The sequence below is a fragment of the Euprymna scolopes genome, chromosome 11 (assembly GCF_053919585.1).
Source record: "Euprymna scolopes isolate OS-2025 chromosome 11, ASM5391958v1, whole genome shotgun sequence".
NCBI lineage: Eukaryota > Metazoa > Mollusca > Cephalopoda > Sepiida > Sepiolidae > Euprymna > Euprymna scolopes.
This window is the reverse complement of record NC_136492.1, coordinates 101,429,123-101,483,233: the sequence shown is the minus strand read 5'-3', so window position 1 is coordinate 101,483,233 and position 54,111 is coordinate 101,429,123. Positions and strand designations below refer to the sequence as shown.

At 34.2% G+C, this 54,111-nt stretch overlaps 1 protein-coding gene across 1 annotated transcript; it reads right to left on the bottom strand.

Moving 5' to 3' along the window:
* Positions 1 to 3,036: 3,036 nt before the first annotated feature.
* LOC145288009 (importin subunit alpha-4-like) lies at positions 3,037 to 44,239 on the bottom strand. Its single transcript, XM_080136011.1, has 14 exons — positions 44,060 to 44,239; positions 30,689 to 30,733; positions 23,006 to 23,169; positions 18,598 to 18,693; positions 17,968 to 18,065; positions 14,155 to 14,241; positions 13,788 to 14,002; positions 12,523 to 12,654; positions 11,876 to 12,004; positions 11,122 to 11,226; positions 10,541 to 10,612; positions 10,136 to 10,298; positions 5,393 to 5,484; positions 3,037 to 3,471 (listed from the first exon to the last, which is right to left on the bottom strand). Exons 1-14 carry the CDS (start codon positions 44,123 to 44,125, stop codon positions 3,376 to 3,378), a joined length of 1,560 nt encoding a protein of 519 aa, XP_079992137.1. The 5' UTR covers positions 44,126 to 44,239; the 3' UTR covers positions 3,037 to 3,375.
* Positions 44,240 to 54,111: the final 9,872 nt, after the last annotated feature.

Below are 54,111 nucleotides of genomic sequence, written 5' to 3'. Positions count from 1 at the left end.
TTCTAGAGTAATAAAACTTTAGATAATTGTGTAATCTGGCAATTATTTCAAATATGAAAACTAAAAAAACAGCTACTGCTAAAGAAAAAGATAAAGGGAGGACTCTACGTACCAAAATAAAAGCCTAGATTATCAGGAAGATTTGAAGCTATCAAGAATATGTTGTGGCCATGGACAGAAAAAAATAATTTATTCTTGAACATAGCTTTCAGATTTACTCTTTAGTACACATTTTTTCCTTTTTCAATCAACATTGTTCAATCTAATATCACACAGCTCCTGACATTATACAAACACTATCAAAGTGTGGCAAAGAGGGAACTAAGTTTTCGTTTTGTTTTCATGAAAATTTTTTAAAAATTTTAAAATGGCAAATATCCTGACCATTTAGAAAAAAAAAAAAAAAAAAAATCCAATCATTCATCCGTCCATCCATCCCAATATAGCACCTACTTTTATATCAACATTCATTCATTAAAATGCATACAAATTTTACAAATGTACAATCACCACCTCCATTCTCCAACTTATTTGATCACAATAACATTCATTCATGAAATCACTTTACAACAGCTTTTTCATCAAGAAAGCCTATTACCAATCAGATCAAAAGATCCCAGGGAAGGGTCACATCAGCCAATATCCCTCCTTTTGCCTATTAAATTATGCCAATTTACATTTTTTCTTTTTCAAAACAAGGTCACGTCTAAATTTGCTTTTGTGGACTTTTTGTACAGGAATAGGGAGGGTGTCAAAAGCTGATGTTAATCAATGGAGATTCACACCTAATATAGGTTTGATCTCAGAACAGCAAAGCTTTTGATTTAGGGATGCCTTATTTGGGTTTTTTTTTTGGTTGTTTAAGTATTGTCAGTGAGAAACGCGCGCACGCTTGCACACACACATACACACACACACCAACAAGAAATGGCCGTCTCACCGAACTCATAGCAGTTACAGATTGGTCATAACATGAATTTGCACAAATTCAGAGGCATTTGCAAATATGAACCAACTGTAACTAAATTTTAAATTTAATGACAGCAGCTAAAGTGGAATGTTTTCATTTGTACATCATATTTTTGGCTAATAACAACTCAGATTTTTACTGCCATAAAACTCATTTTCCGGGAAATCTCAACATTCAAATATTTAGCAACAGTGCACCATCATCATTATCATCACCACTACCATTCATCAGTTTTTCTCTGAACACATTTGGGAGGGAAATTGCAGTATTATAAGGCAACTGAAAGATTACAAATGCTCAACAGAACCATTCAGAACAACTTGCTTTATAAAAACTAAAGTAGGAATGCTTCATTTTTTTTTTTTAGTTCTAATGTTGGCTTTTCACATCTCTAGAAACTGGAGTTAGAGTTAGAAATCATAAATTCAGTAGCTTTTACTCCTAATATGCTACTACTAAACGTAGAATGCACTGAAGAAGCAGCAAAGAAGTTTTAAAAAAAAATTAACATGAGTATACACACACATCCAAACAGAAAGCCACTTAGAATATCTGATCCCCACAATACGTTTACTCTCCAGCAGTAGAAATTATGGATAAATTATAGAAAGATGTCAATCTTATTAACTGCAATATCCCAAGATAATGTGCCAACAATCAAAAAAAAAAAAAAATAAATAAAAAATAATCGAATAATCATTCCCCCATCTAAATCTGATATGTAGTTACAGGATAATTCCAGTTTTTTTTTTGTAAGAGAAAAAAAAAAAAAAAATATGAGAAGGCTATGTGTGGTGGGAAGGGTAGTCCAACTAGAAAATAAAATACAAGGATTCCTAGTGAGCACAGTTCATTTTTCCTCTCAAAGTTAATTACCACGTTTGCAAACTTGCAGAGCTGAAGTCAGCTTATTTTCTAAATTAAAGTCTTTCTTTTTCCTCTGCATCATGTGGAAATCAACTGTTCAGAATAAAGAAATCAAACCGATGCCGGCTATTAATCAAGAATAATAAAAATGGGATTCATGGAAATTTACTCAAGTTTAAAAATGCACAGAGATTAATACTGGCATTGTATAAATATATATCTACAATTTTTTTTTTTTTTTTAAATTAAGAGTTTAGAATTTGTTTTTTTTTAATAGGGTTCTTAATTTTGCACAGAGTCATCTCCAAAAGTTTAAAAAAAAAAAAAAAAAAAAAAAAAAAAAAACTAGAGCTGTAAAAAGGTGAGGAGAGTGAATCAGGTTACAAGCAGCAGAATCAATGCAAGTAAAAGAAAAGTTAAGCCTTCAATTTCTAGGATTCATTTAGGATATATAATATAGAATGTTGGGAAAGCCTTCCACTATACAATAACAGCTCTTTACCTATTTTCTAGCATTAGAGATATTTGAAGATTAAGGGGGGGGGGGAATAAAATAAAATATTTCACAAATCTGAACAGAAACGAGTGGAGGTTTATTTCATTTGTTTTCAGCAGCCAAATAACAGTGCACTCTAAGTATTTATCTATTTCTAAAAAGGAAAAAAATAGTTAAGAAAAAAAAGTTCATTTTTTTTTTTTAAAACCCCCTTTGCTTTTTATCTTATTCTAGTTTTAAAAAGAATTACATTTTCAGTGACAAGTAAAAATTAAAAAAGTGTTTTTCAGAAGAAATAAAAATATAAAACAAAACAGCAAAGCCATAAGAGGGAAGGGATACACATTGATACAGCATCCATTTCACAGATACCGGAAGATAGAAATAATTGTTACTAGAGTAATAAAAGAAAACTGACAACCAATGACAACAGCAATATGCCAGCAATTCCTTAATCTTAACGCGTATAATTGGAAAATAGTAAAAATCGTCAGTGAGCAAATCTAACAATCATGGTTTGACAAGTCCCCTCTTTACAAGAACTAACCGACATCAACCAAAAGTTTCAAACTTGGATTCGTTTTCCATATATAAAAGCCCAGAAACTTAACCAGGAATTATGGATGGCAAAAAAACAAAAAGTGTGTATTTTGCCTACTCATAAATTTTAGAAAACATTGATCTCCTTCATATGTTGGTTGGATATATATATATATATATATATATATATATATACACACACATACAACATGTAACATGACATGTCGTATGATACAAACTCAAAGACAGGTGTGAGGCAAGCAAGCAGGGCATGCCACACAGATGACAAGGAGATTTTCTAACAGTTGCTGGAGTTTCAAAAAGAGCTGCTGAGTTGTCAAGTTGTTGTAGTAGTAGTAGTGGTGGTGGTGGTAGTAATAGTAGTAGTAGTAGTAATAGTATATTCATCCCCTAAGCTGATACCGCAAGCGTTCCGAGTCATGCTTTGGTTACCAAGACTGCTGGGACTGAAGCATACGCAGTAGAGAGGGTATTTAAGATCTCAGAACTTGAAACCTTCAGATGGGATTTGGGAATCAGGTTCAAACTGATAACTTTGTTCTGCAGCTTGGGGAACAAGTTGCGGATCTTCATCAATCTGAAAAGAGAGCAGAAATAAAGTTAAGTTTGTATAGTGCAAAAAAAAAAAAAAAAAAAAAGTTTTTAAATGTATTGTACCATGAAATAATCTAATATCCGAAATTCTTATAAAAAGTATTACTAGAAATGAAATCTTTATATGTCAACTCAAAAGACAAGTCATGTCAGTTATAGGTTGTAAAACTCTGGTAAGTTACATTTAACAGAATTGCTACCACTAATGAAGACATTGATATGTAATCAAAGTGACATCCATATCAAAACGAAATTAACTTAAACTATATTCAAATTTGATAACTTCAAATTCAAAATTGACAAGTAAATCAAAAAGGTGAAAAATAATTTTATTGAAAACCTAGATGTCATCTACAAATACCTTGGAAAATAAAACTCTTGAACATACAAAAATGAAAGCAAACCTAAAAAAAAAAAAAGAATACATCAGATGCCTTGACTCATTTTAGAAATGACCCTAAAAACAAAAGCTGTCATTTCCAGGGTTTGCACAGATTTTCAATGTCCATTTTCAAGGACATTTTTTGAAGTTTTTCAAGGTCTTCTGCAGACCAAATTCAAGTTTTCAAAACAATTAGATATAATTAAACCAAAATTAAACTGACAATAAGAAAAGTTATTTTCATTTATTTCAAAGTAGTTTTAAAAGGTTATTCAAAGTAGTTTTAAAAGGTTAGTTATTCACATGAAGTTCTAACGTGCAACAAAATTGGTCAACTATTTACGGTTTAAGATCATCACTACACCGTCATTCAGCAATTTTAAATCTTTAGTTCTTGTTCAGTTTGAACCATTTTGGAGCTTAGCCAGTTCAGTTTTTTTTTTTTGTTTTGTTTCAGAGGCCGACTTTCTGAAAGCATTTTACTTTTAATATATTTTGACAAATTTTACTAAACATAATGAATATAATTTTCAAGGTATAATAATAGAAATAAGGCCTTTTTAAAGGCAAAAGTTAATATTCAAGGACTTTTCAAGACTGCGAACCCTGATTTATGATTTTGGTATTACTGATTGGTCACAAAATTACACAAATATACTCAATACGAAAACCAGAAAAATGCTGTGTAAAATCATTTATCAACATCAATGTAAGGACAGGACATACCTAGCACAAAGAGAAGGTGGTTCGAGGCTTGTTGAAAGCAAGAATAGAGTAATACATAAAAGCTCCAAAGATGAAACAAATGAAAACATTAATTGGCCATCATACAAAATACCTATTAATAGTAACCACAAATGGTTATAAAAAAAAAAAAAAGGAAAACAAAAGAAAACTGGATAACACTAGAAGACTGATCATCCAGCAACCACGATTGCAAAGAAAAATGTGAGTACAAAAAAATAGAGATGAAGACAAAAGAAAGATGGCTATAAAATGAGAAAAGTTCATAGAATTAAACCAAAATTATATTGACATAGAAGCTTCATTTCAATAAAAGACTAGTGCAGGTTTAAAAAGGCTGAGCTATTTAACGTCTGGATGCAATATCTTTTTGGCAGATGGACACTACACTGTATACCTCAACTATATATGGAAAATGAAGAGATGCAACGATAGATCACAGTACATCTGGGAGGATGACCCTGCATTCATACCATCAAATGGAAAGGTGATAGTGTTTTATGACAAAGACATACAAAAGGGCAGACACATAAAAGACAAAGCCATCAAACAAAACTTCTGGAAACATGAAAGAACTGCTATTATTTATGTAACTGTTTCAAATGACATGTTACCCTTTATGACTTTAATAATTGAACTAAAAAAATAAATAAAAATAAAATAAAAATGCCAACTCATTTAAATTTGTATCTTATCAATTTAATTGAGCTTGAATGCACAAGTCATACTTCAGAATACAGTAAAGGCTAAAAGGAAACAAAATCAAAGAAATACTTACATCGCCGGAAAAGTATTTATCAATAATATCATATGCTAATTTATATATATCTTCATTTTCATGATTTTGAAGATTTTCAATTTTGTCCAATCCTGAAAAAATAAAATGGAAAGAATTCTACAGAAAAATACCAAAATACAGAAAAAAACTTGAGCAAGTTAAAATTGTTAATCCAATTGAATAAAGTACAGATTGGGACGTTTTTGTTTTTTTTTGTTTTCTAGCACATCAGAAGTACAGGTCAATTTGCTTTATAGAATGTATTGATTTAATTGTATGTTTGGTTTATCCTAAGAAACGTTTTTTTTTTCCAAATAGTATATTATTTTAAAGGTCACTTCAAACAGCATAGCTTTATTTGGTAGGACATATTTCTTGTGAGTATTCCTATGATTTTTAGCTTATTAGAAGTTCAACTGCTTGAAAACAATTTGTCATATTCTTTTCATTTTGTATATGAAAGTATAAGATTTATCATCATTTTAGATAGTTCTTTTCTAAGTCAGCCCTTTGATTCCCAATGGCAAGAATAACCGCTGCTAATAATGTCTATCAGACAATGGCATTTCCTCAATATTTCATGCAAGGGTAATTTATGGGCTAATATTAAATGTTATGTTAAATTCAGCTAATTAAACTTTTCTGTAAGTTTATATTAACAAAAATAATCCAAAGACTCTTGGTTTCAAATACCCTAGACAGAGCAGATATGTGCAATAAGACTATTATCTCTATGTAGTACAGGGTGGAATGATAAGTGTCGCCCTAAAGACGACAACACAACTTTATTTTGATATTTAACTTGATCATGTAATAGAGCTGACATCTATTCAATGCAGTTGCTTTCAACCTCAATCACCATCTCAACACGGATCAGGAATTGAGAGCATACCTTTTCCACAAGCGCCGATAGGAGTTTGGAAAATATTTGGCAGATGGCGGTAATCAGGCAGGCTTTGGTGTTGGAGGTCATATTGGTGATGTTCTCGACGTATGACCAAACAAAGTAGCCCAGTGGGTTCAAGTTAGGGGAGGAAGAGAGGGGGGGGGACATGAGAGAAGGGTACAAAGTCGTAGCACACCTGAAGCCAACCCTGGGTCTCTTTGTACAAGTGAGCTGACGCCGAGTCCTGCTGCCACACCTAGGGTCTGCCAGCAGCCAACTGCTTGCACCAGGGAATTATGACACTCTTCAGCACATCTAGGTACACTTTGGTGTGGACTTTCAAGCGGACTTGGAAGATGTGAGGTGGTATGACATGGCCCTCACTTGAAACCACACCAAAGATTATAAGCATAGTCGGAAATGGTTTTCCTCACCCTGGGCACGTCTATTATTCATGGCAATCCAGCAATGCATTTTGAGGGTGCTGGCAATGGTCCTATTGTCATCAGTAGAGAACACGAGTTGTACAGTGGGACATCTCTGATCTCACTCATTTAACATTGAGTCACTTTCAGACATGATAGAAAGCTATTGCTTTTGGGATTTGTACACAACTGGCCAACTAGTAGATTGTCTGGAACAAAAAGAAAACCGGTTTTCAAACGGAAATGGAATCATGTAGTCTTTTCTAGGCTAACAATTTTATCATTCCACCCTGTATATGTTTGATAGAGAAGGAGGAGGCAAAAAACTTAGCATTGCCTAGAAATACACTAAAATAAATATAGGTTTCATTATATGAAGGAGGGGGAAAAAAGCTGCATTGCACCAGAATTAAATGAAAATAAATATAGATTCTAGAAAGTGTGTGTGGAGTGTGGGACGGGAACGGTTTTCCCTGAAACACTATTTCAATACATTAACAAGCCGTATGGTGCTGCATGCGAGATGATGCCACAAAAATAGTGACGTAATGATGAATGTGAGAAGTGTGAAAGGGCAACGTTGCCTTCACTTTTTCGCCAAGTTTCAGAAAAATCTAATAGATGAGGCAAAAGTTATGAGGGAAAAGTGTCATTTTTTGCAATTTTGGGGAATTTGTGACCCCCTTTTGAGATCCTGGAAACTCAAAATCCCAGTGAAAAATGGACAAACGGTGCCGTTTCAAGCGTTAAGACACTGATATTTGAATCTGACACCATGGAAAACCACTATATAGACATACATATCAAGTGTTTGAGTAATATGAAAAAGAGCTGTAAAGAGGCCCCTAAAAGTCCCAGAGTGATGCAAACCAGAATTTTGCCAGGGTCACCCATACTGAATTTATATTAAGAACAATGGGCTCCACATTTTAGCCAAGTTTCAGGAAAATGTAATGGATGGGGGTTAGGGTTAAGTGATTTTGGGCCATTTTTTTACCTCTTGAGCCACTGGGTACACCGAATCCCAGTGTAAATGGATAACAGTGCAGTTTCAGGCCTTAACATGTATATGTGAGTCGACCACCATGAAAAACCGCTATATAGTCAGACATATCAAGTTGAGAAGTATGAAAAAAAAAAAAAAAAAAAAAAACATTTTTTAGCACGAAAAGTCACTGGGGACACAAACCAGAATTTTGCCAGGTTCACCCATACTGGATTTACATTAAGAACAATGGGCTCCACATTTTGGCCAAGTTTCAGAACAATCTAATGAATGGACCAAAAGTTATGGGGTAAAACGTAAATTTTGGACTTTTTTTAATACTTCTTTTGAACCCCTAGGGATGCAACGGAAATTTTCGCAATTTTTTTTTTTTTTTTTTTTTACTGTGCACATCTACTTAAATACAATCTGTGGCAAAATTTCAGGAAAAACTAATCGACGGTTATCTGGCAATCGTCTGGACTAACGGACGCCACTGAAAACATAGGTCCCTCTCCGATAAATCGGGGGACCAAAAACAAGAGGAATGGGCTGGGCAAAAGCGAAAGAAGGGTGGAGGAGAGAGGCATGTGGAAAGTAAGAAAAATACAAACAGAAAGCAAGAAAGGTATATATAGGGGATTTAATAAAGATATTACACACAAACCTTATTTTGTATTTTCTTTATGACTCCTGGCAATGCTAATGTATGCAGGTGCGTATAATATATATCAGTAGTTATATTACACATGAAGATAAGATTATGTTTAAAGCTGCCAAAATTGTTCACATGGACATGTGGCATAACAGGTAAACACATTGTTAACAGTTAATAACGGAGGTTAAAGGTTGAATGCTTGCTATTAATGATAATTCAAGGGCATTCTTCAGTCTTGGAGACCTAGGAGGTGCACATGGGAAACACTAATGATAATTAAGAACATAAAATTGAATGAGAACAATCTACCTACATGGATTAAATAAAGTTAAAATTTTCAAATCGTAGGCTCCCATATTCGAACATGAACCTGAAGATCAGAAATCACATTGATTGTAAGGTTTTAAACCTAACCAGGATGGGAATAGTCCAAATAATCCCAATATAGTGAAAATACCTGATCATAAAATTATAAGTTAAAATTAAATTGATTTAAAAAAAAAAAAAAAAAAAAAAAAAAAGGGGGGGGGGGGGGGAATAGTGGGATTCTCCCACTCCAGTAGATATATCATTGCTAATGCAATTCTCTACCTATATAAGAGCCAGGTATGTCCAAGCAAGAGCTACTAGAAAAATCTTATCCTGCTTTGACAGAGTTCAAAATAAACTTTGTAGCATAGTGGGGGATGCTCTTTTCTCTTCCCTTCCACCTCTTTCCCACAGAAAAGACGTTGTGAGGCTGTCCCCCCTTTGTTATTTCCATAGCAAGTACTTGTCTGAGCTACAATCTATGCCCCACCATCACAAAAACCACTCGTCTAGCTGAAATCACTATCAATACCCCCCCCCCCCACACACACACTTTATCTGTGCCTAAGCTTAAACGTAGATTCCATAAACAAAGCTTCTTTCTTAGAACTGCACGCCTGTGGAACTCTTGTTTGCCTGCTTCTTCAGGTCATCTTTAAGTCCAATGCAAACAAGTTCTTGAGCCGCCGTCCCCTTAAGAAATCCAATTTACCAAATTTCTACTACTAATGATTACTACACTATTGTCCCATTGACTACTGTACACTCATTAACCCATATCTCCGAGTGGCCTCTGGGCCTTGAATAATGGCAACTCCCATAAAAAAAAAAAAAAAAAAAAAAAAAAAAAAAATTTCGGTATCAACATTTTGTAATGTAATGGTGATCATTGCGAAATTGTTTTTTTAAATGACATTCTTTCACGAAAGAACTTGAATGCCTACTAGACTGTCCTTGAGTATCTAAGGTCTCTCTGTACAGGGGTTTGTTGTCATGACAACCTGGCATGAGGATACTGTTCCTTACAAGTAAATCCTGACTAAATATTCAAAAGCACATAGTATTCGCAGTCCAAATAAGATCTCTGTATGACTATACCAGACTGGCATTTACAAGGACTGTTGCACCTTCTCAAAGTGATGTTACCTTAAATAACACTAAGTTATATACTTCAGACTAGATAAATTCTTGTCCTGGAATCCAGTAAGACCAAGAGATTACAAGAAATATTTACTATGATATATTTAACTGGTCAATTTTGGATAGAAAAATTAATATTCCTAACGTCTTTACTAACTCTAAGGAAGATTTAATAGAATATTTGAACATCTATATATCTTCTATAGAGATCAAGTGTTGAGCCCTTGATTGCTGAGAACTTTGAAGTAAAATGAAACCAGAGTTAAATATTTTCTTCTAAGGACAAGAAATTAAGAAAAGGGATAAAATGGCTAGTCTATAACACCAAAACTAAACTTACCACCACATTCCTCAATTTGCTGACACAAAGATTCTATATCATCACCAGCCATCTTCAAGATGTTATTGATACCATCCAATACAACATTGGCAACTTGTGGATCTTTAACAACCAGCAAGTTACAGAATGGTGGAATAACTCCTTGCTGAACAACAAATCCAACCTAAAGAAAAAATTTTTTGAAAGTGCTTTAAATAGATGATCAGGTGACACAAAATTAGAAAAATAGAAAATCAACTTGTCACAAAATTAAACTTATTTAACTTTTAATGAAAAAATATTTGCAAGGATTTCATTTTTCTAATTTACACTTTAACATGTTACAAGTAGAACAAATACAAAAGCAAGTCTTGCTTGGAAAAAAAAAGTTGGATAAAAATAGTTCATATATGCAAGATTCCTTACTTGTTCTTTCCTTCCACTAATTGTAAGATTACTGATAGCCCAGGCAGCCTCTTTTTGGGTTTGAAAGTCACCCTACAAAATAAGAGATATGCTTAGAAAGTGAGGTAAAATAAATAAAAGAAAAGGACCAAAAATTGTAAATAAAGTAACTTCACTAAAAATGAACACAAATAGATATGGATTATTTTGGATTATTCAGAATCCTGTTCTCATCTTGAGCATCATTTTCATGTTTCAATCTTCTTCAGGTCAATCAAGTCGAACACTGGAATCTTTCTGTGAAACTTGGGAATTCACACAGAATTGCAAATAGAACCCTTTATTTAATCCGCGGAAGAAGCACCGAGTATCACCTTCAGAGAAGTGAATCTCCCAATTCCAGAAGACTGAAGGATGTCAACTGAATTTCATATAGTACTTTACTCATTACACCATGGGTCTTTGCAGACACTAATTCAAATAATCCAAATTATTAGTCCTCATCTCAAATTCAGAAACAAATCAAATGGATGTTAACATTTTAAAGTAATTGAAAGTTTAATGATTAATGTAAAGTTAAAAGAAAACAAATCTTAGCATACCTGAGCTAAATGATGTATGATAAGTGCAATCAAACCCGCATTAATAACAGCTTGCACCTGCTGCTGGTTGCCAGCAGTGACATTTGACAAAAACCACACAGCTTCCTTGAAAGATTTTAAAAGAGAATGACAATTTTAATTGAAAATTTTGTTACAAAATAACTAGCAAAAAAGTTCAATTTTTTAATTTAATGATGATTACGTATGACTTTACATAAGATTGGAAATGAGATTTATAATCTTTATCAAATACTTAGTATCTATAATCTTACAATAAATAATTAAGCTAAAACAAATGATGCAAGATTTCAGACGCTATTAGATGCAACAAAATACATTTAATTCAAAACGCTAGTAAATGCGAAATATAAAAAAAAAAAAAAAGAAAACTTTAGCAACACTGAATTTAAAAATTATTTAACTGATATCTGAATTTAAAGATTTAACTCCATTCTAAATAATATAAATTTAATGACATCCATGATCATAAAAAGTGGTCATGATCTGAAGAGTTTATTGCATAATATATTCAAGAGATTAACATTAACAGCAAGATGCACATCAAATTAAAAAACAGAAATTTCTAGCAAATTTATATCAATTTGAATCAACTATAAATGTTGGATTTGTCAGCAAGCATCGAGAAAAAAAATCCTTTACACAAGTTATAAAGATAAAAATTTGCATTGCTTGTCACATTCAATTTATTTTTAAATGTTTATGCTAAGAAGAAGAAGAAAAAAAAAAGATTTACTTTATTTATCTTTTCTTTTGGATGTGCTAACAGTGTGGGGAAATGTTGAAGTGCATCACAATTGAGAACGACTTGAGTCTGCTCATCAGTTCCAGTCACAATGTTGCCAACTGCTCGTAAAGCTGCAGTCTGAAATAAAACATTCAAATTGAAACAATTACGACTTATTTTATGCCACATAAACCGGATATATCATTTTGGTGCTATATGTTGAACCAATATAATAAAGTAAAAAGAATGAGATTTTCTAATCTCAATATTTAATATTCTTTCTGCAAAAACGTTTTATAGAAAATCTATTATTTACTAATACATTTACAAACAAATTCTTCAAGTTTAATTCTTTGAAAATATTACCATTTTTGTATTCCTTTTAACAAGAGAGGGCTCTGATTGGCTAAAACTTTTACATACAGCATCTGTTGTAACCAGTCATCAAATAATCTAACATGTTTAAAAGGTAATAGTAGTTCAAATTATTTAGATTCTAAACATCAGTTTTAGATATATGGCCACATGAGATAATGGTCTGTTTTTTTTTTAATGTGCGAATAGTAGTCAAAAATGAAATGAGAATTCTGATGGAGACAAAAACATTGGATTAATTTCTTAAATCTCATGTAAAAGTTAAAATTTAATGCACATACTTGCACTTTAACTTCTGGATGACTGAGAAGTGGTACCAAATAGGGTACAACTCCAGATTCAATGACCATCTGTATTTGATCATTACCGCCATCTGTCAGGTAAGATAATGCCCAAACAGTGTCAACCAAAATCTGGAGAAAAAAAAAAAATTGAAATAAAAATTATACATAACCACATTGTTAAAAATTAGGATCAACTTTTTCTATCATCACCATTCACACACTATTTTAACATTGGTTTGTAGTAGCATTTCAACTGGGATTCCTTGAAACACTAGGATTCTTCAAAAACAGGAAGATAAAACGTTAAATGTGTTCATTTATTTCATGTGTAATATAACTAAATATACACAATATATTCTTAGTTATTGTGATATGGAGATATCTAACCTATTATGCTATCAAAAATATAGCAATCAGTGGAAAACGACTAAGTTGAAATTAAGTCAAAAACACCAAGTGCACATGTCGTCATTTTTTTGAGGTAACAAATCATCAAACTCCCCTACAACATGCATAAATCATTTCAAGTGTTATCTTTCACCACAACAACATCGTCAGAAAAGAAAATCCGAAAAGAAAATCTAAAGCGGTAAAGTCTTAGTGATTTGACAAAAAAAAAAAAAATTCTTTTAAATTATTTTGACTAAGACTCCTATTTATAGGAGTCTGATTTGAGTAGAAATACAGCTTTGCAATATTAAGGCAGAATTGTTAAAACTGAAAACTCACATCCCTATTTACAGTACAACTAGCAGGCTGCCCGACGTTGCCCAGTTATAAAATATGCATAAACATATTTTAATTCATACAGAAACTGAGGCATGTGAGGATTATGTTTTTCTAAACAGTTCACATCTTGTAAGTAACAAAAAACAAAACACTTTAGCTGAGATCAAAACCAAAGCATAAGAGTGAAGTATGATAACCAGTTTACCAGCATGACAATCTTTAAAACGAGTTTTCAAACTACTTAAGTAATCTGCAATGTGAACTATTCACGCATGTGCATTTGTAAAAGTTAGCAAAAGACTCCCATGTACCAATTTTTCAATTTTGATCCCTTAGCAGCCCTTTTTTCTGGATGAAAATGGATTAAAAACTCTTTCCTCATGTTTGAATAACCTATATACCAAATTTCAAGTCTGTAGATCAAAAATTCGTTGAGTATATAGGTTAAGTGTCCTCACACACATTCTCACTTTTATAGATATACTAGATAGATAATGTATAGCGCAGAAAAAAAAACAAAAAAAAAAACTTACATTTATATCTACATGATGGATAAGTTGACAAAGAGCAGGCAAAATTTCCTGTATTGTGTCCACAGGGGGCGGTGGCTCCTTATTTCGACACAAATTTACTATTACCCAGGCCACATTTCGCAAGAATGGCAAAGGAATAGTTGGGTTGATGAAAGACAGAAGTGGTTTGACAGCACCTAAGCTTATCACATAATCTCTGCACTGCGGCCCATCACCTACAAATGAAACATTAAAAATCATAAATAAATGCTTAAATTGCATATTTATTACAGCTATAGAGATCAATTGTATAAAACAAGCTGACAATGGCGATTATAAACTAAGTTTTCAGCAAAGGAGATGGAGAGGGAAAAAAAACATACATTACCTATAATATTTCCCAACGCCCAGACTGCTTGTTCACATACATTTTGATGTGGAGATTGCAGTAATCTCAAAAAGAGGGGAACAGCACCTAAGAAAAATTGGAAGATTTAGAATTTCAAATAATAAATGTACAAAGTTACAGTTATTTTTACATTCTACATAACGAAAGATATTTGTAAATTGCTTTCATATTTAAATATTTTTATTATTTTCATATTGTATTAAAAGAAAAAGAAAATTTAAAAATATTTTTTTTTTTTTTTTTTTTTTTTTTAAATATTCTGGAGGTGAAGTATATATATAAATATAAGGATAAGTTTCCATTGAAATTATATTTTTAATTTTCTTTTTTAAACTCTAATGGAATAGAAAATTTATATTATCTTTAGCAATTCATCAAAATGGGGACAAAAATGGATGGTCACATTCAATACTGCTAAGACTAAGCTTGTTTCCTTCAATAACTACAAGAAACCTTCTCTACCACCAATAGCAATGGCCAAAAACACATTGCCTGAAAGTACTTCTTTTAAACTCCTCGGCCTAACGTTTACAGGGAATATGAACTGGAATAGATACATTGAGAGCATTGCCAAGGCTGCTGCAAGGAAGGTTGGCTCCCTCTAACGTGCTAGAAAACTACTTATGCTTGACAGTATCCTGTACCTCTAATAAGGCCATCATTCGCCCATGTTTAGAGTACTGTTGTCACATCTGGGCTAGTGCATCTGCTGCTTGTCTCTCGCTCTTGGACAGGGTTCAAAAGAGAGTCGCCAACCCGATAGGTCCTGAACTGTCATCTAGGCTTCAGCCTCTGTCCCATCGACGAAAAGTTGCATCCCTCTGCCTGTTCTACAAATACTTTAATGGTGAATACTCTGACGAACTGCAAACACTTGTACCTCCCCGACATAACTACCCCCGACAAGCTACTAAGTCTCATCCCTTTACAGTAGAGATCCCTAGGTGCAAGAAAGCCTTTTACTCCAATAGTTTCTTCCCCAGAACTGCAGGTCTTTGGAACTCCCTTCCGGGATTATGCTTTCCCAACTGTACTGATATGCAGAAGTTCAAGTGTAATGTGAACAAACATCTTTCTACTCATCTCCCTTCATAATGGCCCTGCTAATTAAGTCCCTGATAGTAGCCCCCTGCTTCAAAGTGGCACTGTGCCTTGTTTGAGATGTAAATTTAAAAAAAAAAAAAAAAAAATTCTGGAAATAAGAATCCCATTCATTTCAAAATCATTAATAATGGAATAAAGGACCTCCACCCCAAAGTTGTAACAATCCTTACACTAAACTAACAACCCAAAACCACATTCATACAAAATCTTAAATTCTTTAAAGAAAAAGATTCTATATGAACAAACAGGGCTCCACGGACAAATTTATCTTTAGTTGACCTTTGCAACTAAATATTTTCGTTTACTAGCCAAATAGAAAAGTTACTAGCCAAACCTACATGATTTTTTAGAATATGACATCTTCGTTCTATGACAAGTATGTACAAAGATTTTTTTGTATTTTTTTAAAGTATAATTAACAATAATATACAACAAATTTTATGTTGATAGTTGAAGGTATAAACATTCGAATTTACTCAGATGTTTTTTCAAATAGCCTTTGTTAAAAAAAAAAAAAAAAAAAAAAAGTATATCGTTTTGTTAAACCTTTTATTGTTTAAATAATTTGACTGTTTTAATAAGAAAAAGAAAAGATTTTTCACTCGGTGGTGAGCTTTACAAGAGTGTCTGTGAAAGAAATACAATCACCAAAAGATAAGTGTTTCATTATTTCTAGTCGCCATTCTGAGAAATCACTCGCAATGTAGAACTCTGACAAAGTTTAAAATAATTTTCACTATGAAAAAAAGTTATGGCAGAACTTAAAGCACCGGTTTAATTTCACTAAATATGACATACCGGTTCTAAAAATTCAACATTAAAGTGTGTGATAGTTTCAGAGACAATTCTGTTTTATCAACAGAAATTAAAGTCAAACATTTCATTAAACAGTATTAAAACAATATTTTTCCATTATTTTTTTAAAACATAGCTAGCTGAAAAAGGAGATCAACTTTTATATTTTTACTAAAAACATAAATATATGCATATAAAATGATGCATAAATAAAAAAATGTTTTAGACTATTATTACAACAAACTAAACAATTCAAAACAACCACCAGGGCAGATTAAAAGCATTGTGCCTATACCAGCATGCAAAATTTGTTTGCCAAAAATATCAGCAGTTTATCAGCTGGTTTGAAGATCAAACTCACCACATAATTGTCAGTGATACTTGTAAGCACAACAAGTCAACAGTTGTAAGTTTCATAGACATAATTCTCCATACAAAACATATTGGTGTTACTCATGTCAAAGCATGTACCAACAATCTGTGACTAAATCAAAACAGATTCCATGGACAAAGCTTCTAAGAAGTACACGCCTGTGGAACTCTTCCGTTTGCCTGTTTCCCACCTGACTATGAACCGCCCCCTTAAGACATTTTATCCGATCTCCATTACTATGATATTATCCCATTGATTACTGTACATGCAATAACCCTTATCCTCTAGTGGCCTCTGGGTCTTGATAAGTGGTTACTTGTAAAAAAAAAAATTCTGGAAACCAATTTAAAAACCAGTAAATATTGACTAATTGATATGCTATCCAACAAATTGGATGCTCATCTCAAATAGGACTTCAATGCCACCAATCATGATAAAGGGCCAGTAAATGGTTTTAAGGCTACATTCAAAGACCTGTTATGGAAAAAGTTTAAACATGCAATGCTGTATGAACAACACCAATGATTTTTATTTGGGAACACTTTTGCAGTTCAATAATATTCATTATCGTTACTGATGCTGCAAAAATATTCCAATGAACGTTTAGCAACACTATTCTGTAGCTCAACTCCCATTGCTGGAATAGCAAGCTTCCTACTGAAAATGGATACATCAAAAAGTTCCAGTGTTAAATAAGATGATCATGATGAAAATAAAGAAAAAAAATAAAGGAGACAATACATCTTACAGTTGGGCATTCATATCTTTCTGGAGAAATTAGTTTAATCGGCATTGTCTATGAAATGAAAGATAAGGAACAGATGAAAGTTAATTTTCTCCAGTAGCTAACCCAATCCAAAAAATTACTTTGAGGGCAAAGAGGAAATAAAATTAGTGCATTCAAAATCTGAACTATTGACAAAATGTTAGGACTTTTTAATGTGTAGATAAAGAAATTTAATAAAGAATTTGTCTCATGATCATACACTAAAACTTTTTTGCTGAATTTGTGAAACTTGTATACTTAATTATGAAGAAGTCATAAATGTGTATATTTTTAAATTGTTATACGATAGCTCTGATCGACCCTAAATCCTATCCATATTGATTTTAATACCGATAATTGGCTTCATCTTTCATCCATGTATGTTTAAAATGTTTTCTTGGTCTAGTTAGCATACTAGACCAGTCTCAGCATTACACGCTTACATTTGAATGACTTTTCTCTAAATTTATGCAGGTTATACATCTTAATATAAACTATATATATTTTTAGTTCTAAAGATTAAAAAAGTTTTGGCAATCCTTAATCTAGTCTCAGTAAAATTAAGATTTCTGTGAGGGTAAAAAATGAGTAAATTGTTTTGTATTTGTCTCAAAACATGCCGTTATTTTCAGGTTGGTTCAATAGACACTCATGAACACCTACAAGAAAAAAAATCTCTTCACAAATGTGGACAGATTGAGAAAATGGTTCGCATAGAATTCTTATCCATGGATATTTTAAGGTTATACTTTACCTGCATTGACTACAGCCTGTGTTTGTGCTGATGTACCAGATGCTATATTCGTCAATGCCCATGCAGCTTCAAACTGCAATGAAGGACTGCAAGCCGAACTGAAATTAGATGAAAATAAACTTTATTACCAACATATATTTATCAATTTCAAATGAACATTAATGTTCTGATATAACCGGGTTTGGTAAATTACAGCATGGCCAATCTGCCGTAGCAGATTTGGCATCAAGTCAACGCTTCATCACTACAGTTTTGTTTATTTTTTAAAAATAAATTCAGTAAATGAAATCATTTTAATAAAACCGAAATAAAAATTAAGGAAAAAAAAAAAAAAAAGAAATAAAAAAACTTTGCAAAAAACATTTTTCTTAACAGGAAAAGTGATATTTTTATATTGTTTTTCTTAAATCTTTCTAAATAAAATCTTCATAAAAATGTTGACTGATGTGCTGGATGCAGAAACACCAAAATGTCCCATCCCCGATATAACCAAGTCAATACTTATTAAAGCTTACTCATTTTAAAACACTGATGGATTAGAATTAGATTTAAAACAAAAAAATGCAGAAATTGTAAGATTAAATAGTATCACAGTGAAAGAGAAGGAGAATCATAAATTGTAAGACTTACTTGTCATCTTTTAACAGACAATCCACAAGAATTGGTAAAATTCCCGATGAGATTAAATCATCAATGGGAGGGTTTCTATCACTCGAGAGTAATTTCCTACAAAATAAAAAATTTTTTTTAACAAAATTTAAATTCATAAATCAAAAATACACAGAAAAGGATAACGGAAATTCCCAAATAGAAGCTTTCAAAAAGCAAATGCATTTCACGAATAAAATGTGGCAAGGAACATATTGAAGTTTGTGAAAATTCTTTTTGTAATCTATATATCTATAAAAGTGAACGTGTGTGTGTGTGTGTGTGCATTTCCCTACGCAATAACTGTCAATTCTAAGCCTACAGACTCAAAATTTGATACACAGGGTACTGAGATTTGGAAAAATCTTTGTAATCTGTTTTCGGCCAGAAATTTGGCTGTTAAGGGGTCAAAGTTCAACGATTTGACCTTTGAAAACTCTCCCAAACTCCTCTGCCAATTTTAGGTCTAAACACTTGAAATTTTAGATATAGGTTCCTTGGACATGGATCTAACTTGATTTGAGCCCAAAACAATGTTATGGGGTCATAATAGGGGTCAAAGTTAAAAAATTAACTGCTTTTTTGTGCTCAGCATACACCTCCAAACACCCGGGCAACACCGGGTTGAAATGCTAGTTTAAAAATATAAAATCTTTAAAGAAAAAAAAAAAAAAAAAAAAAAAAATCTATATGTTGTTGAATATTTTTTTTTCATCTACATATCTAAGTCAATTCTTGCATGTTATAAAAGTCAATATAAGATTATAAGATTAAATTTTGCAAGGAATCCAAAGACAATTGAAAATTTCATTTAATTCCATTTGAGGTTGCTAGGGGCATTTAGGTCCATAATATAATTTACATTTATTAGAAAGTAAAGAAACTAAATTTTTAAAAAGTTTCCTTGGTTTCATGCTGGAAGAGTAAACATGGAGAGAATAAGTCATACAACACTTGTCTAGCTGCTTCCAGATCCCAAATGTCTAACTTATGATAAAGGTACAAGTGACCAGAACAGAACGTTTTCATCATTCAGTTTTACATGCTAAAATCAGACAGCATTTAGAAAGACTTCTAAACAAACCCATCTCTGGCCACATCTTTATCCTATGTTTTCCTAGGCCTTCCCATACCAACTAATCCTACTATCTCAACTGTCTACATATAACCAAAACACTCATCAATTCTTTTAATCTGACCAAATCAAGTTTTCTGTTCTGCACATATATCTACACTGCCAGATTTAATCCTCTTTAACAGTCATCAGTTTCAAGCCTTTTGATTCATATTACATCATTTCTCTTTATGCAATACATATCCTCAACCTTTACTAGCAAAGTTTCATTTTCATACACCACTGATAGACGCTTCCCTTGGTAAACGGCAGTAATACTATTGATCAGTAATTACAGAAGTTTCTTTAACCGAGATATTCACATACTAGAAAACGTTTCAACAAGTTTGAATTTTTTTTTCCATCTGACAAGGCACATTATATTAAACATGAAAAATGAAATTATTCAATTTTTTTTAAAAGTCATTTCACATGACTAAATTTACTTTTACTAAACTTACAAAGCTATATAGTGAAAGAGTTAACAACTTGCTGCTCAATGTAAATATCCTTAACCAATCCAACAAACAGAGAGAAAAAAGAAAAAGAAAAAACCTTTGAAGTAGAGGACTTCCAATATGCAGAAAGACTTCCTAGTATAATAGCTTTTCCTTGAACTGCTTGTTCCCCCACTGTTCCTAACTGCACCAACATGTAAAAATTTTTATGTAATGTGAGTTAGCACTTCATCACATAAGTCCCCACTTAGAATGTTCCTATAAATTTAGACCCTAATTCACACTAGCCCTTTTCACCTCAGTGGTAGTGTGTATAAGGTGAATTGAAGTAAAAAAAAAAAAAAAAAAAAAAAAAAAAATGCAATATACAAAGTGGAACGATAAAAAATTATGCTAGAAAAGACATGATTTTCTTTCCATTTGATGAAAACAGTTTTTCTTTTTTGTTGCAGACCATCTACTAGTTGGCCAGTTGTATACAAATCTCAAAAGTGATAGGAGTTTTATATCATGTCCGAAAGTGACAAAATGTTCAACAAGCAAGACAGGAGATGAGTCACTGTATAACTCATGCTCTCTACCAATCTAAGTTATGACAACAGGACCATTACCAGCACCCTCAAAATGCATCGCTGGATTGCCACGAATAGCAGGGATATGCCCAGGGTGAGGAAAACAGTTTCCAGCCACACTTATGGTCTTTGGTGTGGTTTCAAGTGAGGACATCATGCCACCTCAAGTCTTCATAGTCGGCTTGAAAGTCAACACCAAAGCGTACCTTGATGTGCTGAAGAGTGTGGCGATCCCCTGGTGCAATCAGGTTGTGACCGAAAAACCCTGGGTGTGGCAGCAGGTCTCAGGACCGGCATACAAGTCCAAAGAGACCCAGGACTGGCTTCAGAGTGGAGTGCTACAACTTTGTACCCTTCTCACAGGCCCCTTCTCATCCCCGGACCTGAACCTGCTGAACTACTTTAAAAGCTAGCCTGATTGCTGCCATCTGCCAAGTATTTACCGAGCTCTCGCCAGCATTTGTAGAAGAGGCATGCTCCCAATTCCAGACCTTATCGAGGCAGTAATTGGGGCTGAAGACAGCTACATTGAACGTCAGCTCTACTACATAATCAAGTTACTTGAATTGATTTTGTCAATTAAAGTTTTAAAATAAAACTAATGTTTTCTTTAGGGCGACACTTAACATTCCACCCTATATAAATCAGGTCCTGAAAATCTTTCATTTGTAAGGGAGTGACGACAGTTTTTTTTTTTTTTTTTTTTTTTTTAAATTTAGATCCAGAGTGGCCATTTTTGGGCGGCTGGATTTTCCTTACATTAAAACTCACTTTGAATACTTTTGCTCTCGCATCTTGTCATAACAACTGCATTATTTTCCAGATTTATTTATTTCATATTATGACTAGCAGAGGTGCCCGGCATTGCCTGGGTGTTTGTAGGTGTAAAAGAAAAAAAGTTTTGGTAGGCAGGTAGGCTTAAACCTGGATCCTTGAGGTGAAAGCGAAAAAAGTCTGACATCTTACCACGATGCTAAGGCAGAAATGAGAGAATGGTTGAAATTAAACGACTAAAAAGTTAAGTGACAGGTGTGTAAATTTAACGAGGTTAAACATCACACAATAGGGGAATGAAATCCTGCACTTAACTTTGGCTGTGAGGCAGTTTTTTTTTGGTTTTGTTTCCCCATGTTAGGAGAAAACCAGCTCCCATAAAAGGGGAGTGTCCAAATGAATAGCAATTGTCTTATTGCTTTCTGGACGTCCCCGGTAGGAAAGCCAAGGAACCGACTGTTTCAATTAGTTTCACTTTATACTAAAAGCCAACCAAACACGTGACAGAATGGGATAGCACAAATTTTATAAAAGTCGATCAAAATAAATCTAGATACAACATCCCTTCGCAAATCAGACATTACAATCTCGGAGATATATATATATATATATATATATATTTATGTCATTCTTTGTAACATCTACAGGAACTGAATTTAACAATGTATTTGCAACAAAGCAAAACAAAAAAAGTGTACATTTTTATTTGAAAAAATACTATTCTAATGGTATTTATCTCCGTTCCTTAAATTCAGTTTAGCAGATAAAATTGTTGGTCATGTTAAATTTTTTTTTTTTTTTTTGTTTAATTGGGCAATTGATTGCAGTAGTATCTTGCTTATGTTGAACGGTGTTATATTGCTAGGGCTCTTATTTACCTAGTATTCCAATGTTTCTTCAGCCTGCGTTCTTAGAAATAAAAACTAGAAAACTTTTTTTTTTGATTTATCATAAGAACTTTTTCTTACTCTTATACTTTAATCCATGAACACGGAATAAATTTAAGACATTCGAGATTTAAAGTAAACAATATTTTAACCGCTTTTATTGCCGAAATGGATTCCTTAATTTCAATAGGCTAGTTTAGCTATTTACAGAATATAGTTGATAAAAATGGAGACAGAAAAATTGGTTTTATTTCATTTCATTACTTTTTTTATTCTGAATATTCTTCATTATTCAACTGTATATCCATCTTGTTATCTCCGATAAGCTTTAAACCTTGCTAAGTGATTACTCATTAATTAAAAATTAATAAAAAAATGAAATAATTTTAATGATGTGTATAAATGTAACTTGAAATTCAAAGTTTTCAGATTTAATTAAAATCTCATATACAAAATGTTATTTTAGGTTCAAGCTATATAAACAAAGAAAAAAAAAATCCAGCTAATCAGTCTTATTTAAAAGCAAAAACGTAAGACATAAATTCAACAAGTAAATGCATTGTAAAATAATAAAAAAAGACATACCTTGCTGCTTGCACAGCATTGAGCTGTACAGATGGTTCACTACTTGCAGCATTCTGAACAATGGCTTGAAGATTCTGTGTGGTTGGTTTTTCATTATCTTCAGAATCTGTGCTATCTTGAGCATGAACATTTCGCCGTTTGAGTACATTCTGATCCCTTTTAGTCTACAAAATAAAATTAGGTTCATCAAAAAAGGTTGACAGTCTTTTTTTATAATTAAATTAAAATTTATAGTTGTATTAAGCAACTAATCAAAAATAATTTCTGATTGAAACAAAATTCTAATTTTATTTTTTAAAAACATTTTATCAGATACTAAAACTGATAAAACTTTACATGTAATAATTTGCTTCTTTTAATAATTATTAAAAAAAAATCAAAATTAAAACTGAACAAAAATGAGAAATTTTCAATATCACAGATTTTATTTTTGGTAGCTAGAGTACTCCTCATTTCAACATACAAAATCACTTTCACAAAAAGGAACAAATATATAGACTCAACAGAACAATTAGAAATTGTTTAAAAAACAAAGCAAATTATATATCCCTTATAAATTAGCCTGGGTGCCTGGGGTTGCCCAGGTGTTTGAAGGTGTGTGTTGAGCATTAAAAAAAAGTGATAGTAGGCAAGCAGGAATCTGTATCGCGAAGGAGGAAAAGAATGTGGAAAAAAAAAAAAAAAAAAAAGCGACCCCTCCTTGTAGAAAAGTGCCCTGTTGAAGTTGAAGGAATTCATGTTTTCGGCCAATTTTTTTATATTTGCTGTCCAAAATGATACTGATCTTGTGAAAATCAGTCACCTTTGTGCAGACATACAAACATACATTTAAACAGACAGACAAGATTTATATTATAGATGACGATTTTCCACCCATCTAAAAAAAAAAAAAAAAAAAAGTATAGCTTTGAAAACACAGGATACAAAAATTCAATATGTTCCCACAAGCTCCATGTCCGGTGCAAGTTTTCCGGATATTATACTTCCCTTTTAACCAGTATTTTTATTTTCTCTACCGCTCTCCCTCGACTGCACCATAATAAACAAAGTTTCTGACAGCATAGACACACCACTTTCCCCTTGACACTACTAGCGCACAAGTACATGTATTTGGTGACTTTAATGTTCACCACAAAAACTGGCTCGGATTCTCTACTCACACAGATGCAGCAGGCAGCACAACACATAGCTTCACTATATCTCACTCCCTATCACAAATGGTTACGTTTCCAACTCATTTCCCTGACCAGCAGGAACAACACGCATCAATTCTAGGTCTTTCTGACCACAGTTCCCGATGATTGTGTTACGAATGCTGACAGCCCACTCAGGAACGCTGATCATGCAGTGATAATGGTTGAAATCGCCCTAAACTCTAGACCCAAAACTGAAGAGTCAGTGCTCAAAACAACGAGATATTATAAAAAGGCTGACTGGGAAGCCATCAGATCTTATCAGAGATGCCCCATGGGTAAATATTTTTTCTCTTCCTGCTGAACAGTGCGCAAATGAGACCTCTGAATGGTTCAAAACGGCAATTGAAGCACATGTTCCCATGCAGAAATTTTATAGCAAGCCTCACTCTCCCCAATGGTTTACTTCTACTTGCGCAACTGCCATTGCTCAAAGGCAGCATGCATACCGCAGATTTAACCGACAAGTCCAGTTCAAACAGACAGAAGTATATAGAAGCTAGAAGTAACATTAAGAAAGAAATAGCAACAGCTAAGAGAGAATTTACTGAAACCACTAAAAAATGCATCGAAGCACAAAAATTAGGAACGCGTTACAGTGTAGTAAATAATGGGCAATCAACAATCACGAGGTTGTTTGCTCAGCAACCGACAAGGCTAATATGCTTGCCAGTCAGCTTGCCTCAAACTCCACACTGGACCCTTCCAACCACCCTGTGCCCGACTTTCCTTTGGACAGACGCCACACTAGACGATCTAAGAAAAAAAAAAAAAAAAAAAAAAAAAAAAAAAAAAAATCACCCCTGCTCAGATGCATGCTATCCTAAAAAACCTTGACACATCAAAAGCATGTGGACCCAATCTCATCCCAGCTGTGTTGTTAAAAAAGTGCTCAACCGAAGTAGCTCCAGTACTCTCCAACAAATGCCTTAATGAATCTTGCTTTCCAGGCTGTTGGAAAACTGCTTCTGTGGTACCAGTATTCAAGAATTCTGGCGAAAGAACTGACCCATCAAATTATCGCCCCATTAGCCTCCTCCCACTTTTCGCCAAAATATTTGAGATCATAATTAACCATACTCTAGTGACTAGAGAAGTTTAAGATCTGTAAGGTGATGGACTAGAGTCTAGTCCATCACCTTACAGATGTTAAACTTCTGACTGACAAACAATATGGATTTAGACAAGCCCGTTCCACAGCAGACATCCTCACTAATCTCGGAACGTATATACCATTCACTGGACAAAGCGAGGGAGGGCAGAGTGGTAGCTCTAGATATATCTTAAGGCTTTTGACAGGGTATGGCATGAGGGTCTTCTCAGGAAAATTAGATCATACGGTATCACTGGCAGAATACTTAACATAATTAAACCCTTCTTAGATAAGAGAAAAATCCAGGTTGTCCTCGACGGTCGTACATCTAAACAATGATATAAATGCGGAAGTGCCTCAGGGGTCTATCCTTCGACCTCTATTGTTCCTAATATTCATTAATGACCTCCGACAAAATTGCCTCAGAGATGGGTATATATGCTGATGACACCACACTAACAGGCACGACGGGAAAACAAATGAACACATATCTAAAGAAATGGCAAAAACACTAGAGGATGACCTCCAATCTGTAGTGGAATGGGAACAAAAATGGATGGTCACATTCAATGCTGCCAAGACTAAACTGGTTTCCTTCAATAATTATAAGAAACTTTCTCTGCCACCAATAGCAATGTCAGTGACTCTTTATCTGAGAGTACATCTTTCAAACTGCTTGGCTCAACGTTCATAGAAAACATGAATTGGAGCAATTACATTGAAAACATTGCCAGGGCCGCTGCGAAGAAGGTACGCTCTCTCTACTGTACTAGAAAACTAACACCCGAAAGTATCTTGTACCTCTAAGGCCACCATCCACCCATGTATGGAGCATTGCTGTCACATTTGGGCTGGTGCATCTACTACTAGTCTCTCGCTCCTAGACAAGGTTCAAAAGAGTCGCCAATCTGATAGGCCCTGAACTGGCATCTAAGCTTCAGCTTCTGTCCCATCAATGAAATGTTGCATCCCTCTGCCTGTTCTACAAGCATTTTAAATTCTTTCCTCTCGTGCCTCCTATAGAGCGTGGTGTCATCAGCAAACATTCCTATCTCAAAGACAATTTTATCAGGGAGGTTATTTATGAATATCAGGAATAAAAGGTCCAAGGATCGACTCCTGATGTACACCTGCATCAAGGACAACCTGGATTCTCTTATTTAAGAAGGATTTAATTAAGTATTTGTCCAGTAATAACCATAGGATCCAATTTTCATGAGAAAACCCTCATGCGAAACTGACAAAAAAAGCCTTAGATATACCTCGGGCTACTGTATTACCTTCCCTGTTTTATCCAGTGCATGGTAAATCCGTTCAGAGATTACAGTTAGGATATCTGCAGTAGAACAGGCTTGCTTAAATCCATATTGTTGGTCAGACAGAAGTTTAGCAACTGTAAGGTAGTGGACTAGAGTTTGATTAATTATGAACTCATATTTTGGCAAAAAGAAGGCGGCTAATGGGGCAATAATTTAATGTGTCAGTTCTTTCACTAGCATTCCTGTAAACTGGTACCACAGAAACAGTTTTCCAGCAATCAGGAAAGCAAGGTTTGTTAAGGTATTTGTTGAAAAGTTTGGAGAGAACTGGAGCAACCTCAGCAGAGCATTTTTTTTACTAGCACAGCCAGGATGAGATCAGGTCCACATGCTTTTGAGGTGTAGGTTTTTTTATGATATCATGCACTTGAGAAAGAGTGATTTTCAGATCATCTAATGTGATTTCTGTTAGCAAAGCAAAACCAGGGAGGGAGTGGTTTGCCGGGTATAATGTAGAGTTTGAGGCGAACCAATGCAAATAACCTCATGAGTGTTTAATAGTGGGGGAATTGTTGATTGCCCATTATTTACTACACTGTTGTAGATTTTCCAGAAATCATAAGTTCCTAATTTCTGAGCTGCAATGCATTTTCTGGTGGTTGCCTGTTTAGAAGTAACTCTTTGTCTTATAGCCGGAGTTTTTTTTTTTTTTTTTTTCCCCCCCCAAATGTAAATTAACTAAACATTGAACAAAAACAGCACTAATAAACAAAACTGGCTTCATTCCACCATTTGAAAAATTCTTGGCAGAGGCAGATAACTTGTCTAGCAAGAGAATCTTTTAGTTGGTACATAAGATTTCCTTTACAAAAAAAAAAAAAAAAAAAAAAAAAAAAAAAAAAGCAAAGTGTGCCCCCCCCCTCCACAAGTGAAAAATTTACTTTCACCATGACTGTTTGTGCAAAATTTCAAAAAATCCAAGGCATAGTTAATGAGAAAAGTGCAAACACATGGGAATGGATTACTAGGTCCAATCCCTCCTTTGTTTGGGGACCAAAAATCTATCACCTCTATTCAGTTAAAGTTGATTAAACTTTAACTATAGTTTGTCTATAACAATTTCCGGAAAACTGTCTTTGAAAAAACACAAACAAACACATCCAATTAACTCATCAGATAAAATTTCATTACCAGATGCACTCTAAGCAACATGATTTATTTTTCACAGAATTGTTTCTACATGGACTGTGAAATTAAAATAAGGTTTGAAACTGTCAAATTGGAAAGTGCGATTTTATTGCTAGAAAAAAAACAAAAAAAAAAAAAAAAAAAAATTACTCGATCAAATTAAATGAAATTTTTTTTCGGAGATCTTCAGTCCAAAACAGATATGTACAATATAACCTTTTTCCGGTATTTTTTATTTTTGAATGTCTTGACTAAACTGTATAAGTGCAGATTTTTCTTTTGTTTGGATGCCACTGGCTGTATAGGAATGTGTACAAAAGTCTAGTTGTATGAACATTTTTTTCACATTTGGCTGCAAGAAATTTCAAATAGGTTTTTATTATTATTATTTATTTTATTATTTATTGTATGCAAATCTAAATCTAGGAGATGCAAAACCAATGATAAAAAAATATTTTCAGTAATTGTCTGAAGTCGAAATATCTCGCATTTGTAATTTACATAGTCAGCAAAAGTTAGTCATCTGACTTCATATTTTTAATACTTTCAAACAATTATAACAAATGTTGAGAGATTGAATACAGAGTCAAAGGCAATATCAGCATTACAAAATTTCTTTTGTACTTTACCAAGAAAAAATCTGGATCACCAAGTGTTATTTTTTATGCAGAAAAATCACAATGAAAGTGTGTTTTTTTTTTTTTTAGACATGACACAATTGGATCTTAAAAGTGAATACTTCAGAGAAATGAAATTTGTCAGAAAATCAAGAAAATTGTTCTTGCTGTTTATGTAATATTTTCATTAGCATAATATTGTCATGTTTTTTAATATAGGATGTTTTAGAGATGGCAAGTTTTAAATTGATAAGTATTCTATTTAATTGCAGATTTGGCAACTATCAGTTATTTTAAGTTCAGCAATTAATCATGATTAAACCGACAGCCATACCAAAAAAAAAAAAAAAAAATCTTTGGAATAAATCAAGTTTCTATAGAAATATTTTTCTGTGATTTATTTTAAAGTTAGTTGCTTTTAACTACAATTTAAAAATTAAGTTTCACTCACGAAAATAGGTTGAATAAAAAAAGTATCCTTGTTGCCAAAATCTCTTATAACCTAAGGATTTTTACTATAAACTTAACATGTCTTTGGTGTTGTGGAAGTTAAATTTATCATTCGGTCAAATTATTAATTGACAAAAATTTGACAATCATGACCAAGTGTTATGGTATTGTTTTTTTTTAATCAACTAAATTATCTTTTGCATTGGATGAAGCAGAGACTAGTACCATCTGAAAGAATGATGTCTTGGTTGAATATGTGAAAATTAGAAAAAAAAAAAAAAAAAAAAAAAAAAAAAAAAAAAAAAAAAAAAATTAAGGTTAATTATTTCTTATAGAAATAGAGGTTTGAAACAAGGGAGGTTTGGAAAAAAAGTGTTCCTTTTTAAACGACTTCAACAAGTATGCATGTGCGTTAGGGATTCTTTCTTGAATTGGTTTAAATAAACATAAAAGTGGCGTTATTTCACAGACAACATCGTGGGGCAGTGAATGAGGCCGGGTCGTAAGCTTTTATGTTCAAGCCCACGTAATATTTTTTTTTATTTATTTTTTTTTTTTTAAATGTTTAACATTTAAACAGGGGTTAAAAGCTTTTTATTTGCCATAACATTATTTCGAGGCTTATGTAATGTGATTTTTTTTTCTTTTAATTTTTATAACGAATATTAATTTATTTTTTTTTTATTTTTTTATTTGTTTTGTTTTCATAACATGTAAAGTGTTTGTTTTTTTAAACAAGGTTTTGGTAGTTTTAAAAACAAAAGTTTAAACATTTGGGTTACGTAATGTGATTTTTTCTTTTATTTTTCGTTTTCTTAATAGTTATTTTGCTCAAAACAAATGTTTTTTTTTCCTGCCTGATTACAATTTCCCGTTCTTTCATTTTTGAGTTAGCAGCGGTGTCCACAGGTACTCACTACTATTTGTTTTGTTTTTTTAACTTACTAAAAAAGGACAATATATTGTATATTTCGATACAGACTAATTATTCCAGTAAAGTTCAATTAGTCAATTTTTGTCTTGATGTTGATGTATTAAAATAAATTCATATCTATCAAAAATTTGAAACTGACATACACCCCCAATACAGGCCCAACTTTAGATAAACAAATGCGCTGAATTTCATTTTCTCACATTAGTATATGTTGCAGGTTGAGAATTTTGTTTGGTAGTCTATTCTTGAAAATAGAAAAAGATTTGATGACTTATGCAAAATGTACATCTTCTGTCATTCAAAATAGATCAAAGCCAGAGATTATTTGTTTTAGCAACTGTCAATAAGTTAAGTTTTGAAATTATTGCAACTTATAAAATGCCATTCAAAATACTGAATTTATTTTTCAAAATAAGTCTTTAAAACTATTTCAATGATTTTTAGTAAACTTTGGAAATAAGGGATGTTGGCGTTTGCATTTTTTTTAATCATAAAACGTTTTTATTTATGTAAAAAAAATTTTGCTGGTGCAAATGTTTCAAGAAATTTTATTTTATTCAATTAAAAAAAAAAAAAAATTCTATTTAAATTTACTTTTGAAATAAAACTAACAAGAAACCGCTAAGAGAAAGTCAAAGAATACAACTTAAATATACCAACAAATAAAACCCCTCATAATTCAAAAAGGATTCTTTTAGTATGATTGTGATAAATTTGAAATTCAATTGTAAAATTGAATACAAAATAAACCCCACTTTAAATTTTTAACTTAAGTACTTAAAACTAAAAGAAAAAGGAGGGGTAAACGTGAAAGAATTTTTTGTGATCTCTGTAAAAGTTCAAAATTTGGGATTAAAAACGGCTGGTGTCTGCTAATCAAATTATTTTATTAACTCAAACTGCCTTGATTTCAAACGATACAAAAAATAAAATTAAAAAAAAAACTCACCTTTCTCAGTTCAGCTGTAACCTCAGTTCGTCTTCTTCGCATTTCCTAGAAGAAAAAGAAAAAAGTTGTTACTTGCTTGAATACAACATTTCAATTGAATCACATCACAATTTGCAGATATCTTCATACGGCTAAACTCAGTATTTGAGACGTAAGGCCAACTTGAACGAAATATTCGAATATCCATGTATCTCAGAAATCAAGTGTTAGACAGAGGAATTGGGGGTCCCTTGATTTCTGAGAAAATCAACTGAAGTATATAGCTTTTCTTTTACACAGAAACTAAACTATTTTTGTCACATGCCACTTCAGTGTTATATGCTATTTACAATAAACATTCTCAAATGTCAGATTCATTGCACTATAGTAGAATGAAGAGACTGATAGCAACGGCCTTGTAACAAGGCTAACTTGAAGAAACGAGTAAAATTAACATGATACTCTAGTTAAATTCATAAAACTTGAAAGAAATAATTCTAATAAAACAAACGCGTTCCTTCGTTTTTTGTTTTTTTTTCTATCATGCCTATATTTCCCCTGTACATATACTTTTTTTGGGTCGTTTTTTCGATATTTTTTTTTTTTAATAATCAAGTTTTCAGCCTTATTTAAATAAAAAAATAATTGAAATTAGTTTTATTTGTTTTAAGAATTATTGAAACACTTTTTGCGCTCTTTTATAAGGAATTATTGAAAATGTCTTTAAAAATATTTTATAACTATTTTGGGAATATTATGTATTGGATACGTTTTTTTATGTTTGAAATTTTGATTTCATTAATTTTATTTTTATACTTTCATAAACATATTCATTATATAACGCTGGAAATTAGGAAGTATGGGTTAGCTGACTTAACTAAAGGTTAAGTAAAAAAAAAAAAAAAATATTTTATGAGTTTTACTTCACATAAATTTATATTTAAAAAGAAATTGTGTTGATAGACTACATGCTTTGAAGGATTCGTGCCAGCAGTGAATAAAAAAGTGGCGGACCTCTATTTTCATCTTTTTTTCAGCAGATAATTATTGAATGGATACTAGTTTACCAAATTATAAAAGTAAATATTTAAATATTTGTAGGCGATGCTCAGTTCCTAATGCAATGTTCTAGTAAAATAATCATCCATTTTAGACCAACTCTACTTTTAGGCCAACTTTTATGAATTGAGCCTTTTTAAAAGCAGTTAAGCTCTTTTTAAGGATTATTTTAAAAACAAACTTAAAAAAGGCTGAACTACTTATAAAAACAGCTAAATTTGCAAAATTTGGCCTAAAAGCGTGGTTCTAAAAATAAAACAAGCCGTGCATGCATGGTCCCCTCTCTGGTGCTGCATGTGAAATGACACAAAAAAAAAAAAAAAAAAAAAAAAAAAAGTGAAATGATGAATGTGAGGAGTGTAAAGGGCCAATCTTGCCTTCACATTTTTGCCAAGTTTCAGAAAAATCTAATGGATGGGGCAAAAGTTTTGGAGTAAAAAAGTGAATTGTTTTTGCAATTTCAGGGAATTTGTGACCCCTTTTGAACTCCTGAGAATGCCAAATCCCAGTGAAAATGGACAAATGGTGCAGTTTCATGCCTTAAGACGTATATTTGCATTCATCACTATGGAAAATCACTATATAGACATACATATCAAGTTTTTGAGTAATACGGAAAAAGAGCTCCAAAGTGGCATGTTTTTTTTAGCCTTAAAAGTCCCAGAGGGATGCAAGCCAGAATTTTTCCCGGGTCACCCATACTGAATTTATATTAATAACAATGGGCCCACCACTTTGATCAAGTTTCAGGAAAATTTAATGGATGGATCAAACGCTATGGGGCAAAAAGTGTAATTTTCGGCCATTTTAGGGCATTTTTGACAACTTGAGCCCGTGGGAACACAATGGGAATTTTCACAAAAAATTTTTTTCACTGTGCATATCTATTTAATGTGGTAAAATTTCAGAAAAAATAAATAAAAATAAAAAAAACTAATGGACGGTTATCTGGCAATCGTCCGGAATAAAGAATGCCACTAATAACATAGGTTCCTCTCTGATAAATCAGGGGACCAAAATAGAACGGGGGCAAGATTCTTTAGATCCACCTCCCCCCAAAAGTTAATTGGCAATTATTCACAAATTAAAAAGTATTTTTCATAAAATCTTAAATTAGAGGACTTATTGAATTTAACGACTATACAATTAGGCGTCAGAAATTTTGTGAAAAATATTGAATAATTCCACCTCGTCTTTCTAAGCTTATAACTCCTCAAAAAAATGTAATTCAAGCCCTAATTTTTTTTTTTTTTTTTTTTCAATTAAAAAGGAGCAAGGGCCAAGGTTTCATTAAAAAACAAAAACAAAGGTTTTTTTTTTAAAAGTTTTAAACTTCGGACTTTACGGGTAAATTTCTAAAAAACACTTGTTTTAAATTTGAAAATGTTATTTATTGATCTTTTCTCTTCAATTTGTGATAAAACTTTTGTGAGTAAATAATTATTTACTTTTTAATAGAAAATGGGGGGGGGGGCGTGAATTAAAAAAAAAACAAAAACAAAAAAAAAAACAACTTATATTCGGTTTATTGGAAAGAGCATAAAATTTCACATTGACCCTGAGAATATCGTAAAAATTGAATCAATAGAAAAATTGATTGATTTTTAAAGTTTAAAAATTGAAAAATACTGAGCTTGTAAAATTAATTTCATTACCGTTAAAAAAAAAAAAAAAAAAAAAAAAAAAAAAAATATTTCTATTACTTTTAAAACAACTTTAATAGTTTATTTTGGAAGTATAATCCACAAAGAAAATAAACAACCTACTTTTAAAAGAGAAATTACGAGTTATTTTATATTTTATTCGCAGTTTCGTGTTAGGGGTGTCAAAAATTCCTACAAAAATTCTGATACACTTAGTACACAATTTCAAAAAGCAATATGTATAATAAAAGTTTTGGGATCTTTCAGTTAGGAAATATGTATTCAAAATAAGTTTTGAAGTTGATTTAGCTCTAACCTACGTCAGATGCATCTCGTTGAACCCTGAAATCTATACCTAATTTTGAACATTTGGATACAATTGTAATGACCATCTTTTCTCTAGTGCTGTGAGAGTGGCAGATCTGCACAAACTGGAAGTCTTTGACAACAACCATCTGCATTGCTATTAAGATAAGGTTTCGTTTTCTACTCTCTAAAGACTAAACGTCCAACGTCTTATTTAACCAAAGGAGATATAGTGTTCTCGTTATATCAACCATCTATAAATATAAAAGCGAAAATGTATGTATGTATGTAAGTATGTGTGTTCGCTTTTTTCTGTATGTCTACAAAAGGCTTTTTTCAGAGAAGCGGTCGTTCGCTCCACAACTTTTTAAAACTTTTTATATCACATAAATCATAATATCTCACAGTTAACAACGAAGCTCGCCTGTCTATTTAATTTGCTCGATTTCGGGAAGATAAATATTCAACATTTGTCACTCGCCGCATGTGGGTTAGTCTTTTTCCTATAACATCTTGGGAAAACAAAAATCCCGCAGTCAAACTTGATCTCATTAAAATGGGCACCTGTCAAATCCAAGTAATTAAATAAATTCAAACGTGTTTCCGTTAGCATCTCGCAGCGGGGCAATGGTTAACGTCGCACGTTTTTTTTTTCACACTTTAATTTACAACTTTGCCTCAAGGGTTCGGGTTCGGGTTCGATCCTCATACTTATTTTTTTTTTTTAAACCCCCCCAGAGTTTCCACACACACCTCCAAACACCCGAGCAACGCCGGGTACCCCTCGCTAGTGACCATATAAAAGTATTCATTTTTATTTTATCAACTGTAGTGAGAAGTGCACCATCAACCTCCAGAAGACTGCCACATTGAATTGATTGTTACTCAATAGCTTTATACATTGTGCTGCATATCTAATTCCAGTTTGAATTTTGAGCTTGGTTGTTGTGTGGCATATTAACCTTTTTTGGGGTTATTTAATGATGGATTTAGTCAACTTGATAAAAGTTTATAAGTTTTCGCTACCTCCAAATATTTGTCCATGGTGTGTAGTAGTGGAAAATTGTTTTGGGCTTTGCAAAGCATAAGAGTTTTGCAAATAGAAAATAAATAAATAGTAACACTAATGTTAGTTGCATTTTAGGTCGGAAAACTGGTATCACCAGGAGTTTTGCGAGTTTAACAATTTTGTTTTGTAACAGTGCAGAGCGCATGGGAAAATAGCAGCAGCAAAGGATAGCTGGTTTGCAAAGAGATTAGCAGTAGCAGCAACCGAAAAATGTGCATATGCAAATTAGGAAGTGTGTGAGAAAAGAGAAAAAAAAAAAAAAAAAAAAAACACTAGCTGCTTGGAGAAAAGAAATAAAGTCGATGTCGAAGAAAATGGACGTGTAAAGCCGAAGGCGAGAAATGGCTGGCTACGGCCAGCAGGAGATCTAAGAAACGTGTACACCAAGCGAAGTGGACGATGGCAAGAGACTTAAGTGGTGTCGAGACAGGAGAAAAGGTATAAAAAAAGAAAAATGTCGGATTTGGCACTTCTGTATAGGAGGACCACAGGACGAATGTATGTATTTTAGTTTCAAGAATGGCCGATAAAGGTTGTTGTCAACAGAAGAACAGGGTCGATTACTCATTTTTCTTATAACTATAATAAACACTATATTTCAACAAGGTTTCAAGGAAAATAAATAAATTGAAAGTAAACGTTGATACATTTTTATAGTTTAAAATTACATTTTGCTACGTTGTCAAACTAAAATTGCATTCTGATATATTTTTATACAATTCTACTGTGAAAAAACAATACAAATAATTTCTTAATCTATAAAGGTTTCATGTTTTGGACATTTTATTTTCTGTTATAAATCACTCATTGAAAAGTAACATTAAAACATTAAAATTACATTTTGATACTTTTTTTTTAAAAATCATTTTGTGTTCCGAGACATTTGTTTATATTTGAAGTTCACAGAACAACCGATAGAGGTTGCTTCTTATTCAAAGAACAGAGCGCGATAACTCGTCCCATGGTCCTCTCATACAGAAGTGCCTCTGATTTTTATTTCCGTTTGTTTGCATGTAATGGCCACGTTACAGTTTTAGATGTGCTGCATTACTTCTTACAAATTCTTCAAATCTATAATTATTGGCTCCTATATTGCAATTTCCCTTCATACGTGGTCAGTCATACCTGAATATTTATATCTTTACATATTACAGCTTCGATATTCTTCTAGTAGGTGGCATGTCTCACTATTGTTCATTTGCATAGAATGGCATGCACACAATTCTTGATCTTAAGGTTTTCTGGAGGCTCAACTGACAATATTTTCAGTTACTCAAATTGCTTCTCAATAGAGTCTTACTTGTAGTGGCTATCATCCTGATCGGATTGAGCGGGCTTCCTCCAGAGTACGGACTGTATCTCCAACTATCGCAGTCCAAGATAGTCGATTTCCACTTCAGAGACCAACAAATTGTGGGCCCAATAGTATTACCAGGCAGTCCCCAATTGTTGTCACCCAGGTCTTCAAGTGCCCACAGACATTTTTAGCTAGCCAGGCAGAGATGGGAAAGACGATCTTGTGGAGGAGCTCTTTCGTGGCAAAGAGCTGCATGTCCAAACAACCTGAGCCATCATTGAAGGACGGACAGCAGGGAGCATAGGTTTAGTCTTCGGTGGAAAATAGAAATTGGAACGTGATTTCGGTGCCAACACAGAATCCTGTGAAGGCAGTCATTATCAAAGACTTTCAGTTTCTGTAAATTTACCACTCTCATAGGCTATGTCTCACAACAGAAGAGAAGTATAGTCCTCACCATTGCCCAATAAATGTGTCTTTGAGTGCAAGAATATTTCCTATTAGGACCAAAAACCGGTTTAGATGAAAGGTGAACAAGGCTGTTACTATTTGACGTCCAATCTCAGCCGCTGTCTGCCCAGTCAGCATGATACAGCCAAGATAGAGAAAGGAATCTACATTATCTAGGTGAATTCGTCCATGAATATAACTACAATAGTGTGTTGATATCAAGTGGATTACATATCTGAATTTTTTCAAACAAGCCCATCAAATATGGTAGAAAAACTGGTGAGCTTTAAGATAACCCTTGATAATTGATCAAAATTTACAGGAGCCAAGATCATGTTTTTTGTATACTTAATTCAGTTCAAAGGTTAAGTCTGCCGAAATGCAAAAACAAAATTCAAGACGAGAATAAATCTCAACACAACATGGAGTTGAGAGCGTTTTTGTTTTACATTAAAATCTTTGGAAAGTCAAACAATTCAAATTTTTTAGAGCAATTTCTTATTGCTGTTCTAGCATTTACATATATATTTATTAGCAGGTTGGTATTCCCAGTCACAAAATATGCTAAATATATTTTAATTTATGCAGATTTTGTATTTATTATTATAGAGTCAATTCTTTATCAATTAATATATAGCCTATTACATTGAGGACATTGCAAAAGCTGCTGCAAAGGTGGGTTCTCTCTATAGAGCTAGAAGACTACTCACACCAGAGAGTAGTCCTGGACCTCTACAAGGTCACCATTTGCCCATCCATGGAGTATTGTTACCACATCTAGGCTGATCCATCTACTACTAGCTTCTCCCTCTTGAATAGGGTCCAAAAAGTTTTCAATCTAATAGGTCCCACTTTGTCAACTAAGCTCCAATCCATCCCATCGCCGCAATGTTGCATCTGTGTTTGTTTTACAAATATTTTAATGGAATATGCTCTGATGAATTCATTGCACTTTACCCTCTCATACATATCCCAACAAACCCACTTAGCAACAAAATCTCACTCCTTCACTGTTGAGATCCTTAAATACCAGAACGCTTTCTATTTTAATAGTTTCTCCTTTGAACAGCTAGATTTTGAAATTCCCTTCCTGCTACCTGCTTCCTTGGCTGTACCGATATGCAGAAGTTTAAGTGTAATGTAAACCAACATGTTATCTTTTCTAGGCATGGTCCCAAATAGTAGACCCTTAGGTTCAAGTGGTGACATGCCTTGTTAGAGGTGAACATGAGCATAAAAAAGTGTACCTAATATATAGTAGCAATTTCAAAAATTAAAGATTCAATGCCAACAACTAGAATCAAAACCAAAACATAGCTCTTCAGCCTTATCTGTTACTCTCTGATCTAAATCTATATGCATACAAAAACTGCAATAAAAATGTATAACCTATGCATATAAGACCACTTTAAGCCAACTTAAACCTGCCAAGTGCTAATATTTTTCAATTTTGACTCCTTTAGCAACTATTAACAGCTAAAGATCAAATAGAATTTTTTTCCACAGGCCTAAATCTTCTATATATCAAGTTTCAAGTCTGTAAACCGAATATTAACAGGAGTTTGATAAAGAGCATTTTTCAAAAACAATGCTACAAACACACACAAGGTGCCTTAAATAAGTTTTCAGACTTTTGTACAGGCATTTAACATTGTCATAGACACTTGAAAATTCAATGTTATTGCTTTACATTTTATGAGATAGTACCAATTTTTAGGATTTCAGGTTCTAATGAACAGTTACAGCAAGAATTGGAATGCACTCTACCAAAGCCTGATTGTCACAACCGGTGAATTTCAAAAATGCAATCTGAACATGAGGGATGAGGAGGAGTAAGGAAATCAGAACACAAGAATTGATAAGGACTGCTGTGTGTCTAGAGACAACAAGTGCAGTTTGATATCAGTATACTAGGAACTCAAGATGTGGAAGATTTGTGCAGAGTTTGTCCCAAGGATGCTTAGAGAAGATCAGAAAGAAAGACATTGTCATGACAGTGGAAGCATGCTGGCTCACCCAAGAAGGCCAGACAGCGCAAATCCACATAGAAACCCATGATCCTTTTTTTTTTTTTTTTTTTGACAGGCCTGATCTACATGCACTAGGTTCCCACTAGACAGAGTCAACAAGGAATACTGTGTTGAGTTTTTTTTTTTTTTTTTTTTTTTTTTTTTTACATAGGCATCATCACTTATCAAGGCCAAGAGGCCACTCAAGGATAAGGGTTACAGAGTGTACAGTAGAAATTGAACAATATAGTAATCATTAGTAATGAAAATTTGATAACTTATATAGAACGGCTCATCAAGAACTTATTTACGTTAGACTTGAACACAACCATATTGTAGTCAGCCGGAAAGCAGGAAAACAATTCCACAGGTGTGCAGTTCTAAGAAAGAAGCTTTGTTCATGGAATCTACGTTTAGGTTTAGGCACAGATCAAGAGTGGGGGGAATTATTGATAGTGTGTACAGCTAGACGAGTGTTTCTTGTGAAAGTTTGGCAAGGGGGGACCATAGATTGAAGCTCAGTTGAACACTTTCCATGAAAATAACGATACATCAGAGACAAACTCGCAACATCTCTTCTGTGAGATAGAGGTTGCATTGAACTATCAAGGCAGGACAAGTCCTTTCTAGCAGCTCCTGCCCAGATGTGGCAACAGTATTCCATCCTTGGACGTACCTGGCTCTTATATAGATAGAGAATAGCATCAGCAGTGAGATATTTACCGGATCGATAGAAAGATCTCACCATTTTTCCAGCGGCCTTGGCAACAGATTTGATGTACGTGTTCCATTTAAGATCAGGAGTAAAGGTCAAGCCCAGAAGCTTGTCAAAATTTGAGGCCTCCTGAAGACGAGAGCCATTCATTTCAATTGATGCCAGATGTGGATCAGAATGTTGATGTAAAGAGAGAAGCTTGGTTTTAGATGCATTAAAAGTAACCAGCCACTCCTTTCCCCATTGTACTACGTGCTCAGGATCAGATGAGAGAATTGGAGAGAACTTGGTCGTTTACTGTCTTAGATGTGCTACCATAAATGGTAGTGTCGTCAGCATAAATATCTACAAATGATGTAAGGATGTGATTTGGAAGATCATTAAATGTAGATCAGGAAAAGAGTTGGGCCCAGGATGGACACCGGCATTAATACTGTGAGCTTCTGATTTTTGCCCCTCAACTACTACTCTTATGAACCTATCAGAAAGAAATGATTTAATGATTGAGAAGACATTTCCAGCTATACCATAGCTAGAGATCTTATGAAGTAAACCTTTATGCCATACCCTATCAAAGGCTTTAAATATGTCAAGAGCAATTGCCCTAGAAAGGTTGCCTCCGTCGAGAGATTTGCTAATCCTAGGAGATATAACTGTAACTGCTGTAGATCTAGCAGAACGGAAACCATATTGAGTGTCACTAAGAAGGTTATTTTTGTTGAGATGGTTGATTACTTCTGTATTTAACACAGATTCCAGCAACTTACTCATGACGCACAGGAGACTTATTGGCCTGTACCGAGAGGTTTCAAGGGAGTTCAGAAAAATTCTGCTGGAAGAGGCTAACACTTCAAATTGGATTAGTGGCATTTTCACCAGGACAATGCATGAATCCACAACTCCATCCTTTCACAACTATTTGACTAAGATGGGCATCAAGACAATCCTCACCTTCTATGATCCAGATCTTGCTCTCTGTGACTTTCAGCTATTCCCCCAAGCTCAAGGAAAACCTGTTATGCAACAATTGAGGAAATGAAAGAGGCTGTGATGAGGGTCATTGACTTTCATGGGACCTTCCAGTAGTTGTTGGAATGGTACAACAAGTGCATTGCAGCCAGAGGAGATTACTTTGAAGGGAACTAGAGTTTTGTGTGTTTACTGTCAGTAAGTGCCCATATAAAAAAGTCTGGAAACCTATTTAAGGCACCTTGTGTGTGCGTGTATATATCCATTTGTTAATTTCATTACTTTTAAACTTATTAGAGAAATGTCAAATAAAAACTTCTTTCCAGCATTTTTTTTTGTATATAATCAGGGAGTTATTACCAAAGGTTTATGAAGTGTGCATAGATGGTGCAATTCCTCAAAGTACGACTGGATGTTGGTTTTCATACTTTATCATCGTAATATCAGTGTTACATGTTGATTTGTGTTGGACAGCTCTTTTTGAATAGACTTGATTCTATCTGACTGGGTCTTTATCACCCTTTCTCTCACTTTTATACTTATTACGTCCACTAATAAGTTCCTTGGCTTTTTCCTGCCACTACAACTGTTCTATATGTAGTAATGCAAGAATTAAGATTTCATCTTCCAAGGTTGTTTCTAAGCATCTTTAAAACTCACATTATACATCTATTGGCTCATTCTCCTATCATTTCTCTCCATGCAACAAATCCTCAAACCTCACTGACCTGGTTCTCTGAACTTACTGCATTCATTCCTAACTCTTGCACAAGTTCCTTCCTTTACTCCAATGGTATCATTAAAACTTCTGAACAATCTCAACAGCCTTATCATTCACTGATCATGTTGCATACAAACAGGTTATCTCAACTTACCTGTAAATCCACTGCATTTGTTTATTCAATGCTAACAAATATTGTAAAAAAAAAGAAAAAAAAAAAGTTTTGTCTGGTTTTCTTTCCATAAACCAAGTAGGAGGAACTTTCTTCTGAGGGTTTTCCCCGTACTGCAAGCACTGAGCATCACTTTGGCTTTAGTAAAAATCACTCTCAGACCCTCTTACTGTTCATAGCATTCCTTCAAATTTTGGACTCAAATAGACCTTCCATTATTAAGTCATTAGCATAAAATATCTCCATAATATTCCTTGAACACTTCTAGGAAAGTACAGACACCTGATGAATTCATATACTGCTAATTCTAACATGACTGAGCATTTATGTACATTGCTTGATCAAACCACTAGCCTCAAAATCCAGGTTCTTATCAGGATACTTCCCTTGCAACTGTTTTAGGATACATATAGCATTAGTGCTAGTTCAAGCATTTTATCTAAGCATAGACATATTTGCTGCTTAATTACTTTCAGGATCTGACTCTTTGTTATAATAGCTCGCTTGTACCAAATTCCCAGTCTTTCAAAATAAACTGGGATTTGTCAAATCTGATCATCTTAACTGTTTGATCTAATAGGACCTGATTATCCTCCAGCATTATCTTTCAGCTTCCTCATAACATTTTTCTTAATTCAGATGGCTGAATTAGATACCATTTCTGAAACTAACTTTATGGGTTCCATAAAAACTCCATAGGAGAGTAACAAAAAGGCTACGAGACAGGAAGAGGGTGCCAGAGAAGCAAAAAGGCTACGAGACAGGAAGAGGGTGCCAGAGAAGCAAAAAGGCTATGAGACAGGAAGAGGGTGCCAGAGAAGCAAAAAGGCTACGAGACAGGAAGAGGGTGCCAGAGAAGCAAAAAGGCTACGAGACAGGAAGAGGGTGCCAGAGAAGCAAAAAGGCTACGAGACAGGAAGAGGGTGCCAGAGAAGCAAAAAGGCTACGAGACAGGAAGAGGGTGCCAGAGAAGCAAAAAGGCTACGAGACAGGAAGAGGGTGCCAGAGAAGCAAAAAGGCTACGAGACAGGAAGAGGGTGCCAGAGAAGCAAAAAGGCTACGAGACAGGAAGAGGGTGCCAGAGAAGCAAAAAGGCTACGAGACAGGAAGAAAGGAGGAGCGAGTGAGAGAAAAATGCGAGACAGTAAAGGGAAAAATGAGATTTCTACGTGTAAACATTCTGAAAAATTTTAGAGAAAGAAAAAATTATTGTAGGCGATCCGTTTCGCATAAATAGAACGTAAATTTATCCATTTCCAGGCCATTCTAGATTTTCAAGGTTGTTATAAACGAATTTTTTACGACTAACCCCGAAATAAAAGTGGTAAGTTCGTAAAACGATGCACTAAAATACTTCTCTAAAAAAAATAAATAAATAAAATAAAAATAAAATAAATAAATAAAGACGCACAGGTTTTATTCCCACAGCAAAAAAAAAAAGAAATTGGTTAACTGCCTTCATATGCTAAAATTGTCCAAAAAATAAAGAATACTTCTATGCGAAATTGATCCCCACCCTTAATGAGAATATTTTTTCTTCTGCTCGCTAAATTTCTTTTTGGATAGTGTTCACACGCAATCGCCTTTGAAAAAAAAGATTTAGGTTTGTGTGGGGTAGCCTGCAATAACAAAGAAATATCTATAATTTACTTGAAAATGGATAACGTCATAAAGGATGAATGGTAGTTTTGGGGACAACTTTATAGTTATGTCTATACACGCATTAGAATCAGTTCACAAGCAACCTTTTTAGTGCCATTCCTTTAAAATACTAGTATATACTGCAAGAGGATTGGACATTAATGACAGAAAGTGTTGCAGTTTAAAATGGGAGAGAAAAAAATGGAAACTTGTATTACGCCTGTAAAAAAAAAAAAAAAAAAAAAAAGTTATGTAATTATGAGAAAAGTCGTTTATTATAATTATGGAAACTAGATCCTTAATTTTCGGGATGAAAATTGTTCTAATGTCTGGGATGGGCAGGAAGGAGTGCGTATTAATTAGAACAAAGTGATCAGGGTTTTTCATATCTAGAATCTTTCAATACCCAACGTTTTACAGGGTTTTTTTTTTATTTTAATATTTAAAAAAATAAATAAATCGGATCAAATGAAATCTACAAGTTAAGATATAAAAATTAAATCGTCTTCGGTTTGTTAGAATTAAAACTTAAAAAAAAAAAGTCAACAAATCTGCGGTTAGGAATTCTTTTATTATTATGGACGTGATGCCATGGCGGAACGAAACGAATTTTAAAAAATCGTTTAGGAAGAAAATATGGAAAAAGATCCGTAATTAAAATAAGTGTTCAGAAAATGAAGAGGAAAAAAGTAAATCCTAAAGAGAGAAAGAATGGAATGGGCGTATTTTTTTTTTTTTTTTTTTTAAATTATAAAAAGCTGGGAGAAGAAAAATAAAAAAAAGAAAAGATATTTTTATTGCGTGTGTGCGTAATACGAGAAGAGGGAGGACGACATGAAGACGGCCACAAAATCGGGGGAGAGGAGACCGCCAATCGGTGTGGTTGTTCTGGAGCTCAGCAAGAAGAAGATAGGGAAAACTTGAAAGGAATTTTAATACAATCGAATTTAGAAAAATAAACAATAAATGAAAATAATCATTTAGAGTTTGAAGAGAAAAAGGTTTTCAAAGATATCACATTGATCCCCGATTTTACGTCCACTTAAATTGAGTAGCACATGCTTATCTGTTAAGAGTCCGTTCTATTCTTAAGCGTCAACATTTTTAAAGTTATGAGAAAGCCATTTTTCTTTCTATTTCTTTAAAATATTGTAGGTAAGTATAACAAACATTTGTAGCCATTCTTAAAAACCTCCGTAAACGCGTAACGTTAATCTGAGATGTAGAAAAGAAAAAAAAACTAAAATAAGATTATTGACACACATACAGTGTAAAAAGAGCAATAGTCTGATTACTATAGAAAAAAAAAATAAAGACAAAAAAGAGTATCTTTTCCCTTACCTCTGCATTTTTCCCTTTGTTTTTAAAAAGATGAGCCCTTCCTTTGAGATTAGGATCAGATGCCATCTTTGACGGTATATTTAAATAAAAGTATGACCTTCTTAAAAGTTTTGAAGGGATTTTCAAAATGCCGGCCTTCTCATGTCGTTCAGTGTCACTAGATAAAGATATACAAGGCGTTATCTGATTGGTTGATCAAAACGAGGCTGGCCACTCGGCCATCCGGTTGCATTTACAGTTTCTTTTTACTTCTTCGTATTTTTTCTTCTTCACGATTTGTTAAAAGTTTACATTAAAATTAAAAACTAACATTAGAAATAAATTCTTTCAATTTTCACTTAAAATATTACAAAGCGTGAAATACGTAAAAACACTTTTTCAATTAAACTATTTATGTACGCCATTCGTTTTTTTTTGTGACGTCATCCGCTGTGCACGAGGACTTTTTTTGTGTCATATGCTATATACAGTAAAAAGCAAGTCAATAAATAAGATTAGATCCGCAGTTTTATAAGTATACGATTTATTATTCATGATGTAATCAATTTTTAAGTAATTTTCTTATCAGTTTGTTCAAGCTGTGGATGGGGCATCCTATTGGTTGACAGCCTGCTATCTCATACATTACAACCGATAGATCTTTTAAAGATTCTAACCGTCCCTCTGAGTGCAATTTTTGTGTCTCATTTGCACTTGGTTCACTGGGTATATCTGTTGTGCCTCTTTAGGATATTTGTTGATACAAATAGGTTATAATAAGGAGAAGAAATAATGAGACGTCATTGAGCTACAAAGAGATGTATTATTCTGATTCAAAGGGACGCAACTCGTAGAGCCAAATTGCAAAACAAACAGGATAAGATAATCTATATCATGACATCCCCCTTTCATTAAAGAAATCAATATTCAAACAGAGTTTGCTGATAGAGGTCCCAAGTATGAACCCTTCCTATAGGTTGTACCTTCTGGGTGGTTTTATGACATGACCCGATCTTGTGATTGTTCCAGATGGTTTGCTATTACTGGACTGTGTTTTATGTACAGGTCTGTGTTTTGCAGGGGAGTGCAGATGCCGGTGTGTGTGTTGGGAGTTTCTGCAGGATTTATGCTTGGGATATTAGGTGATGTAAGCTGAGTGTGATGCGGCAGTGTATTATGCAGAAATGTCCGTGTTGTATTGGAAATGTGGGCATCTTTCTTGAGATGCCTGCCGTTTCTGTAAAGAACCGGTTCGGTTGGTGTCTCAACAATGTAGGATCACGGTTCAGTGCAAGCTTGTCTGATGATCGCTGAAGTCCATCTTTTCATGTCCCTGTCTTGTACTTGCACCCGTTGTCCTGTGCTAAGATTAGGGAGATCCTTAGTATGTTTATCATATTGTCTTTTCTGCGACAACTGTCTCTGTAGTAGGCGATCTTGAATTTCCTCTTTTCGGACATTTTGGTTGCTGCATTTTGTAGGGGATTACTGACCAGTATACGATTAAATAGTAGTTCTCCCGGGGATGGGATAACATGATCCATCAGAGTTGATCGGAGGCACAATATGCTCATGTTTATGTCCCGCTTGCTCAGTATAGCTTTCTTCATGTCTACTTTGATGGTTTGTACGTAATGTTCTGCCATGCCACTCGAGTGGGAGTATCTTGGAGAAGAGATAATGTGCTCAAAATCCCATAAGGGGGGGGGTGTATTTCCCTCTGCACCTGTGTCCACCTTGATCTTTAGTTCGTGAACACTTTTCCTGTTTGGTTGGTAATATAACATCCAGTGTGGTGAATGCTTCTGACTGAGAGCTCTTTTTCCCATGGTCCTGTACTGAATAAAATTTATAAGGGCAATAGGAACCAACCGATCAAATGGAGTCATGTTCTGCTAGCAACCAATCAGAAAATAGAACATGCTGGAAATTTTAGAATTCCGGCACATATTTTTTCATCTTCACATGAGAAAAAACTTTGCTCTTCATTTCAGGACTTCTTCAGATTAGCTACCTTATGGAAACACTATTCTTCATCTGCAAACTTTTACGATTCAAAGTTTCTGTGGATTGATACTGCCATTTTGTTTGAACAACATTTCTTTTCTCTTCTCTTCATTTCTGAAACTAAAATGGCTGACAACTCAAAAAAAAAAAAAGAAGAAGAAGAAGAAGAAGAAGAAGAAGCACATCATCTAGGCAAGGTGAATTTTGTTATTTTTCCCAAATAGCTAATATGGCAAATATCTACCAAATCGCATTGCACCTTTTATAAAGATTGACTCTTAGTTGTTTGAATTCCTTTCAGCACAGCCCAAATAATAAGTATTTTTATGTAAAGCTTCGATGTCGTCTATTAATTCATCTTTAGAGTCAGATGAACCTTTTATTACAGCCTACTTTAATTAGAATGGAAAATGGGTACTATTTGTCCCGGCATTATTATAATATGTTATTATGATAACATAAAGACTTTAGGACATTTTGTTTAATACGAAGTAAAAAAGAATGTACCATTTATATTGATAACTCTAACTACAAACTTCTTTATAGATCTAATAAACATGATGAAAGTTGCTCTCTATCTCTCTGCCTGTCTCTCTTTCAAAATATTTTGTATGTTTGCATCTCTTTCTTCTCTCCAAACTGACAATCTTTCTCTGTTTTTCTAACAGACGTCTCTGTTTACTTTCCTTTTTTATATTTGCCTCCTCTTTCACTAATTGCTTTAAACTAAAATAAAAATGTTCATTTTTAATCCTTGGTAATTATTTCAAACTAGCGGCTGCGCCGCATCGACACACACAACACTGAGTCAAACACAAAATCGAGTACACTCAACATCAAGTACACTCATTATCGTCTTACCATCAATGCTTACCCTGTGAACTCGGAGTATGGGAAATTCCCATATGTACAAAGCAAAATCACTAAAAAAAACAAAAATACCCTAACTAAGGGTAAGGATAATGTTGGGTAAAATGATGGTAAAAATTATCACAAACTTGCCAGGATTCGAACCTGGAATCTTTTGATCCATAGTCAGATGCGTTATCCATGGTGACACAAGTTCTGTTTATATGCTGAAAGATGTTACCATGACTGTATACGGAAAATACAAAACAAAAAAAACAAAAAAAAAGACTGCTAAATTCCATTGACATGGGCAGGTAACTTTTTCAACAATTGCACAAAACGGCCCCAAAACCCTTATTTCAGGCTTTTTGTGTAACTTGGCATTGTTCGTTATGAACCATATATAGATAAGGACAATCTAGGGACTAACATCTTTCAGGGAAAAAAGAATGTTTCAATTCGGTGCATCCATTCGAAAGTTTTATTGATATATAGGCACACACACATAAATAAATAAACATTTAGAATTTTATTAATAGTATAGATTATAGGAAAATACACCGGTGTAACGAGACTGGCAAGTGATTTCCCTCTTAAAAGGTTAGAGAGTAAAGAGTATTCAGTAATGTTAGACATCTCCAACTCGATGTTCAGCAGTATAAAGAAGGTTAATCAGATATCCATATCCCATCAACAAGGTAGAGAACTGTTACTCACATACGAGGATGAAATAACAGTAAAAATGTTTAAAAAATCAGATACCTATAGAATAAGAAACAACACAATGGAGTTTCATTCTATATTAATAACTTATTAATTACTTTGCTAACCGCCAACTTGCTTTCCGATATATGGCTCACGATGGAGACAAAAGTGTCATTACCAAATTTCTGTCTCCACATAAACTCGAAAACATAACTGTCGAGAAGTTCCCAGCTGATCCCGCATTACATCTATTGCCAGTATTTAATTTTGGTACACCTCCAGCCACATCCATCCTTAATGGATCAACTTCACCTCTCACCACAAGGCACACAATTTTTCTTTGCAGCGATTAATTATTTTGTTTGGCAATATTAAATGACATCTTCTGGTGTCTGCCACTGTTGATCCCTAGTGGAGATATTCATCAGTTGTTAGGAACGGCCGTTTGAGGGTGTGTTATTTACTTAATTTATTGATTTTTTCTTCCAATAGTTTCCTCAAAGATCGTCTGCTCCTTTGACACCTATTGATTGACATCTTATGTCAGATTACAGTCAAACCTGAACTAATGACGTCATGTTTTGAGAAAAGCTGAATGGATGGTTAGTTATGTCTGGTTCAAATTCTGCACAAATACAATATTTTCCTAATTTCAGTTTCTTTGCAGTATTGTAAAGGTTTTTATGAGGTATGATATAAATGCAACCTCCCATTTGAAACTTGCAATATTTCAGATTTATATTAAACTTGAGCCATAGTTATTAGATCCAAAATTAGCAAAATTCCAATTACTTCTTAAGCTTGATGCTTAAATTTTAGAGATTTTCCAGAATGGAAATCATGATCAAAATTGAAAAAAAAAAAAAGAAAGAAAAGGATTCTAAGCATAAGTTTTAGTACCATTATATCACCATTTTAATTGTTGTAAGCGGTGCAAAGCTGTTCTGTTCAGAGAATTCATTTTACTAGTCCTGGGACGGGTATTTTTCTTTTATTAGTATAAATAAAACATGAAAAGCAAATAATACGTTGGGTCTCCAGAGACGAAATTCAAAGCTCAAGAATTCACAGTTAATCAAAGATCTTTTAATATATTTCTGTGTTGGAAAATTTTTACTGTAAAAATGCATGAGAAATTATTCGTATTATTTGCATGCTTTGGACTGTTGTTCTCATCTTGAGTGTTATTTTCATAACGTTTTGGTCGATGTAATCTCCGAGCTTTTTTAGGTGTATCTTGCCAAACTTGGGAATCTTTTTATCGAACTCAGGAATCTGCATGGAATTTCAAACAGAGCCCTTTAATTAATCTGTGGGGGCAGAATGGTCTCATTCCATTAGCCATGATTGGATAGATGTGCTAAGTAATTTGTAATTGCATTTTTGAGTGTCACTCACACTAAGCACTGAACCTTCAACCTCCAGAAAGAGTGTAACTTACAACTAAATTTTACAATGTACTTATGAACAATTCTTGTATGAATTTTAAGAATCATCAACCTATTCTTGTTTTTAGATTTACAATCTTACGACTTAATCACTATAGATACTCCTTATTACTGTGGTCCTGAGGTAGAGGCTCAGCAAATGGAGCAAAAGATGGCTTTGTGCCTAGATTCAAATCTCATGACTGGCAAGAATTGTTATCATACACTGATGATTGCGTAAGCATGAAACACTAGTGTCTGTCGGTATAAATGAATAATTATTATTTAATTATATATATATATATATATATATATATATATATATATATATATATATATATATATACCTAATCATATTTTCCGGAAAAATAATTCCAGCAGAGTGCTCTATTATAAGGAAAAAGTTTCCAAAATAAGAGCGTAATATTTATATTTTATTTTCAGAACTTTAGATAAGATATGCCATCGGTATCGTCGGTTTCAAATCTGATAATAAGGAACCGTTTTAGTTCCCAATATCAAGCTCTCTTCAGCTGATTTATCGTTTTAATTCAAGCTCTCTTTTTTTTCTTTTTTTTTTTTACAAAGGAGTCACCACTTATCAAGGCCTGAGGCCACTCGAAGATAAAGGTTAAAGAGTGTATGGTAGTCAATAGGGCAATATCGTAGTAATCATAATTAGTGGAAATTTGGTAAATTAAGGGAACGGCTCATAAAGAACTTGTTTACATTGGACTTGAAGAGACCATATTGTAGTCAACTGGAAAGCAGGAAAATGAAACAGAGTTCCACAGGCATGCAGTTCTAAGAAAGAAGCTTTGTTCATGGAACCTACGTTTAGGTTTAGGCATAGATAAAGAGTGGGGGGGGAATTATTGATAGTGGTTTCAGCTAGATGAGTTTTTTTCATGAAAGTTTGATGAGAGGAAACCATAGATTAGAGCTTAGGTGAGAACTTGCCATGGAAATAATGATAAAGCAGAGACAGACTCACAACATTTCTTCTGTGGGAAAGAGGTTGGAAGAAAGAGAAAAGGGCATCTCCCAAGAGGCTACAAAGTCTATTTTGAACTCTGTTGGCTCTTATACAGGTAGAGAATTGCATCAGCAGTGAGATATCTACTGGAGCGGTAGAATGATTCCACCATTTTTCCAGCGACCTTGGCAATGGATTTGATGTACAGGTTCCATTTCAGATTAGGAGTAAAGGAGGAGTAAAGGAGGAGTAAAGGTCAGGCCCAGAAGCTTGTCAAAACACGGAGCCTCCCCAAGATGAGAACCATTCATTTTAATTAATGGCAGACGGGTGTTATATTCGCATATCTCTCCACATTTCCATGAATAAACCGGAAATCAGCAAGGCAATGACGGCAGCAACAATGGCGACCCTAAGACAAATCTGTTCGCCGTTACAACGTAGTCAAACACAATAATACACAGGACAATTTCAAATCCCATCTCTTTAGATACACACATCATTAAAATAACTCGCACCTTACTTCAACATAGAAAACCTCCAGAGAAAGTTGCACAGCAAAAGAAAAAACCTAAATAAAAAATCACAGACACTACCGTAAACGCAACTCAGATAGCATAAAAACGCAAATAATGATTCCACAAAACACCCCAACAATACGACACCAACTAGGTTACATTCACAACTTTCTCAGCTTTAAATCGATGTAACACATGCATACACACACCAAACAGATAATTCTCTACAATTCATTAAAGCACAAAAAACAAACACAAATAAAAAATACGACGGCCATTTTGACGCCGGAGCCGATGTGCCTTTTACTACGTCCGCACGTGCTGTATAAATAAGCCGGCCGTCAGAGAAAAAGTCAGTCTTCCAGCAGATCGCTGGCCAGAGCAGGTCGCCTCGCTACCAGTAGAAGCGGATACAGCTGTTCCCCTCAACCCTTTGCACCATACCAGCGACAGCCGTTCCTTCAGCTCCATCCAGCAGCAGCAGCTCAGCGACAGCCGTTCCCCTCAACTTTCTAGCAGCAGCAGCAGCGGCAGCAGCAGTAGCCATTCCCTTCAGCTCCATCCAGCAGCAGCAGCTCAGCGACAGCCGTTCCCCTCAACTTCTAGCAGCAGCAGCGGCAGCAGCAATAGCCGTTTCCTTCAGCTCCATCCAGCAGCAGCAGCTCAGCGACAGCCGTTCCCCTCAACCTTCTAGCAGCAGCAGCAGCAGCAGCAACAGCCGTTCCCCTCAACTTTCTAAGCAGCAGCAGCGGCAGCAGCAATAGCCGTTCCCTTCAGCTCCATCCAGCAGCAGCAGCAGCGACAGCCGTTCCCCTCAACTTTCTAGCAGCAGCAGCGGCAGCAGCAATAGCCGTTCCCTTCAGCTCCATCCAGCAGTAGCAGCGGCAGCTCAGCGACAGCAGTTTGATTCAAAGCGCCTAGTCACCATATCACCGCTTGTTCCAGTCCCGGACGTCATCCCTAGACCGTACCAGCATCTAGGCCCCTGTACCTGCCCGAACCTGATCTGGCCAGGATCCCTACCTCTCTAATCCCTATTCCGGCCTTCCTGACGCCCAGCTGACCGTTCCGGCTTTGATTGAGGATATATATGCTTATTCACTTTGACCCTCAATAAAGGTTGAAACCAAATTACTTCGTTTGTTCTCCTTGCTTCCATACGCTCGTGTTATTTTATAACACGGGGATCAGAGCATTGATGATGCAAAGATAGAAGTTTGGTTTTAGATGCATTAAAATTAACCAGCCACCTCTTTCCCCATTGCACCACGTGCTCAAGATAAAAGAAGAGAGAATCAGAGAGAACTTGATAATTTACAGCCTTTGAAGTGTTGTCATAGATGGAAGTGTCGTCAGCATAAATGTCTACAAATGATCTTAGAATGTGATTTGGGAGATCATTGATGTAGATCAGGAAGAGAATGAGCTTCTGATTTCTACCCATCAACCACTACTCATATGAACCTATCAGAGAGAAATGATTTAATAATTGAGAAGACATTTCCAGCTATACTATAGCTGAAGATCTTGTGGAGCAGACCTTTATACTATACTCTATCAAAGGCCTTTGATGTGTCAAAAGCAATTGCCCTAGAAAGGAAGTCTCCATCAAGAGATTCATTAATCCTATGAGATATAAATGTGAGCACATCTACTGTAGATCTAGCAGAACAGAAACCATATCGCATGTCTCTGAGGAAGTTATTTTTGTTGATATAGTTGACTACTTCGCTATTAACACAGATTCCAGCAACTTACTCATGACACACAGGAGACATTGGCCTATACTGATCACCTGAATTTTTAAATACAGGGCATACTGATGAGGTTTTCCAAAGTGTTGGAAGCAATTCTCCTTAAGACGATGCTTACACAGCTTTGTAAGCATGGGAGCTAGTTCTGATAAAAATTTTTTTAGCATTATAATTGGAATGCTGTCAGAACCAACTGCTTTACTGGAATCAAGGTTTTCTGATTAGCTTGGCAACATCATGCACTGATATGTGTATGTTGCATAGTATGTTTTCAGATGCAGGAAGAAATATGGGGTTTGGCGGCCTTGATCGCATAAGGTAGAATAAACAGCAAAGTTCTTGGCAAAGGTTTGGCAAAGGTTTGGCAAAGGCTTTGTCCAATGCTGACGAGATTACCTCAGGTCCATTGATGATGGTTGGGATAAAACACACTTCTGTTCAAGACCTTGTTTGTTATTTGCCAAAACTGGTGGGAATCAAACTGCTGCCCAGCAGCCGATCTGTCATTTTAGTTCCCACTTCAGCCAATCTATTTCATCTGTTTATAGACCTAAAACGGTTCCCTATTGTCAGGTTTGAAACCGATGGTACCAATGGCTTTTCTTATCTAAACGTCTGAATATATATATATATATATATATATATATATATATATATATATATATATATATATATATATTAAATACGCGAGATAAGACACTGATAGACTTCAGATGAAGATCCTGATAGATATTACTTGAAGTAATACTTTCTAGGTGATCCTAGCCAAAAAGGAAAAGCATGACTCGTCTCTATCGCCACCTCACCCACTCACCCATTCACACAGCAAAAACAGCACACCCACCCCATATCACGCACACTTCTATTGAAAATCACAAGAATATCCATTTCCCATTTGAACTTAAAATCAAGAGGTCAACCCTTTTAAAGAATACTAAAATACAAATCCCCCCCCCCCAAAAAAAAACATTCTATTAAGTACCTGTGTGCTTACCCAATTTTAACCCTCCCCTCTCTCTCTTTACCCTCTCTACTTCACCCCACTCTCCTCTTTCCTTCATCTAAAAGGCTTCCCTCACTCACTATCAACAAGAAAGCAAACTATCTTTCTACCGGGACTCATACCAGAAGCCAATCCTCCAACGCGTTCTGAATATCATCTCCCGGATTATTTTGCTACTTTGCTACCCATACTATTAATTTTGAGGTCCATTGCATACATAACTCAATGCTCAAATGCTCAATGCTCAAATTCTATTGCTCACGGGGATAATTACAATGGAATGGTACATCAACCCAACATCGGATACACTTTGTCAACACCGAGAAAGCTTTTGGACTACATCAACCAACACACACTCAATGCACCAACGAATACGGCTGCCCCGTATATCTTTTGAAAAATCAATAAGGAGCAATATGCTTTTGCTATATGGGAATATTACTTTCTCCCCTGGACCTATTTTCTGCCCACCTGGATTTATAACCCCGAAGGACATTGTACTCCTGCCGATAATGGACTGCCTAGGTTGTATCAACTTCTCTTTTCATAAAATTTTTCCATATAATTATCCACAACCACTCAAAAAACTATTTTCAATAATTGTGCTGAAAAGCAAAATAAGCGTCCATTCACAGCTGAACATTTTGCTAACCGCATTTCATTTCCTCTGTTGACATGAGCCATTGTTGAAAATCCATGGATTAAGGAAATTAACATACCCCTTCTATATATTCCTTTTGTCAAAGAATAAATTCTTAATTCGAATATATGTGTCTATATGTTGTTTTTTCAGAATTTAAAATTTAACCATCAAACTTATATATTAAATACAAG

Bases quoted from the DNA above. Each gene is read 5' to 3' on its own strand.
- LOC145288009 (XM_080136011.1), bottom strand. From the start codon at position 44,125: ATGGCATCTGATCCTAATCTCAAAGGAAGGGCTCATCTTTTTAAAAAC. The intron at 12,005-12,522 runs GTATGTGCATTA...GTTTTATTTCAG, and splicing joins ATCCAGAAGTTAAAGTGCAA to ACTGCAGCTTTACGAGCAGT. The intron at 5,485-10,135 runs GTAAGTTTAGTT...TTATTTTTTCAG, and splicing joins GCAAATTGAGGAATGTGGTG to GATTGGACAAAATTGAAAAT.